General features: G+C 49.8%; 2 protein-coding genes across 4 annotated transcripts; both read left to right on the top strand.

The window, feature by feature from the left end:
- Nucleotides 1-40,127: 40,127 nt before the first annotated feature.
- CSF3R (colony stimulating factor 3 receptor) lies at nt 40,128-57,680 on the top strand. 3 transcript variants are annotated; one of them, XM_030941637.1, is made up of 17 exons: nt 40,128-40,628; nt 41,876-41,938; nt 43,904-43,987; nt 47,426-47,722; nt 49,823-49,946; nt 50,088-50,275; nt 51,021-51,190; nt 51,316-51,469; nt 51,568-51,641; nt 52,078-52,291; nt 53,883-54,071; nt 54,465-54,566; nt 55,505-55,651; nt 55,763-55,903; nt 56,074-56,167; nt 56,417-56,495; nt 56,897-57,680. In XM_030941637.1, the coding sequence occupies exons 3-17, from the start codon at nt 43,924-43,926 to the stop codon at nt 57,365-57,367; spliced, it is 2,508 nt and encodes an 835-aa protein (XP_030797497.1). In that variant the 5' UTR covers nt 40,128-40,628; nt 41,876-41,938; nt 43,904-43,923; the 3' UTR covers nt 57,368-57,680. The 3 variants fall into 3 exon arrangements, with proteins under 3 accessions (XP_030797497.1, XP_010358737.2, XP_030797496.1); XM_010360435.2 differs by having other exon boundaries at nt 56,414-56,495; XM_030941636.1 differs by having other exon boundaries at nt 40,478-40,628; nt 43,697-43,987; nt 56,414-56,495.
- Nucleotides 57,681-58,437: 757 nt separating this feature from the next.
- MRPS15 (mitochondrial ribosomal protein S15) lies at nt 58,438-68,748 on the top strand. The gene is made up of 8 exons (XM_010360434.2): nt 58,438-59,699; nt 59,998-60,042; nt 61,698-61,773; nt 62,545-62,593; nt 63,076-63,160; nt 66,191-66,249; nt 68,140-68,331; nt 68,593-68,748. Exons 1-8 carry the CDS (start codon nt 59,582-59,584, stop codon nt 68,728-68,730), a joined length of 762 nt encoding a protein of 253 aa, XP_010358736.1. The 5' UTR covers nt 58,438-59,581; the 3' UTR covers nt 68,731-68,748.
- Nucleotides 68,749-70,511: the final 1,763 nt, after the last annotated feature.

Here is a 70,511-nt window from a genome sequence, read left to right as displayed (position 1 = left end):
CGCTCCAGCAGCCATGCAATCTCGGCCTTCATTTTTGTCATGCCACACACAATGCTAGAAGCCACAGATGGATGGACCCTGTATCATAGCACACTCATGAAGTAAATATTTATTGAGCAGCTATTCAGTGCGAGGAACCAGGGATGTCGCTATGAAGAAGCCATGGTCAGGGCCCTCATGGGGTTCACAGTCCTTGCAGGCTCTGTACAGTGGATGCCCCACTGCCTGGGGACAGGTTGTGGCCTCCTTAGCAGCCGAGATAGGTTTTGTCCCAATCCACAGCCCCTCCTGGGGCTTGCCGCCTGAGAGGCAAGACAGATGGCAAGAGCTTCCCTCTGTGTATGCGGTCTCCACACACGGCCTAGAATCCCCGAGCACAGACAGAGATGCAGGAAGTCCCAGCACGCGCGGCGGAAGGACCATGATGTCTCTGACAGAGAACTGAGAGGACCCAGCTTGAGGGAAGAGGAAAAGGAATAGTCTCTGTGCCTTCTCCACAGCCCTCCCCTAGGAAGCTGTTACTACCTCACTGAGGTCACAGCTAGTGAAGTTAGCAGCTGTGGGATTTGAACTCAGGTCTCTAAAGCTAAGGTTCATGCAAACTTCGATCTGCAACCTCCCCTGCCTGTGTGTGTGTGTGTGTGCGCGCGCACACACACACACACACACACACACATACTTCAACCTCTGGCTCTAAGGACAAGTGGATACCCAAGAAGATAAAGGGGTGAAACAAAGACCAAAGTGTCCCCCACACAGCTGGCAGACCCAGAGAGGACCCTGGCACTCACTGCCAGCACCAGAAGACCCAGCAGAGGTGGTGTTTGGCTCCATGGGTGCTGGACGCAGACCAGGCATTGAGCAAGCACTTTCCACGGCACACCTCACGCGTCCTCACCACACCCTCTGTGCAGGACCATGGTAGCCTGCCCTGCTATTTGGGGAGAATTTAACAAGGCACCCCTGGCCTAATGATTAGAACGAGGTGCCACCTGGGAGAGCACATGGCTTAATGAGCAGAAGGCACCTTTGTGATTTAAAAAAAAAAAAAAAAGAGTGTCCTGTCAGCCCCTAACCAGAGCCCTAAGCAGTGCCCTGACTTTGTGCAAGCTGTTACTACCTCACTGAGATCACATCTAATGAAGTTAGCGGGTGTGGGATTTGAACCCAGGTCTCCAGAGCTAAGGCTCATGCAGATAGTTCTGCAGCCTCCAAATCTGCAACCTGATATGCATTCATGAGTGTGCAATACACGCATAAACCAAGCAGAGGGTGCTCAGGGGCTCGGGCCTCACAGGGAGACTCGGCCCTCTCTTGAGCGGTCTCCCAATCTTAGGGGAAACAACCCTGCTCAAGGGAGCCCTGGAGAGGAAGGCAGAACTCTGCCCTCTGGAGATCCAGTCTGAGAAGGGAGACATGGCCCTGTCTTGAGAGAGTGCAGTCTGAAGGAGGAGACATGGCCCTGTCCTGAGAGAGTGCAGTCTGAAGGAGGAGACATGGCCCTGTCCTGAGAGAGTGCAGTCTGAGGGAGGAGACATGGCCTTGTCCTGAGAGAGCCCAGTCTGAGTGGGGGAGACAGGACCCTGTCCTGAGAGAGCCCAGTCTGAGAGGGGAGACAGGATCCTGTCTTGACAGAGCCCAATCTGAGAGGGGAGACAGGATCCTGTCTTGACAGAGCCCAGTCTGAGAGGGGAGACAGGATCCTGTCTTGACAGAGCCCAGTCTGAGAGGGGAGACAGGATCCTGTCTTGACAGAGCCCAATCTGAGAGGGGAGACAGGATCCTGTCTTGACAGAGCCCAGTCTGAGAGGGGAGACAGGGCCCTGTCCTGAGAGAGCCCAGTCTGAGGGGGGAGACAGGGCCCTGTCCTGAGAGAGCCCAGTCTGAGAGGGGAGACAGGGCCCTGTTCTGAGAGAGCCCAGTCTGAGCAGGGAGACAGGGCTCCGTCCTGAGAGAGGCCAGTCTGAGGGGGGAGACAGGATGCTGTCCTGAGAGAGTCCAGTCTGACGGGCGAGATTGGGCCCTGTTCCGAGAGAGCCCAGTCTGAGGGGGGAGACAGGACCCTGTCCTGAGAGAGCCCAGTCTGAGTGCATATGACGGGGACGGGACACAGCCCTACTCTGGGCACTCCACCCAAAGAGAGCAATGAGACAACGGTGAAGGGATGGAGCCCTGCCAGGTCCCCTCTGCCCTTCACTCCTCAGAGGCTGTGGAAGCGGGTCCTCCGGAGTCTCCCAGGCTGTGGTCAGGATGAGAGTCTTCAGCCCCAGGGTCTCACAAGGGACAGCCAGGCAGAGAGGCGGGAGCCAGCGTGGGGCTGTCACTCAGCCGCACAGCTCCCCGGGGAACACTTTACAACTTCACCTATTCCGCGTCGCCTGCTTGACGGAGCATCCAAAGCAATTCCAGGACTATATTTCATTGTCACATTTATTTGCAAGGGGTGTCAGTCAGGCTCCAGAAGCCAGCGGCCCTGCTGCTCCTTGCATTTTGTCACATGTAAACACACATAGGCACACACTCACTGGCACCCACCTCCAGGTACACCTCGAAACACACAGAGGACGCCCAGAACCCCAGAGTCGTGCACACATCATGGACATGCCAGCTTGGGGTCTGTGAATCAGGCCACCACGTCGCACAACTCCAGGGGGCACCATTCATATATCACCGTTATATATGGTCATTTATATGCACACAGCATGGTTCAGAGTGCCCCTTGTGCATGCGCACAGACACACACACACAGCACACTCTCGGTCACACACAGATTCCTAGAGAGCCACAGTCCTCAAGCTAAGGGCACCACAACCAGGTTCTTCCCAGGCAGGCTGGCCGGAGACCCACCACACTCCCAGCCTCCTGGAGCCCATAAGATCAGGAGACAGGAGCAGGAGAAGATTGGGGAGCTCTCAGAAGCCCTTCTCCATACCCCATAAATTTCTGGAACTGAGAGGGCCCTGCTACCCACCCCCTAACACACACATACACATACACACACACACACACACATACACACACACACACACACACAGAGCAGGAACCTCTCCAGCCTCTGAGTGGAAGTGGAACCATTAGCACTAATTACCACACTTGTTGGGAAAGGGATTTAATTAACTCTCTGCTGGGGCTCGGAGGGGAGCCAGGGACCAAGGCAGGCCTGCTGAGACCGGGCCTCTTCCTCCATCCTGTGGCTTTTCAGGTGTGGGGGAAGAGCCTTGGGAGAGGGGATGGGAGAGGGTCACAGGTCTGTACATCTGAATGTGTCCTGACACCCCGCACATTCCAATTATGCACGCATGTGCACAGACACACCTGGAAGTAGCCACATACCTGTGACCCCACACTTAAAAACAGATGATGGGCTGGGGCGCAGTGACTCACGCCTGTAATCCCAGCACTTCAGGAGGCCGAGGCGGGCGAATCACATGAGGTCAGGAGTTCATGAGCAGCCTGGCCAATATGGTGAAACGCTGTCTGTGTGGGGATGCACGCCTGTAGTCCCAGCTACTTGGGAGACTGAGGCAGGAGGATCGCTTGAACCCAGGAGGTGGCGGTTGCAGTGAGCCGAGATTGCAGCACTGCACTCCAACCTGGGTGACAGAGTGAGACACTGTTTCAAAAAAAAAACAAAAAAAAAAAACAGATGATGGATGGACGGATGGATGGACACACAGACAGACAGATGAACATGAGTGGGCAGGTGGGTGATGAAGGCATGGATACATGAACCTACAGCCAAGTACACACAGGACACATGCAGCTGTGTACTACACACAGGCCGGCCCATGGACACGCGTTAGACGTGCTCACATCGTTAGACGTGCTCACGTCCTTCCTATGTGCACATTCTCTCCCTCTCCCTGCCTTCTTCCCTTTCTCTTTCCAGTGAAGGAAAGCTCTATAGAGTCGTGGTCGAGAAGTGAACTCTGGAATTCAACTACTTGGATTTGAATGGTTGAAATTTCCCAGCTATGTGAACATGGACGTGTTTCTGAAGCTTTCTGTACCTAAGCTTCTTCAGCTACAAGAAGGAAAAGATGGTACCTAAATACAGGGTTTGTGTGAGGAATAAAAGAGATGAAAAGTCCTTAGAAGACATGGGAAGTATTTGGAAGAGTATCTAGTACATAGCAAAGCCTCAGTACACCCTGGCTATTATTGCTGAAGTGGGTATTTCTCCTATAGGGAACAATCTGGAGCTCCCAGAAGTATCCAGAAAATGCTCATATCCCCAGGGAAAGAGGTTGAGCCTTCTCTTCTCCCCAGCACCCCCTGCACCTGAGTACACACACACACACACACACACACACACACACACGAGACTAGATCCCAGACTGAGCCCCAAAGTCTGGGAGAGAGTTCCCCTGGAGATCCCCCGGAGCCTGCAATCAGGCTGTGTGCAAAGACAGGCTGAGCCAGACCCAGGAATAAGCCGGGAGAGCCAACCTCCAGGGCCCCTTTGCCCCCAACCCCAAACAATGATATATATTTTCAATTTTCTCAAAGAGTATATATTTTTTTCCTCCAGATGTTCATCTTGTGTTTTTTGACCAGGATAAACTGAAAAATAATAGAATCCAGACGGGAAAGAGATACTCATTCGTCCTATACGGATTGTGGCGCTGGCATCAGCCCTCCCCCGACTAGTCACCCCGAGGTTGGGGGAGCTAAGGAGCAACTGGTCAGACTAGAACGGAAAGGCGGATTAGGGTGCAGGGTGGCTTGCAGCCCCCACTGGCCTCAGAGCCTGGTGACATGGGAGGGCCCGGGGTCCGAACCACAGCACAAGGGCCTTGTCTCTGTGTGACATTGACTGACTCACTCCCCTCTTGGAGACTCATTCTCTCATCTGCAAAATGGGGATAATGATTTCTCAGTTGTCTGCCCCAGTGGGTGGATGGGAGATTTAAATGAGATGCACATGGGAGGGCTTTGTGAGCTGTGACCCCTGCCCACACGAAGCAGCATCTATAATTGAGCTGACTCAGGAAACCAACGCCGGCCTGAAGGGCCCTGGCTTCCCTCACCCACACTGGGCTTCTGGGCTGGGTCTAACATATGAGCGGGGCTCTGGGCTTCTGGGCCGGGTCTAACATATGAGCCGGGCTCTGGGCTTCTGGGCCGGGTCTAACATATGAGCCGGGCTCTGGGCTTCTGGGCCAGGTCTAACATATGAGCCGGGCTCTGGGCATTAGGGCTGGGTCTAACATATAGGCTTCTTTATCTCTTCTGCAATTTACCTCGTCAAGCCTCCCTGACTCCTGTATGTTTCATCCTCCAATTCCACTGGCTGGATTCCATAGCACCACACCTTGTCTAGCTTAGAAAGACTGCCAAGAGGGCCCCTCTTGTTGTGAAAGACCATCTAAGGAAGAAACCACAGATTCTCAACCATCTATTTTAGAGCCCACTCCTTTGGGAAGTCCTTCCTAGTGTCTAACTAAAATTCACTTTGCTGCAATGCGTTTTCACTGCAACCTCTGCCTCCTGGGTTCAAGTGATTCTCAAGCCTCAGCCTCCCGAGTAGCTGGGATTACAGGTGCTCGCCACCACACCCAGCTAATTTTTGTATTTTTAGTCGAGAATGGGGTTTCACCATGTTGGCCAGGCTGGTCTCGAACTCCTGGCCTCACATGATCTGCCCTCCTCAGCCTCCCAAAGTGCTGGGATTACAGACGTGAGCCACCGTGCCCGGCCTTGTTTACTCTTTTTGTGGCCCAGTGGGATCCAAGTCTAGTTGACCAAGGACTATCCTTTTCTGGCAAACAAAATAATTTCTCATGCCCTTTTCTCACACCCTGTTCACACAGGGGAGGCTGCCTAATGAATTTTTAAAACATTGGAGTCTGGAGTTCAAGTACCCACTCTTCCACTTACTGGCTGTGTGACCTTGGGCAAGTTACCTTGGGGGCTACATGGCAGCTCCAGCTCCTCCCCCTCACCCCAGCTCCAGCTTCCCCACCACGGGTGAGACTTTATCTCAAAGGAGCAGGAGGGAGGTGATTTGAAGGAGACGAGAAGAGCTGCTCACTCGGCCCAGAGTAACTGGTGGTAATCCTGCAGCCGGGCCTATCACCTCACTCCCAGCTGCGGGGACGCTGTGGCCTCATCATCCATCATTAGCTGGGCTCTCCTGGCGGCTCAATTGTAGAACATGATTTTAATAACCCTGGCAGGAGGGGATCATTTTTCTTTTGTCACTTAACTCCGATTCTGTTGGAGAAAGACAAGACGCGAAAAGAGAGAAAGACAGGCTGACAGAGTAAAAGGGGGCACTAGGGACAGAGTCCGGGAGGGAGACGCATTTAGACAGCTGAGGAAGAGGAAGAAGGCAGAGCTAGGGAGAAGCAGGTGAGGAAGAGGCCCGGTGTGAAAAGAGCGGACAGAGAGAGGAGCTGGGCACTCCTTTCCACCCTGTGATTTCCAGGGTTGCTCTCTCATCCTGGTCCCTGTCCCTTGCACCAACAGCAGAATAGAGTGGTGAGGTTGTGACACCCCCCATCACACAGGCTTAGACTGCTCCCTGGGGCTCGGCTTAGGGCCTTGAGTAGGTGGACGAAGAATCCCAGTGTTGGGGTGAGGGAGGCTAGGCGAGTTCCTGATTTGGGACTTTTAGCCTAAGAGCTATAATTCCTCTGGAACGCAGCTACAGTCCAGTGCAGGGGTTGACAACACACGTGGGCGTCCGAGAGGCCTGGGCGGCACGCCCACCCCTACCACACGCTATCTGAGTGGACTTGCTGACCTTTCCTGACCGTGGTGTTCTCATCTGTGCAATGGGCACCTACTTCACACAGTTGCTGGTAAATATAGGAGCTGATGGGCGTGCCGCGCCTAACACAGTGCACAATACAGAGAACAGACAGCCTGGGCAGCCAAGAGGCTTTTCGGCACAGCATGAGCCAGGGCAAGGAGCATGCCAGGAACCTGTGTTCAGACTTCTTGAGGCCTGGGAGGCATCCCACCCCACCAGATACCACCAGCAGAGGCAGGAAGGGGGCCACAGAGGGACTTCTGGCAGGATTCAGGGGGCCTTCCAAGGCTGCAGCCCAGCCCCCAGCCTGGGCAAAGCAAACTTGCAGAGCCGAGCTCTGAGGCCTGAAAAGCTGGAGGCACAGCGCCACCTGCTGGCCATAAGGAGGAATATACAAGAGACCTTCTCTTTCTCTTCTCTCTCTCAATGGCCAGCTAGGGTGGGGAGACTGGAGCTTCAGGAAGACACTAGATTGGATCCCTAGGTCCTTCTCCCTGTCTCAGACCCCACCAAAATCTCCTGGACAGGCCCAGGGGAAGGTGGTGATCAGACTCATGGGCAGGTCACAGCTCTCCAAGTCTGCATGTTTCCCTCCCAGCCCCAGGGTCTGGGCCCAGCCCTGGAAAAGAAACATCTTTCATTCAAGTCTGAAAGACTTTTCCGTGGACTGGAGACCTCAGAGAAGAGGGGATCACCCAGTTTCTAACATGGGGGAGCCACAGTCTGGTTTAGGGGAAGAGGCTGAAGGCAGTGCCTCGGAGTCAGGGGGTTCTGAGGCACGCAGGCCGGGGAGCACACAAGCAAAGGCCTGCCCAGAGGAACAGCTGGACCTGGGGCAGTCGGGGTGCAGCTGGGGACGTTGCAAGGAAGAGGGACCCCATCGCAAGTCACTAACTCAGGGAGACTCTTTTCCTCCAAGGGCCAGGCCTGTGGATGGGTTAACCCCAGCACCATCTGGTGACCTGAAACGACATCCCCTCTCTAGGCCTGTGAAATGGGTGTGATGGGACAAGGTGGAGGCCCAGGTCTGTGTTCTGGGCCCAGGGCTCATAGCCCAGTGGTGCCATCTCTGATTTCTGCTTTCTCATGTCCAGGAGGAAGCTGTGCTGCCCTCAGACCTGCCAGTAATTCCTCTTTCCCAGGAAAGGCAGCAAGCCCCGCAGTGAGCTGAGAACCTGGGCAGGGAAAGAGGCAAGTCACAAGGGGAGTGGCTCTGATGTCCATCAGGGTCGAGGTCTGAGCAGGGGTGGGGAGGAACTGACCAGCGTAGCCGCAGATCAGGCAGCAAAGGCTGGAGGCCTGCAGACCAGTGGAGCGGGGTCCCTGTGCCTGAGGAGCATGGGTCAGGGTGTCCTAGGATGCTGGAGAGCTTCAGGGACCAGACCGGAGCACAGGCGTCTGGCCAGCTGAACCCTTCGTCCCCAGGCTCAGGCCAGTGGCAGTCCTCGCCCTTGTCAGACTGGGCCCAGAGCTCCAAGGGCTTACCCACACCCTTCCACCTGGTGTGGGGCTCCTCTGGGCACCCCCACTTGCCCCCTGACTCCAGGGATCTGGCAGTCCAGAATAGGGCGGGAGGCAGCGTTACAGCCCCACTTGCCCCTCCCCCAGAGCCTGCTCTCCCTGGAAGCTTCTCCGAACCAGGCATGATGTGTGACATAGGGACTTGCCCTTAGAAGCCCCCAGGGGGTGTGGCTGCCCACATCACACATGGGTACTTGGGACCATCGTTATTTCCTCCTCCTATTTGACGGAAAATGTATCCCATGTCATGTTCCCCTGGTCACATCCAACCATAAGTCCTACTGATTCTCCCTCCTTGAAATCTCTCAGATCCATGATTTTCTCTCATCCTATGGCCTGGGCCACCTACAATCGCCTCTGTGTGTTGTCCAGTGCCTCCCTCCACACCACTACAGAGGTACCTTCCAACTGCTGCGCCCCTCTCCAGCCACAAAGGACAGCTCCAGGAGCTCCTCTGCCACCTCTCCCAGGCCTACCAGGTCCCTGTGGTCCCCTGAGGGTTTAGGGCATCCTGGAGGATCGCATACTCACGATGAGTAAGGACTGCATGCCCCAGAGGCTCGCACGCTCGCGGTATGTAAGGACTGTGTGCCCCAGAGGATCACATGCTCGTGCTGTGTAAGGACTGTGTGCCCAGCAGGGAACTTATCCCCTACCAGGGAGCAGGGCACCCACAAGATACCGCAGACATGGGGCTGTGTCAGTCCTCTGGTCCTAGGCCTTGGCAGGATACTCCAGCAACCCACAGGCAACGCCCTGCTATGCAGCATGGTCGGGAGATAGCCCGCACCCCGAGTCTCCCCACCAGCTTCTCCTCCTGTTTCTCCCCATGTCAGTGCCAGATCTGTTGGCCCACAGAGCCCCTCCTTGCCCTTCCTGTACTCTGCAGCGAGGGGCTGACCCCTGCAGGCTGTGTGTCCCAGGCTCCTGGTCTATGGGCTTCTAACTGGATTTGGCCAATCAGAAAGAGGCCTTGGTGGGAGATTGGAGGGTGTGAGGAAGGGCCAGGGCATTTCCCAGCCTCCCTCCCACCTCAGGAAGCACCTCTGACAGCCACTGTTTTCCTCCTCGCTGCCCAGGCCCACCACGAGGCTAACTCAGCCCTTGCGTTCCAGGAACCTGGTGTCCTCCCTTTGTCTCTCCTGCCTAAGAGCGGTCATGGCTTCCAGCTGTTCATGGCCTCTGGGTTTGCCTCTCTGTTCCCTGGCTGGTCCTTCCCTTTGTAGGACTGCCCCACACACAACCCTAGTTCTGCTTCTTTCCTCTCACAGAAATGCTCGGAAGAGAGAATTTAAAGGAACATCAGAAACCCCCTGTGACCCCCACTCCTCCCAACATGGGTGTGCACACGCACACATTCGCTCCCTGAGCGCTGAGGGAAAGTTGACCCTTAGACACAGGAAGGGTCCTGGCTCCTCAATGCAGGTAAAGGGATATCTTTCCATTTCTTCCTGCTGATCCTCCACCGCTGCTGCTGCCACCACCACCCCACCAGGACAGGTGAAAGGACTCCGGAAGAGAAGAAAAATGCTCCCACCCCGTTAGACTGTCTGCAAGATATCATCTCAGCACCCTGCAGACAATGTCCACTGCCTCTCCCATCGGCCCTGGGAGGAAAGAGCAAAAAGGGGTGGTCATCCAGGCTGGACACCAGAGTCCCTGTTCTCAGCTGAGTCCCCCAAGACAATCACTGCTACACAAAACAGAGAACCTCATAGTGTGACCACTCTGCCCCGAGGCCATGAGGGGGGGAAGGATCCTTGCTGCTTTTTTGGCTCCGTGATCTGGAAACCTTTCCTTGTTTGCACTGTGAGGAAAGACTCCCCTATCAGCCGTGAGTTCCCCTATTTTCCCATCCACCTAGGTGGGCACTTCCATTCAAAAGGGTTAAGGCAGCCGGGCACGGTGGCTCACGCCTGTAATCCCAACGCTTTGGGAGCCCGAGGCGAGCGGATCACTTGCAGTCAGGAGTTCGAGACCAACCTGGCCAACATGGTGAAACCCTGTCTCTGCTAAAAATACAAAAAAATTAGATGGGCGCGGTGGTGCATGCCTGTAATCCCGGCTACTCAGGAGGCTGAGGCAGGAGAATCATTTGAACCTGAGAGGCAGAGGCTGTGAGTCAAGATCGTGCCACTGCACTCCAGCCTGGAAGACAAAGCAAGATTCTGTCTCTAAAAAAAAAATGATGGGGTTAAGCCACTGCATGGAGAGCAGGAGGTGCCCAGCCTAAGAGGTCATTGCCCCCATATCACAACCCTGACTCTCACTGGCCTGTCATCACCTTTCACCTTCCACTCCCTACAGGGTTGGGGTCATAGTCCTCAGGTTCTATCTAAGGGTATCCCCATTGTCCACCATGATGGGCCTCATCTATCTTGAGCCACTTAGAGGCACTTTCTCATCCTCTGGGCAGTTGATCACGTTTCCTGTGGCTCGCCCCAACCTGCCCTCTCCCCCTCCACCAGCCCCTTGAACACAGGCAAAGTCCCAAGTCTCCCTACCAGGTAAGGGGCAGCCCCAGGTTCCGTGGCCATGTTCATGGCCTTTCTGGCAGTGACTGGCATCACCTGGGCTTGTCTTGCTTAGGCTGCAGCAAGGGACACTCAAAGCCCAATAGCTCAGTTTCTTAGCTGATCCTAGAGGTTGGTGGCCTGGCTAACCCACCCCCCAAACAAGTGAAGGGCAGCAGCTGAGTCCTATGGCGGCAGCCCCATGTGGGTGACAGAATAGTGCAGGAGATGAGAGCACACACCTTGAAGCGACTGCCTGGTTTCCAGTCCTAGGTCAGTCACTCACTTGCTGTGTAACCCCAAGTCTTTCACTTAAGCTTTCTTGTCATCTATAACACAGGAGCCGGCCAGGCATGATGGGTTACTCATCAGGAACCTGTAATCCCAGCACTTTGGTAGGCCAAGGTGGGTGGATCACCTGAGGTCAAGAGTTCCAGACCAGCCGGGCCAACATGGTAAAACCCCGTCTCTGCTAAAAATACAAAAAAAAAAAAAAATTACCCGGGCACAGTGGCAGGCACCTGTAATCCCAGCTACTCAGGAGGCTGAGGCAGGAGAATCACTTGAACCTGGGAATCAGAGGTTGCAGTGAGCCAAGATCACATCATTGCACTCCAACCTGGGTAACAAGAACGAAACTCCAACTCAAAAAAAAAAAAACAGGAGCCACTGCTAGCCGTTCCACAGACTCTTGAAAAGGTTAAACACGTTAATACCTGGAAAGTGTTTAGTTGGAATGACTAACACATATAACACATAGCAAGCAATATATGAACATCACATGAATAAAAAATGTGGCAATGGGTGCTATTGTTCTTTTTGTTGAATATGTCTTCTACATATTTATCAAAATTCCATTAAACTCCCCCAGTTGACACATGTACTCTCCTCCCACATAAAACCCACATGTCCCAGCCTCTCTTGCAGCTAGGTCTGGTCATGTCACCATGCCCCTGGATCTGAGTGTTTTGTTCCTTGGGGTTTTTGGGAGGGATTGGGAGAAAGGGTCTTGCTCTGCCACCCAGGCTGGAGTGCAGTGGAGGTGATCATGGCTCATTGGGCTCAAGTGATCCTCCTGACTCAGCCTCCCAAATGACTGGGATTACAGTTGCACCACCTGCCTGGCTAATTTGGGGAGTCTTTGTGTGTGTGGTTTTTCGTTTTCTGTTTTGTGTTTTTTGTTTTTTTGAGATGGAGTCTCGCTCTGTCACCCAGGCTAGAGTGCAGTGGCCAGATCTCAGCTCACTGAAAGCTCTGCCTCCCAGGTTTACGCCATTCTCCTGCCTCAGCCTCCCGAGTAGCTGGGACTATAGGCACCCGCCACCTCGCCCAGCTAGCTTTTTGTATTTTTTAGTAGAGATGGGGTTTCACCGCGTTAGCCAGGATGGTCTCGATCTCCTGACCTCGTGATCCGCCCGTCTCAGCCTCCCAAAGTGCTGGGATTACAGGCTTGAGCCACCGCGCCCGGCCTGTGTTTTATTTTTGTAGATATGGGGTCTCACTATGTTGCCCAGGTTGGTCTTGAACTCCTGGCTTCCAGTGATCCTCCTGCCTCAGCCTCCCAGAGTGCTGGGATTACAGGTGTGAGCCACCATGCCCAACCTAGATCTGAGTGTTGTGTGGCAACTTCTGGAACCTTACTGCAAAGAAGGCTGGGGCTGGCCTTTTGCACCCCTTCTGCACCCCATCCTCCAAGCTGCTTCTGGAGCTGCCATCTGTGACCACAGGAATGAGGCCGTACCCTGGGGATGAGAACAATAAGCTGGAAGAAGCCTGTGCCCGGGACACTGCAGAGCCCCTCTCCAGCCCTGGGCTGCTCCAAATAGGCTTCTACATGACACAGAAAGAAGCTTTCCTTTTGTTTAAGCCCCCAAGCAAATACACTTTCCCAATAGCCACGAAGATGAAAACAGTGGCCCCAGACTCGGGCATTCCAGCTGGGAATGCCAGTCGGGAACCCACACGGCAAAGGACGACTCTCTCATACCACAGGAGCCACTGCGCGTGGCTTACGAATCCCGGAAGGACAAACCTGGGCATTGTAGGCAAACCATCCACCTCAACCCATGGGCTTTGACGCTCACAGACGAGAAACGTACGGACTCATCCTCTGTGACTCACTGCCTCAACGAGTTTCTCACGTGGGCCAGAACCTTTAGAAGTCAGGTTCTGGCTGGGCGCAGTGATTCATGCCTGTAATCCCAGCACTTTAGGAGGCTGTGGGTGGGAGGATCCCTTCAGCCCAGGAGTTCAAGACCAACCTGGGCCACATAAGGAGAGCCCTATCTCCATTTAAAAAAAAAAAATTGCACATAAGTTTTTGAGGTCCAGGTGGTATCTGGTTACCTAAGTAAGTTCTTTAGTGGTGATTTGTGAAATGTTGGTGCACCCATCACCTGAGCAGTATACACTGCACCCTATTTGTAGTCTTTTATCGCTTGCCCCCCTCCCATTCTTCCCCCCAGTCCCTAAAGTCCACTATATCCATCTTATGCCTTTGGGTCCTCATAACTTAGCTCCCACATATCAGTGAGGACATACGATGTTTGGTTTTCCATTCCTTTTTAAAAATTAGCCAGGTGTGGTGGCATGGGCCTATGATCCCAGCTAGGGAGGCTGAGGCAGGAGGATCATTTGAGCCCAGGAGGTCAAGGCTGCAGTGAGCCATCATCGTGCCACTGCACTCCAGCCTGGGCAACAGAGGGAGAGCCTGTCTTTTAAAAAAAAAAAAAAGCCGGGCGCGGTGGCTCAAGCCTGTAATCCCAGCACTTTGGGAGGCTGAGACGGGCGGATCACGAGGTTAGGAGATCGAGACCATCCTGGCTAACATGGTGAAACCCCGTCTCTACTAAAAATACAAAAAACTAGCCGGGCGAGGTGGCGGGCGCCTGTAGTCCCAGCTACTTGGGAGGCTGAGGCAGGAGAATCGCGTAAACCCGGGAGGCGGAGCTTGCAGTGAGCTGAGATCCGGCCACTGCACTCCAGCCCGGGCGACAGAGCAAGCCTCAGTCTCAAAAAAAAAAAGAAAGAAAGAAAAAAAGAGGAAATCAGGCTTCTTCCCATTTGTGCTTGACATTCTCTGCCACCTGGAAACAGAAAAAACTGAGCCTGAACTCACTGGAGTTCAGGTCAAAGTCAATGTTCAAAGTCATCTTGTGGGGCTCATAAGGTCAAAGGATGGTATTTGGGGGCATCTCCATTGTTCCCACCACCCTTGGCACAGTTTCTCATTGTGTGACTTTGTCTGCCCCAGTGCCCACAATGACATGGCAGTGCACCTAAGCAGGGTCCTGAGCTTTCTGGCAGGGCCCCATCCCTCCCTTTGATCTGCACACTCAGAACAGATGGGAGCATGAGGGGTTCTGGCAGCTCTGAGCAGCTGCTGTCTGACCACTCTTGAAACTCTCTTTCTTTCTTCCTTTTTTTTTTGAGAAGGAGTTTCTCTTTTGTTGCCCAAGCTGGAGTGCAAATGGCATGATCTTGGCTCACGGCAATCTCCGCCTCCTGGGTTCAAGCAATTCTCCTGCCTCAGCCTCCCGAGTAGTTGGGATTACAGGCATGCTCTATCACACCTGGCTAATTTTTATATATTTAGTAGAGGCAGGGTTTCACGATGTTGGCCAGGCTGGTCTCGAACTCCTGACCACAGGTGATCCACCCACCTCGGCCTCCCAAACTGCAAGGATTACAGGCATGAGCCACCATGCGCGGCCAACTATCACTCTTTCAAGAGCGCCATTTACCCTGGGGATTCCATGAGTGGCCTGCAAAGTTGTCCAGCAGGACAGAGCGGCAGCACCCCCATTCCCAAGCCTACACTGACATGTTTGACAGCCCAGGAGCTTGCTGGACCTAAGAACCCTCGGTTCCAGGATGCCCATGAAGTGAGTGGAACCATCACCCTTCCATGTCGTAAGACGTCACCCACCATCCTTCTAGTCCTCACTTAAATGGAATCCACGCTGTCTGCATGTGTCAAGTCCCTGCTGCTTAAGCTCTTTGGCCTCCCTAGAAGACAGCCTGGCAGGACTAGCCAGGCACTCATACCCTAAGGGTATCAGCAACCACTTGGCAGGGTGGCTGGAGAGGAGGATACCTGTATCCATCACAGGTGCCACAGTTGGGCTGTTAGGGCACCTGAGGATCCTGGGGGCCGTCCAAATGACCATGAATGTGCACATCTTGCCACCACCCCTTATCCTGCCCATAGTGTCCCCTGCATGGAACCATCCTCCTTGCTTCCTTCAAGCTGGACCTTTGATCACTGGAAGATGGGCAGGGAATGGGGATGGGATTATTCATGCTGTGCTGGTGGCGGGGAATCAACTAACTAGAATCATGCCTGGGAGATGGTAGAGACATGCAAACTCTCCATAGGAACTAGTTTGTGGCAGGAGGTACTAGCCACTTCACTTCGTGACTTGCAGGGCTCTGTGTGAGGTGTGTCAGGCTATTGGCCCTATAAACCTACCCAGGAATCTGTTAAATGGGAATCCATGAAAAGTGAACTACAAACACTTCCCTGTTGAGGTGGTGATACGGTCTGGCTGTGTCCCCACCGAAATCTCATCTTGAATTATAGCTCCCATAATTCCCACGTGTTGTAGGAGGGACCCGGTGGGAGATCACTGAATCATGGCAGCGGTTTCTCCCATGCTGTTCTCATGGTAGAAAGTCTCAGGAGATCTGATGATTTTATCAGGAGAAACCCCTTTTGCTTGGTTCTCATTCTCTCCCTGCCTGCTGCCATGTAAGATGTGCCTTTCGCTTTCTACCATGATTGTGAAGCCTCCCCAGCCAGGTGGAACTGTGAGTCCATTAAACCTCTTTTTCTTCATAAATTACCCAGTCTTGGGTACATCTTTATCAGCAGTGTGAAAATCGACTAATGCCGGTGGTCTGCCTAAAAAGGGTGATGTCATTTCTGGCTGATAGAGGAAGTTTCGTTATATTAATTCATGGTTGGTCCAGTGGAGACACCGCTGCACCAAGACCTCCCTCAGAGAAATTATTCCTCTTGACTTCTCTCCTTATACAGAGAGATGTTTGTGGGGAACGCTGAGGCTATTTTCTTTTTTACCCCTCAACTCCTAGTCTGTTGCGTGTCTTTTAACTGTGTTTATGGTGTTATTTGTCTTATTGAAGATTTTTATTTTTATGAGGTCAAACCTGAAAGTACTTTCCTTTACAGCTTCTGAATTTGTGCCTTGCTTAGAAAGGCCTTCTCCATCCCAAGAAGACATTTTCCAAGAAGCATCACTCCAGGTCCAGGGGAGGCACCTGAACCCTGTCTAGGGCAGACAGGCTACCAAGATGCTGCAAGGGGCTCCCCTGGGACATTCTGGAGTCTGATGGAACATCTCAGGGGCCTAGAAATGATGACAGTGACTAGCAAAATGTGCATTCTTCTTTTCAGAACGCTCTTTATTATGGAAAATTCCAGACAGCAGGGTAGCAGAGGACTCTGAGCTCCTATGTTATCCCTGCCCCCACAATTCTCTGGGCAGATGAAGTCCTCCTCGTGTTACACGCCCTGCCCCACACTTCCCCTCATAGTCTTTCTGCAGTGCAGTGGCTCACACTGGCCTTCCTGCTCAGATCCACTCTGACACCCAGCTCTTTTTCTTCTCCCCTGTGTCCTGCCCTGGAGCGCCCAATCTCTGCGCCAGCAAGGACTTCTCTGATGGTTTTGTTCCCCCACAGGTCACCTGTTGGAAAAATTCTGCCTTCTCAGCACCAGGCTTGGGCCCAAAGGGACTCCTGATCCCATTCTCAGTTTCTCAGAGTTACTCCACCATCCCCCACCACTCCCATCCCACCAGGCTGCCAGTCCAGAGGAGTGCCCCATGCTGGTTTTCCTGGTTTCCCTGGATCCCCATCCACCATCAGACCATGAAGAGCTTGCAGCTATGGGGAGCCACTGGAAGGTCTGGGGCATGGGAGTGAGCCCCTCTGCGGGGGCACTGGCGATAGGGTCGGGACTGTTGAAACAGGAGCAGAATGATGTAGGCCTGGTCCTGTCTGTCAGCCCTCAACTTGCCCTCCCCAATACCAGCAATCTTTCTAAATGAACCCCTTCCAAATGGGGTTCACAGTCCTCCATCTCAGTGCTCAGCAGGTTCGAAGGGCACCTCCTCTGGGCCACACACTCAGGGGGCAGGGGCCACACCCCAAACTGCCCCTGAAACAAATCACCTGCCCCATCACCACAGCGTTGCTGTTCCCTCGGAGCCTGGCGTGGACCACTCCCCTCTGTTCTACTGCCCCACATCCTCTCTCACCTGTACCAGAAGCCTTCCTTCAAAAACCAGCTTTGCTTAGCTGTCCCTCTCCTCCAAATCCCGAGGGCACCTAGGGACTCAGCCTATGGTGTCTGCTGCTCGGTCCCTCCAGAGACTGCCTGGGTCACCCAGTGAGACTGCAGATTGCCCTCAAGGGCAGTGGCTGCCTTCTACCTTTGCATGTGCCTGTCCCCCCAAGTCCATCCCCTCCACCATCACCCCCACACATCTTGGCCACACCACTCAAAGAGCCGTTGGTGAAGCCACAGCAAAACCAAAAACCAAACCCAAGGCCAGATGAGGAGTGACTCTGACTCTCCATTATCCACCCCCCACAAGGAAGAGTGGCCCAGTCAGGAGTTCCAGGAGGGCTGAAGTTCCAGCACAGGCTGGGAAGGGCAACTCACTCCAAATGCCCACTCCCCACACCCTGTCTAGCAGGAGCTCTGGACTTTCTCTCTGCCTCTCCTCCTCCTCCCTCCCCTGCCCCACAAGGTCAGAACCTCTGACCCCTGATTCCTCCCCTTCTGTGCCCAGAATTAGCTCTTGCCTAAGTCACCTGCTCCTCACCAAAGGCTTTCTCTTTGTCTTTAACTTCCTTTGCTTCTCTTCAGAATTCTAAGAACTTATTTTACAAATGTGCTGAGGCCCAGAGGGGGCTGAAACTAGTTACTGGCTCCCTGGTACATTAACTGAAGGGCTGGGGCTCCACCAGACATTTGCACACAAGCCCTAAGTGAGTGAAAGGCAGAGCTAGGATTTGCACACAAGCAGTCTGACTCCAGAGCTGCAGCTCTCAATAGTATCCTACATGGCTTCCATTGACCATGCTGTTGTCATAATTTCGAAACACATGACTGCTTCATCTTTTTCCCAAAAGGAGATGAAATAGCATTACAATGGGAAAGATTAGTTCATTCAATGGATTCTTATAGCTCAAGAGAAAAAATGGCAATCTTTAGGGTTGCCATAGATGCTGTGATTAATCTGGAAATTTGGATTTGAGCTTCCTGGTCGCCAGGGTAAAAACTGAAACACTCTTACTATCAGAAAAGAGGAAGCAGATCAGTTCCTCCACAGGGACAAATATTTCCAGGAACAAATTCTGAAAGAAGCTTCTCACATGGGGCTTCCTGTCGGGACATGGTGTGACATCATAAAATCTTCTAAATCTTCTAAACAATTTGAAAACAAGAACAGATGGAGGATTTTCAGCATAAGCAGAGGGTAGGTTCTGTGTCAGGCAACCTTGGAGATAACAGACTCGGGGACCCCAGCATATGGACTGCCTGGCTAGAGCTCAGAAAAGCTGGAATTTTCTCTACATGTTTCGGTTCTTGACTAGATTTAATCTTTTGAGAATAGACAACTGTAGTTGGTCTTCTGACAGCTTTCAAAGTACTGCCAGGGACAGGGTGGGGGGCTGCAGAGCCCCAGGCTATGGAAACTAGAGATGCTCTAAGAAGGGTAGTTCTGTCTGGAAAGGTGAGATGTCATGTACACATTCACTTATTAGATCTCTGTTAAAGGTCCCTTTGTGCCAGATGTTGCACTAGGTGGAGACCAGTGAAATAAATAACACAGGATTCCGCCCAGGCGCGGTGGCTCACAGCTGTAATCCCAGCACTTTGGGAGGCCGAGGTGGGCGGATTACCTGAGGTCAGGAGTTCAAGACCAGCCTGGCCAACATGGTGAAATCACGTGTCTACTGAAAATACAAAAATTAGCAAGGCGTGGTGGCGCGTGCCTGTAATCCTGGCTACTTGGGAGGCTGAGGTGGGAGAATCACTGGAACCCGAGAGGTGGAGGTTGTAGTGAGCAGATTGCACTCCAGCCTAGGTGACAAGAGTGAAACTCCGTCTCAAAAAATAAAAATAAATAAAAAATAAAAAATAACAGGGTTCCTAACCTCAAAGAATTCAATCCTGAACAGAAAAAAAAAAAAAAAAAAAAAAAAAAAACATATTTTTTGAGCAGCTACTATGTGTAAGGCATCAAGCTGAGCACTTTGCATCTGGTATTTCATTTATTTTTTTTTATTTTTATTTTTTTTTTAAACAGAGTCTCACTGTCACCCAGGCTGCAGAGCAGTGGTACAATCTCTGCTCACTGCAACCTCCACCTCCCAGCCTCAAGCAATTCTCATGCCTCAGCCTCCTGAGTAGCTGGGATTGCAGGTATGCACCTGTAATTAGCACACTCGGATAATTTTTGTATTTTTAGTAAGAGATGGGGTTTTGCCATGTTGGCCAGGCTGGTCTCGAGCTCCTGAGCTCAAGTGATCTGCCCTCCTCGGCCTCCCAAAATGCTGGGATTACAGGAGACAGCCACTGCACCCAGCCCCATTTAATATTTCTAACAATCCTATATAATATGCACTATTATTGCTACCCACAATATGCACCAGGCAGCAAACAAAGCCTCTCTGAAGGATAGCATCCCCAACTTAGGCACTCAAGATTGCCAAAGAATATACAGTTATCCCCTGGTATCCATGGGGAATTGGTTCCAGGACCTCTACAGATACCAAAATCTGTGGATATTCAGGTCCCTTATCTTAAGTGACACAGTGGACTGGGCATGGTGGCTCACACCTGTAATCCTAGCATTTTGGGAGGCCAACGTGAAAGGATGAGTGAGCTCAGGGGCTCAAGACTAGACTGGACAACATCGTGAGACCCCCATCTCTAAAAAGAAATTAAAAATTAGCTGGATGTGGTGGTGTGCACCTGTGCCCCTGTAGTCCCAGCTATTTGGGAGGCTGAGGTGGGAGGATCACTTGAGCCTAGGAGATAGAGGCTGCAGTGAGCAACTGGATTGTGCCACTGCACCTCAGCATGGGCGACAGAGTGAGACTCTGTCTCAAAACCAAACAAAACAAAAAGCCATAGTATTTGCATATAACCCACATACACCCTCTCATATACTTTAAATTGTCTCTAGGTTACTTATAATACCTAATACAATGTGTACACTTCACTTTGTTCTGATGGATTCAAAATAGTACTTGGCACACAGCAAATTCAAGTTTTGGTTTTGGGCATTTAGTGGAATTTTTTTCCAAGTATTTTCCATCCTCGATGGGTTAAATCCAAGATACGGAACCCACAGATACAGAGGACCAACTATACGTATAAATCCACAATTAAAAAAAAAAAAACAAACCAATCGCACAAAAGACAATTCTTAGTAGAAACAATATACATTAGATACAGGTCCCTAAGGATAATAGAAATTGTACTTATTATCATTACAGTAAATGAAATAACTATAATTGAAGTTTTTAAAGAAATAAAAAATGAAATCACAAAAGTGATCATATCACAAGAGATAATTTTTTAAAAATAGATCTGGAAAAGAACAGCATAGAACTTTTAGAAATGAAATAACTTGTTGAAACCAAAAATTCAACAAATGGGTTAAACAGCATATTAGACACAGTTGATGAGACAGAGTGAGCTGGAAGATTAATCTGAAGACATTACACAATTTTCAGCACAGAGACAAGCAAATGGAAAATATGAAAGAGGGGTTAAAAGCAATAGCAGGTAGAACAAAAGTCCCAGAAAGAGGATAGAGAGAGAAAGAGGGAGAGGCTATATTTGAAGAGATAATGGCTGAGAACTTTCCAGAACTGATGAAAGGCATGATTTCACAGACACTGGGAACGTAATATACATCTAACAACATAAATAAAAGGAAATCCACAGCTAATCACAGTGTGGTGAAACTGCATAACACCAAAGACAGAGATCTTAAAAGCAACCACATAGAAAAGACACGCCTCCCACAAAGGAAGGATAATTAGATGACAGCACACCTCTCAAAAGCAACAGTGAAAGCCAGAAGACAGGGACGAGCTTCAAAGTTCTGGGAGAAAATAACTGTCAACCTAGAATTGTGAACTTAGCAAAACCATCTTCCAAAGCTGATGGTGAAATGGAAACCTCTGGATTTTTTATTTCAGAGAAAGAAAAGCAAAAAGCATTTACCAACAACAAATCTTTACTGAAGAATGTGCTACAAGAAAAAGGGAAATTACCCCAGAAGGAAGGACTGGCATGCAGAAAAGAATAGTAAGCAAAGAAATTGATAAACAGATAAATCTATACAAATATTATGTAAAATAATGACAAGAGGCAGGAACAGTAAGGAAATATTTCAAAAACTGCACCAAAAAGAGAATATGTAAATCTGTAGGGGAAGATCACAGCCAAAGAGTTCAAAAGTCCTTCTATTATTTAGGAAGGTGGTTGAGATACTAATAACCTGAGACTTCTTTAGGTATGCAGGATAGAATTTCAAAAGCAATCAATAGAATCTATCTATTTCAATAGAAATATAGAAGCAATCTATCTATTTCAATAGAAATATACAAGTAGGGTATATAAATTCCAAATCAATAAAGGAGGTAGAAAAGGATAGAGTAAGAAAAAAAACAAACTCAATAAATCCAAAGGAAGGAAGAACAAGTAGGAAGAGAAAGAATAGGGGGAGGGGGAAGAGAATAAGAAAGATAACAAAAATAACTCAAGATGTATCTATAATCACAATAAACTAAAAGTCTATGTGCACTATTTAAAATACATATTGTTAGATTGGATTTTTAAAAATCCAGCTCTATGCTGCATATGGTGGCATATCTAAAACACTGAAACATAAGGAGATAGATTGAAGGACCACACAAACACTAATCAAAAGAAAGCTGGAGGCCGAATGCAGTGGCTTACACTAGTAATCCCAGCACTTTGGGAGGACGAACTGGGAGAATTGCTTGAGGCCAGGAGTTTGAGGCCAGCCTGGGCAACATAGCAAGACCCTATCTCTACAATAAAAAATAATTAGCAGGCATAGTGGTGTGTGTCTATAGTTCCACCTACTCAGGAGGCTGAGGTGGAAGGGTTACTTGAACCAAGAAGTTCAAAGCTGCAGTAAGCCATGATCACACCACTACACTCCAGCCTGGGTGACAGAGTGAGCGAGATCCTGTCTCTAAAAAAAATTCAAGAAATTTTGTAAAAAAGAAAGCTGGGAGAGCTACACTAAAATCAGAAGAAAAACAGACTTTAAGATGCAAAGCATCTTAAAAGGGATAGAAAAGTTAGCTTTTTCTGGAAGACACAACAATTCTTAATCTACATGTAAAGTAGCCTCAAAAATTAGAAATCAGCAGTTGATGAGACTGCAGGGAAAATACAAAACCCACTCTCATGGAGAGAGATTTGAATACTCACATCTCCATAACTGGCAGGTCAAGCAGACAGAAAATTAATCAAACAGGATTTGAATAATATATAACAAGCAAAGTGGAATGGAAGTTTATGGAACGCTGCATCTAGAGACTAAACTTCTCGAGCACACATTTTTAAAAATTTTTTTAATTTTTTTTTTCTTAGAGACAGTCTCATTATGTCGCTCAGGCTGGAGTACAGTGGCACAATCATAAATCGCTGTAACCTTGAACCCTTGGGCTCAAGCAATCCTCCCACCTCAGCCTCTCAAGTGTCTGGGACTACAGGCACACACCACCATGCCCAGCTAATTTTTTTTTAGAGACAGGGTCTCACTATGTTTTTGTTTTTGTTTGTTTTTGAGACTGAGTCTCCCTCTGTCGCCCAGGCTGGAGTGCAATGGCGTGATCTTGGCTCACTGCAACCTCTGCCTCCTGGGTTCAAGCAATTCTCCTGCCTCAGCCTCCCAAGTAGCTGGGATTACAGGCGCGCATCACCAGGCCCGGCTCATTTTCACATTTTTAATAGAGACAGTCTCGAACTCCTGACCTCATGATCCGCCCACCTCAGCCTCCCAAAGTGCTGAGATTACAGGCATGAGCCACCATGCTTGGCCAGGGTCTCACTATGTTGCCCAGGCTGGTCTCAAACTCCTGGTCTCATGGGATTCTCCCACCTCAGCTTCCCAAAATACTGAGGTTATAAAAATTATTTTAATTGACCATGTGCTAGGTTATAAAGCAAGACTCAATTCCAAAGAATCATCATCACACACATCATTTTCTCTAACTGTGCTGCATTTAAATTAGAACTCAGTGAGAAACAGATAAATTTAAAATTCACATACATTTGAAAAGTTTAAAGCTTTCTTCTGAGTAATTCATAAGTCAAAGAAATAACTATATATTTTAAGGCACTTAGAGCAGAATGATAATGAAAACAGTGCTTATCGGCCAGATGTGGTGGCTTATGCCTGTAATCCCAGCACTCTGGAAGGCCGAGGTGGGCAGATCACCTGAGGTCGGGAGTTCGAAACCAGCCTGACCAACATGGAGAAAATCTGTCTCTACTAAAAATACAAAATTAGCCAGGCATGATGGCGGGCACCTGTAATCCCAGCTACTCAGGAGGCTGAGGCAAGAGAATCGCTTGAACCTGGGAGGCAGAGGTTGCAGTGAGCTGAGATCACGCCACTGCACTGCAGCCTGGGCAACCACAGTGAAACTCCATCTCAAAAGACAAAAAAAAAAAAAAAAAGAAAAAGAGAAAGAAAACAATGCTTATCAAAACAGAGAGAGCCAAAGCAGCACTTCTAATAAAATGTTGAGCCTTGAAAGTTTAGCCCAAAAATTGATCAACGAAGCTCCAACTTAAGAGCTTATAGGCTGGGCGCGGTGGCTCAAGCCTGTAATCCCAGCACTTTGGGAGGCCGAGACGGGCGGATCACGAGGTCAGGAGATCGAGACCATCCTGGCTAACACGGTGAAACCCCGTCTCTACTAAAAATACAAAAAAAAACTAGCCGGGCGAGGTGGCGGGCGCCTGTAGTCCCAGCTACTCAGGAGGCTGAGGCAGGAGAATGGCGTAAACCCGGGAGGCGGAGCTTGCAGTGAGCTGAGATCTGGCCACTGCACTCCAGTCCGGGCGACAGAGCGAGACTCCGCCTCAAAAAAAGAAAAAAAAAAAAAAGAGCTTATAAAAAGAACCATAAAATAAGTCCACAGAAAGTAATAATAAAGCTAAGAAGAAAAATTAATTACATCAAAGCAAAGATGCAGTAAAAAAAAAATGTACACACACAACAAAATCAAAAATTAGTTTCTCGAAAAGGCTAATAAAAGACAGACCTCTGGCAAGATTGATGGAAAGTAAAAGAGAGAAGTCACCAAAAACTCTTATTAAAAAATTTTGAGGCAACATATTTACAGACCCAGAAGATATTAGAAAGATAGAAAGGGAAATACTGTGATCAACTGTATATCAAGGCACAGACCATTCCAACTCAAAAAGCCCTTACAGAGAATAGAAAAAGACAGAGCACTCCCCAGCCCATTCCATGAGGACAGTATAACCTAGATTCCAAAATCTAACAAAGAGGGTGTGAGAAAGGAAAATTACAGGCCAATTTTACTCAATAGCATAGACACCAAAGTCTTAAACAAGATAATAACAACTTGAATCCACCAGTACATAAAAATGACAATATTTTATGGCTAAGTTGGGTGTATCCTAGAACTGCAAGAAAGTTTCAATATTATAAATCTATAAATGTACTCATCACATTAACAGACTACATGAGAAACACTACATTTTTTTCTTTTTAAAAATTTTTTAATTTTTTTATTGTAAATTGACAACTTATAATTGTATATATTTATGGAGTACAAACTGATATGATTTATAAATATAATACAGAATAATTAAATCAAGCTAATTAACATATCCATCACCTCAAATACATATCATTTCTTGTAGCGAGAACATTGAAAATTTACTCTCTTAGCAATTTTGAAACGTGCAATACATTGTTATTAACTGTCATTTGAATAGATGGAGATGTATATGTTTAATATTCATGATTTTTTTAAAAAACTCCTGGAAAACTAAGAATAGAAGGAAAAATTCTTTTTTTTTTCTTTCTTTTTGAGACAGTGTCTCACTCTGTCACCCAGCTGGAGTGCAGTAGCCTGATCACAGCTCACTGCAGCCTCCACCTCCTGGGCTCAAGCAGTCCCCCCGCCTCAGCCACCAGAGTGGGGGCTGGGACTACAGGCACACACCACCACATCCATCTAATTTTTTTATTTTTAGTAGAGATGAGGCCTTGCTATATTGGCCAGGCTGGTCTTGAACTCCTGAACTCAAGCTATCCTCCCACCTCAACCTGCCAAAGTGCTAGGATTACAGGCACGAGCCACCACACCCAGCCTAAAAACCTTATTCTTAATGGGAAACATTATCGTTTCCTTTAAAATAATGAAAAGGCAAAGATGCTTACCACCGCTGCTTCCCTTCAAAGCCAGACTGGTAGTTCTAGCCAATGCAGTGAAACAAAAAAAAAAAAAAATGAAATAAAACATATAAAGGCTGGAAGGGAAAAAAATGTGCATCATTCATGGATTCTATGTTTATTTACCTAGAAAAGCCCAAAATCAGGCCGGGTGCGATGGCTCATGCCTATAATCCTAGCACTTTGGGAGGCTAAGGCAGGTGGATCACCTGAGATCAGGAGTTCGAGACCACCCTGGCCAACATGGTGAAACCCCCATCTCTACTAAAAATACAAAAATTAGCCGGACATGGTGGTGGGTGCCTGTAATCCCAGCTATTTGGGAGGCTGAGGCAGGAGAATCGCTTGAACCTGGGAGGCAGAGGTTGCAGTGAGCCAATTTTGTGCCACTGCACTCCAGCTTGGGCAACAGAGTGAGACTCTATCTCAAAAAAAAAAAAAAAAAGAAAAAGAAAAGCCCCAAAATCTACAAATAAAAGGTTAGAATAAGAGATTTAACAATGTTGCTAGATGTTAAAAACAATATGTAAGAGGAAAGGAGAAAGATACCTTTAATTAAAGCAATTATATTTAAGAGATGCATTTTAAAAATACATATCATCTACAATTTCAAAAAAATAAAAATAACAAAAGATATGTAAGACCTGGAAGGAAAGAATTATAAACCTTAAAGACACAGCTGGGCGCAATGGCTCACACCTGTAATCCCAGCGCTTTGGGAGGACAAAGAGGGCGGATCATTTGAGCTCAGGAGTTGGAGACCAGCCTGGTAACATAGTGAAACCTCATCTCTAAGCTGCAGTGAGCTATGATCGCGCCACTACACTCCAGCCTGGGCGACAGAGCAAACTCCATCTCAAAAAAAAGAAAAAAGAGAGACAATAAATAATAACTTTTAAAAATCCTTCATGAATAAGGAGACTCAGTATTTGGAGATATCTATTTCCTCTAAATTGATCTATAAAATCAATGCAACTCCAATCAAAATCACAACAGAATTTGTGTGGATCCTGACAAGTTAATTCTAAAATACCTTAGGAGAGCAAAGGCACGAGAATAGGCAAAACTGGGGAGAAAAACAAGGTGGGATAGCATGCCCTATCAGATATCAAGACTTATAAATGTAATGTAACTGAGATAGAATGAGATTGACACAGGGATGATGACGCAGACCAATGGAATAGAATGAAGAGCCTCAAAATGAGCCACAGATATATGGAAATGTGATATATGACACAGAGGTAGCATTGCAGATCACTGGGGAAAGGAAGAGCTTTTCAACAAATGAACAGCTCAATATCTACACAGAAAAGCATAAAATTGAATCCTTTCCCCAAATCATAAGTGATATCTATTCCAGTTGGATTCAAAACTTAAGCAGGAAAGGCAAAACCTTTAAACTCGTAAAAGAAAATATAGAAGAATATCTTTATGGCCTCAGAACAGGAAAGGCTTCCTTCAACAAGATAAAAAGTACCAACCATAAAGAATATATTCATAAACTTAATTACATTAAAACTAAGCAATTTTCTCTATCAAGACATAAAATAAAATGAAAAGGCACGCCACCAACTGGGAGAAGTTATTTGCAACACACACAGCTGACAGCCCAGCTGAAAACCTGAGCAGAAGACATGAACAAGAGCATTTCTCCGAAGCGGAACACAAAAGACCAATCAACACTTGAAAAAAAGATCAACTTCATTAATAATCCGAAAACTGCAAATTAAGACAACACGAGATATAATTTTACACCCACTAAGTTGGCAAAATGAAGAAGGCGCTGACACCACCAATGGCTGGCAAAGATCCGGATCAACAGGAACTTTTACACTCTGCTTGGTGGGAACATAAATAAGCGGAAACAAACATCTTGGAAAACAAGATGGTACCATTTGTAAGCCTGAACATTTGATATTCTACTTGCCCAGCAATTCTTCTTCTAAAGAAATTCATGAACTTATGGCACCAGAAAAAAATATACAAGAATGTCCCCAGTAACAAAAAATGAAAACCATCCCAACAGGCATTAACAGGAAATGGGTAAAACTATATTTTGGTATAGGTACGCAGTAAATCATACAGAGAAGAAATATGAATAAGCTTCCATTACCCATCACAAGATGGCAGAAATGTAAGTCAGAATGAAAAAAAGCAAGCTGCAAAACACTAGATACAGAATGATAGCATTTTTATAAAGTTCAAAACCAAATGTGATAATTATACGTTGCAATAGAAATGGAATGATAAACACAGGACTCAAGAGAGTTGCTGCCTCTGGGAGTGAGGACACAGGGAAGTAGAATAGGAAGGAGTTTACGAGTGGATGAAAAGATACAAGTGACATTCTCGAACTATGCTTTCTGATATGGTAGCATTAGCCACATGTAGACATTTTGACTTAAATTTACATTAATTGGCCAGGCACGGTGACTCACATGTGTAATCCCAGCACTTTGGGAGGCCAAGGTGGGAGGATCACTTGAGTCAAGAAGTTCAAGACCAGTCTGGGCAACAGGGTGAAACCTCACCACTACAAAAAATACAAAAATTAGCTGGGCATGGAGGCACATGCCTGTAGTCCCAGCTACTGGGGAGGCTGAGGTAGGAGGATCAATTGATCCTGGGAGGTCAAGGTTGCAGTGAGCCATGATGGCGCCACTACACTCCAGCCTGGGGGACAGAGCTCAGCCCTGTCTCAAAAAAATTAATTAATTAATTAATCTAAATTAATTAAAATTAGATACAATTTAAAATTCAGGGGCAGGCATGGTGGCCCATGCCTGTAATCCCAGCACTTTGGGAGACCAAGGCAGGATGATTGCTTGGGCTCAGGAGTTCAAGACCAGCCTGGGCAAGACAGTGAGACTCCCCATCTCTATTTTACAAATATAAAAATTTTTAAACAATTTAAAAAATAATAAAACTCAGTTCCTCAGACACGCTAACCACATTTCAAATGCTAGTCACATGTGGCTAGTGGCTACTGTATTGGACAGCACAGATTTATAGAATATTTCCATCATCACAGAAAGTTCTACTGGACAGCTCTGCTCTAGACCAGAGGATGGCAAACTTTTTTGTAAAGGGTCAGGTGGTAAATGTGTTAGTTTTATGGAACATAAGGTCTCTGTCACAACTGCTCAACTCTGCAGCTTTGTACCTCCAAAACAGCCATAAACAAGGTGTAAATGAATGGGTGTGACTGTGCCACAATACCAGGCAGCGGGCGGGATTTGGCCTGCAGGCCATAGTTTCTTGACCTTGTTCTAGAACTTAAGTTTGGTGATTGGTTGACAGATGACCATTTTATTATTACATTTCATCGTTTTCAAGCATTCTTACATATCAAATGTTACATAATACATTTTAAAATCTATATCTATGACAATCTGAATAAGATCTGAAATCTGAATAAAATCTGGAGATTAGCTACCATTGTAACAATGGTAACTTCCGTACTGTGGTCATATGTAAGACGATGTCCTTGTTTTTTAGGAAACACACAATGGAAGAACTTGGACTATAGGAGGATCACATATACAACTTACTCTCAAACAGTTCAGAAAAAAATCTTTACCTGTGAAGGCATGTATACACACACAGAAAGAGAGAAAGGAAATTTGATACAATGTTGGTAATATTTTAAGAATTTGGGTGAGGGGTATACAGGAGTTTTCTCCCACGATTCTTGCAAATTTCATATAAACCTCAGTTATGTCAAAATTAAGCACTTAAAATCATATGTGTATATAGTTATATATACTTATGGTAAGGTTAAAAATTGCAATTAGAATTTTACAATGGTGTATACATTATTCGTCAATAAAAAGTTTACCTTAAGAATCCAATCCAGGCCGGGCATGATGGTTCACACCTGTAATCCCAGCACTTTGGGAGGCCAAGGTAGGAGGATTGTTTGAGTCCAGGAGTTTAAGACCAGCCTGGGCAACGTGGCCAGACCCCATCTCTACAAAAAAAAATTTTTTAATTTAGCTAAGCATGGTGATGTGTGCCTGAAGTCCCAGCTACTCAGGAGTCTGAGGTGGGAGGATCACTTGAGCCAGGGAGGTCGAAGTTGCAAGGAAGCATGTTTGTGCCACTGCACCCCAGCCTAGGTGACAGAATGAGTCCCACTCCAAAAAGAAATAATCCAACCTGTGAAGCTCTGCTGGGCAGGGAGATGGATGGAGAGGACTGCACAAATCCTGGAGCACAGGTAAGAGAATCTTCAGTGAATTAATGCTGGGCTGCCGGCGGGGGGAAGAAAGGAAGGGAAGTGAGGAGGAGGTGATAAATGAGGAAATAGTGGGAGCAGAGCCTGGAGGCCTCTCTGAGTTTAGAGAGCAGGAGCTGTGGGGGTGAGGGGGTGAGAGATGGACAGAGGGAGGCCTATGGTCAAAGAGGAGGTGTTGGATGGAAGGTTCTAGAAGTTGAGCAGATCCAGGTGATGGCAAAATCCCTGATGTAAACAAGATATTGGGTGTCTAAAATGGAAAAGCCCTTAGAGACAACCCAGTCAAGGAATTGAAAGCCAGTATGTGAGCACAGCACTCTTGTGGCCAGTACAGTTCCCCCAGATGGTGGCAGGATGGGAATAGAGAGAAAGACTATGAGGGGTACCCATGTCAAGAGACAGAAGCCGGCCGGGCATGGTGGCTCACGCCTGTAATCCCAGCACTTTGGGAGGCCGAAGCAGGTGGATCACCTGAGGTCAGGAGTTCAAGACCAGCCTGGCCAACATGCTGAAACCCCATCTTTACCAAAAATATAAAAATTAGCCAGGCGTAGTGGCAGGCACCTGTAATCCCAGCTGCTCGGGAGGCTGAGGCAGAAGAATGGCATGAACCTGGGAGGCGGAGGTTGCAGTGAGCCGAGATCATGCCACTGCACTCCAGCCTGGGTGACAAGAGCAAAACTCCATCTGAAAAAAAAAGAAAAAAGAGACAGAAGCCAAGTAACCGGAGGCCTGCAGGAAGGTGATGGGGAGCCATAGAAGGTGGTGCAGCTTCACAGGGCAAGAGCCTTAAATGAGGGTACTGGAGTTACATCTGCACATAACACATCTGGAATCAAGAGGAAATCCAACCACATTTCCGGATCCTGTCATTTCTGGTGCCTGGAGTTTGGGAGAAGGAGCTGCCTGCATTCATAAGGGCTGCACAGAGATAGTGTGGTATCCTTAGGGATGGCAGGCATTCAGAGGTCTTGCGAGAAAGTTTGCTTGTCACAGACCATTACAGCCTGGGGTTTTATTCACACACTACCCTAAGGTCCAAATGCAGGATCTGATTGGTAATAGGTGCTCAAAATTTTTTATTGGATTAATGACTGGATGGGTGGATAGGTGAGTGCATGGGTGGTGGTTGGATGAATGGATGGATGGGTATGATAGGCAGACGGATGGATGGATAAGTGGTGGATGGATGGACATATGGACAGATGAATGCATGGATAATGAATGGATGAATTAGTGGGTGAATGGATGGATGGTTTGGTGGATGGATATATGGATGGACAGATGGATGCATGGATGGTGGATGGATGGCTGAGTTGGTAGTTTTGATGGATGGATGGAAGGATGGATGGATGGGTAAGTGGATAGATGGATGAACGGGTAGATAATGGGTGAATAAACGGGTGAGTGAGAGAATGAATAGAAAGAAGAGCTCATGGGGCATGGAGTGGGTGAATAAATAAGTGCATGAATCGAATAAACTGGACATTCCAGGAAACATAGAATAGCCTGGGAGGTCAGAGAGGTGATAGAGATAACACGTCCAGCCTCGCCTCAGCAGTCTAGACCACTCATAAGAACAGTATAACCACAAGGAGGTTGCAAAAGCCACCATCCCTCTGCTCCCTGGTGCCCCCCAACCCAGAGGCTTATCTATGGGCAGAAGCCCCCATCTGTGTCCCCTGGTTCCAGGCTGCAATGGCAGAGGACATGGGACCAAGGGAGCAGACTGGCTACCTCTGGGAACCCCTCTTCCTTCTCAGGATCCAGGTCAGACTCCCCAGGAAGCAGGGGAGAATGCAGGCCTTAGGCTCTGATTCCACAAGCTCTGAACCTGCCTTTGCCTCTCTCTGTCCTTACACAGGTCATTTGACTATCTTGGCCACTCATCCTGGCAAGAATTTTAGGAAAAATGGCCCTGTCTTCTCCCTTCCACCTGCCCACCTAGTGCTGTGGGGACATAAACCAGCTGCCTGATGGGGAAGGGGGCCTCAGACCCTGGAAAGATGGGTCTAGCTCCCTCACCCAAGGAAGCCCATGAACAGGGCAGAAGCTGGCCTGGCCTAGGGACTCTTTCCTGCACCCAACGCCATCCTCCAGTCACAGGGTTGTAGAGGGAATAGGTTTCCTCCGAGCCAAGATAAGCATCCGAGCTTTATCTCCTTTCAGTCTCTGATTCCCCATCACCCCGACCACCAGGACCAGGCCCCTCCCCAGCCATACCATGGCAGGCCAGGCCCGGAGAGCAGAGATAAGGCCTGCCTGGCCAGAAGACCACAAGCAGGGGATAAGAAGGAGGGGAAGTCTTCTCTTCTGCCCACTCAAAGCTAGAATTCTGCTTCCTTCCCCAGAGGCAGGCACCAAGAGAGCATCTGGGCAGCCATCCCAGCCTCTCTGCAGCCTGGGGAGAAAGCCTGGGGTGTTTTGCCCACTAGTATTCAGTATCAGCGATGTCCTCATTAATTCATTTCTCATTTGCCAGCACCGCTCAAAGGCAGAAAATCCTGCTCAACTGAGCACCAGGGAAGCAGGAGCATGCAGTGCTGGCTGCCCCATGTTGGAAGAGACTCCTCCAGACCTCTCAGTAGGTAACTGGATGGGCCCCCTGTGGGCTCCAAGGCCTGAAAATCCAGGTCCGACATCCAAATTGTACAGCAACTTTTCATGGACACCTCCTCCATGCCAGGCCGCATGCTGGGTACTGAGGTGACGGATCCATCCAAGCCTTCACAGAGCATCTGGGAGCAACACCTAATGCAGCCTGGGAAATCTGGGAAGGCTTCACAGAAGAGGTGACATGCCAGCTGGATTTTGAGGGATGAAAGAGATTTCTTCAGACATACAAATAAGGGAAGGGCATTCCGAAGCAGAAGGAAACTATGGGAAAAGGCCTAGAGCCATGAAAAAAGCAGCACATGATTAGATGATGATAACTGGAATGGTTGAAGTGCCAGGTTCATGAAGAGGAAGAGGGCCGGGTGCGGTGGCTCAGACCTCTAATCCCAGCACTTTGGGAGGCAAGTGGATCACCTGAGGTCAGGAGTTCCAAACTAGCCTGGCCAATATGGTGAAACCCCATCTCTACTAAAAATACAAAAATTAACTGGGCATAGTGCCAGGCTCTGTAATCCCAGCTACTTGACAGACTGAGGCAGGAGAATCATTTGAACCCGGGAGGCGGAGACTGCAGTGAGCCGAGATCGCACCGCTGCACTCCAGCCTGGGCGTTGCAGGAAGACTCCGTCTCAGAAAAAAAAAAAGAAAGAAAAAGGCCGGGCACGGTGTCTCACGCCTGTAATCCCAGCACTTTGGAAGGCTGAGGTGGGCAGGTGGGAGGATCACAAGGTCAGAAGTTCGAGACCAGCCTGACCAACATGGTGAAACCCCCTCTCTACTAAAAATACAAAAATTAGGCATGGTGGTGTACACCTGTAATCCCAGCTACTCAGGAAGCTGAAGCAGGAGAATCACTTGAACCCTGGAGGTGAAGGTTGCAGTGAGCCAAGATCATATTGCACTCCAGCCTGGGCATCGCAGGGAGACTCCATCTCAAAAAAAAAAAAAAAAAAAAAAAAAAAGGGGCCGGGCGCGGTGGCTCAAGCCTGTAATCCCAGCACTTTGGGAGGCCGAGACGGGCGGATCACGAGGTCAGGAGGTCGAGACCATCCTGGCTAACACGGTGAAACCCCGTCTCTACTAAAAAAAAAATACAAAAAAACTAGCCGGGCGAGGTGGCGGGCGTCTGTAGTCCCAGCTACTCGGGAGGCTGAGGCAGGAGAATGGCGTAAACTCGGGAGGCGGAGCTTGCAGTGAGCTGAGATCTGGCCACTGCAGTCCAGCCCGGGCGACAGAGCGAGACTCCGTCTCAAAAAAAAAAAAAAAAAAAAAAAAGGCCGGGCATGGTGGCTCACATCTGTAATCCCAGCACTTTGGGAGGCCGAGGCAGGCAGATCACGAGGTCAGGAGATCGAGACCATCCTGGCTAACATGGTGAAGCCCCATCTCTACTAAAAATACAAAAAATTAGCCACGTGTGGTGGCACATGCCTGTAGTCCCAGCTACTTGGGAGGCTGAGGCAGGAGAATCGCTTAAACTCTGGAGGCAGAGGTTGCAGTGAGCCAAGATTGCACCACTGAACTCCAGCCGGGGCAGCAGAGCAAGACTCTGTCTCCAAAAAGATAAATAAATAAACACAAAATTACCCAGGCATGGTAGCACATGCCTGTAATCCCAGCTGCTCAGGAGGCTGAGGCAGGAGAATTGCTTGAACTCAGGAAGCGGAGGTTGCAGTGAGCCAAGATTGAGCCATTGCACTCCAGCCTGGGCAACAAGAACGAAACTCCATCTCAAGAAAAAAAATAAAAAATTAATTAATTTTTTTTTAAATGAGGAAAAGGAGTTGGGAAAGGGAGTATCAAGAGATGAGACTCTTGGATCTACCCAGATAATCCAAGATAATCTCCTCATCCCAACCTTAATCACATTTTCAAAGTTCTTTTGACATGTAAGGTGATTTATTCACAGGTTCCAGGGATTAGGACCTGGAAAAAAAAGAGAGAGAGAGATGAGGCTCCAGGGTGAAGAAGGATTCAGGGTCTGGTTTTGAAGGGCCTCAAAGGACATGAAGAACACTTAGAACTTTAGCCCATGGACAGAGAGGAACCAATGGATGGATGATTTTCTTTTCTTTTTTTTTTTTCTTTTTTTTTGAGGGAGTTTCGCTTTTGTTGCCCACACTGGAGTGCAGTGGCACAGTCTTGGCTCGCTGCAACCTCCACCTCCCAGGTTCAAGTGACTCTCCTGCCTCAGCCTTCCGAGTAGCTGCGATTACAGGTGCCCGCCAGCATGCCCAGCTAATTTTTGTATTTTTAGTGGAGATGGGGTTTCACCATGTTAGCCAGGCTGGTCTCAAACTCCTGACCTCAGGTGATCGGCCTTCCTTGGCCTCCCAAAGTGCTGGGATTACAGGCATGAGACACCATGCCCAGCCAATTTTCAGTTGGGTGGTGACATACTGGAATTTGCAATTTGGAAGAAGCACTCCAGCTAAGTATAGCAAGGGCGGTATCCCAGGAATGAAGTCAGGGAGACCAGGACGAAGCCAAGACGTTATCCAAGGAGACAACAATGGTGGCCTGGCTTCCTGCAGGGGCCGTAAGGTGGGAGAGAAGGGGCAAATCCCACTGGAAGGAGCGACAGACCGGATGTAGGGAGTAACCAGCAGGGAGGTGTTCAAAACCAGTTCAAGTTTCTGGATTCACCAGGAGAGAAAACCAGGTTTTCAGGAGAAAACATGGAGGAGCTCAGCTGGGAGGCGTGTTTAGTTTGGGGTGTGTGTGGAGCTTCAAGGGGAGCTGGGGGTCTAAGAGGCAGGACTATGAGGTGCTGCTCAGGGTCATGCAGCATCAATGCTATCTGTGGGTCTAGATTGCAGGCCTTACCTCCCCACCACCACCACCACTGCCATTCCCAGGCCTGGGCCACCTTCTACCTCTGTCATGGCACCCATTCCAGCCTCCATGTCTTGGTTCTCACTGTTCCCCTGCCCAGCATACTTCCCTCTTCCATACAAGTCCCACCTATCCCTCCAGTTCCCACCTCATCCCAGGGGTTAGAGCAAAAGTCCAACATCAGAGTGGATGGGGCCTAAAAGAGGGGTGGCGAGTGTGGCAGAAAATGCAGAGGCCTGATTTAGAGCCCAGTTCAGCCTCAAAATGGCTGTGGGACATGGGCAGGTCACATTCACTCTCTGGGCCTCAGCTTCCCACCCTTTCAGAGATGAATAAGGAAAGATCCTTGAACTCACGGATCTGGAAAGCGCCATAAGGTAAAACAACATCAGGACACTAAAGGTATATCACAGGACACATTCTACAAATGAGGGGAAAGCTTATGAAAAAAGACTCAGTGGCCTGGCGCGGTGGCTCATGCCTGTAATCCCAATACTTTGGGAGGCCGAGGCGGGCAGATTGCCTGAGGTCAGGAGTTCCTGACCAGCCTGGCCAACATGGTGAAGCCCCTTCTCTACTAAAAATACAAAAATTAGCCAGGTGAGGTGGCGGGCGCCTGTAATCCCAGCTACTTGGGAGGCTGAGACAGAAGAATCGCATGAACCCAGGAGGAGGAGGTGGCAGTGAGCCAAGATCACACCACTGCACTCCAGCCTGGGCAAGAAGAATGAAACTCCGTCTCAATAAAAAGAAAGGGGCCGGGCGCAGTGGCTCACGCCTGTAATCCCAGCACTTTGGGAGGCCAAGATGGGCGGATCACAAGGTCAGAAGATTGAGACCACCCTGGCTAACACGGTGAAACCCCGTCTCTACTAAAAATACAAAAAAAAAAAAATTAGCTGGGTGTGGTGGCGGGCGCCTGTGGTCCCAGCTACATGGGAGGCTGAGGCAGAAGAATGGCGTGAACCCAGGAGGCGGAGCTTGCAGTGAGCAGAGATCGTGCCACTGCACTCCAGCCTGGGTGACAGAGCGAGACTCTGTCTCAAAAAAAAAAAAAAAAAGAAGGGAAAGAAACAAAAAGAAAAAAAAAAAAAAAGACTTAGTGGCATTTTATCTGAGCCTTGAAGAATGAGTAGAATTTCAGCAAGTTGAGGTGGAGGTGAGGGAGGGCACCGGAGGCAAAGAGAACAGCCTGAGCAAAGGCCAGGAGGCAGAAAGTTCAGGGTGGGTTCAGGGAAGAAGGAGTGTCCAGTTTCTTTCTAAGTCAACAGCTCAAGGGCTTTTTGTAAGCGGACTGCCCAAGCGGAGCAGCCTCCAGTAAACACCTGTTTGCACAATCGAGGTCACACACAGGGGCACGTTTGCACAATGACCTGTTTGCACAATCTTAGCCGCCTGCTATATTCCAGCCAACCTCGGCCCTGGCAGCTGAGCACCACAGCCTCAACTTCCGGGCACTGACCCCAGCTTGCCTACCTGGCCCCCGCCCCGGCCCCTCTGGAACAAGCTGCTCCTTGGCCTACCCAGAAGCCCCACACATCACAGGCAGTAACAGAAACAGAAAGAACTCTGGGCTCAGTAGCTAGGCTGCCGAGAATCGGATTCCCTCACCAGCACTCCCTTACCGGGGGTTTCCAACACAAAGAGGCCTTGTCTGATGGAGGAGGGGCAGGAGGCAGGACAGCTGGAGGAGGAAGTATCCACAAAGCCGACACTGGGTGCGGGTAGAGGGGATGACTCCTCATCTGTCTTGTGCTCTTCAATGCACCATAGTAAACACTTATTAAGCATTTACTGTGTGCCTAGCTGTGTTCCACAACCCTTACAGTCACTGATTTCTCTCAAGAATCCTATGAAGCCAATACTGTTAGCCCCATTTTACAGATGACAAAACCAAGGCTCAAAGAGATTAAACACTTGTTCGGAGTCACACAGGCAGCAAGTGGCAAAGCCAAGCAACCTGACTCCTCAGCTCATCATCTTAACCTCAGTACACTCTAAAGAAAGCTCTTCCTTAAATCTAACTTTCATTTCCTTAAATCTAACTTTTATTCCAGCTGCTGCAGCTCCATTTTCTGGTGCGGGTCCTCAACAGAGAATGGAGCACAAAGGAGATCAGTAGAACCTCCCTCCTAAATATTGAATTATGCAGAAGGGAAAAAAGGAAAGCAACTTTATTGAACACCTACTATGCGCTGGTTGCCATACTAGGAATTATATTTCTGATAGCTCATTTAATTATCACAAAATCCCTGGGAGGAGTTGTTATCGTTGTGACAGATTAGTCAACAGAGGCTTGGAGAAGATAAACACCACCACCAAGGTTCTGCAGCCCAACAGATACGCATTGAGTATCCTCTGTGTGTCCAGCACTGAACTGAGGCTGGAGAGGCAGAGGTAAGAAAACGGTTTCTGCCCTCAAAGAGTGCACAGTATAATGGAGGAGGCAGGTGGCCAACAGCATACCACAGTATTACAGGATTAATGGGGAGAAAGGCCCCTGATTCAGTTTGACTAAGGTATGGAAGCCCAGAGGGGTGCTGAGCTCAGGCTGGATGCTTGAACTGGGTCAGGAACAGGACTCGGCCAACGGGAGGTGACAGGCACTCCACAGAGGAAGGGCAGACGGTCATTCCAGAGCCTGGGGCACGCAGGGAAATATTAGTGAATTTGGCATGACGGGCTGGATCTGAGGAAGCAGGGGCTGGTGAGGCAGGAGAGGGAGGCGAGGGTAACTTGCATGTCCGGTTGAGGAGTTAAGCTGAGATGACAGGCCTCTGAAGAAAGGCAGGGAAAGGAGAAGGATCGCAGGGCCATTGGCAAGGCTGAGATGGGAGCTCCATAAAGGCAGGAACTAAAACTGTGTCTCACCATTGTGTCGCTGCACCTGCTCCAGGAGCAAGTTCTCTGAATGACAAACAAAAGGCCCATTCTCTTTCATTAAGAACTGACTGGGGCCAGGCGCAGTGGTTCATGCCTGTAATCCCAACACTTTGGGAGGCCGAGGCAGGCAGATCACTTGAGGTCAGGAGTTCAAGACCAGCCTGGCCAACATGGCGAAACCCCGTCTCTACTAAAAATACAAAAATTTAGCCGGGCATGGTGGTGCGTGCCTGTAGTCCCAGCTACTCAGGAGGCTGAGGCAGAAGAATCACTTGAACCTGGGAGGCAGAGGTTGCAGTGAGCCGAGATCGCGCCACTGCACTCCAGCCTGGGTGGCAGAGCGAGACTCCATCTCAAAAAAAAATAAAAATAAAAAATAAATAAAAACTGACTGGAAGGCTGGGTACAGTGGCTCACGCCTGTAAAACCAGGACTTTGGGAGGCTGAGGTGGGCAGATCACTTGAGGTCAGGAGTTGAAGACCAGCCTGACCAACATGGTGAAACCCCGTCGCTACCAAAACTATAAAAATTAGCCAGGCATGGTGGCAGGCACTTGTAATTCCAGCTACTCGGGAGGCTGAGGCATAAGAATCACTTGAACCTGAGAGGCAGAGGTTGCAGTGAGCCAAAATCGTGCCACTGCGTTCCAGCCTAGGTGAAAAAGCAAGATTTCGTCTCAAAAAAAAAAAAAAAAAAAAAAAAAAAAAAAAAAAAGAACTGACTAGACATGCGAATGTGGAGAAGGAGTCGTAAGGAATGACTCCTGAGTCCCTGAGCTGCATGGCTAGGGAGAGGAGGGGATGGTGGTTAATTCACCATGACAAGGTACATGGGGATTGGAGACAGATTTGATGAAGTGGGGGAAGATTCATCCAGTTGATCATTCAACAAACACGCATGGAGGCCTTACTGTGTGGCAAGTAGTGTTATAGACACTGGAGATAAAGTTTTGAACAAAACTGATAAAAAATGTTGCTCTTATGGAACTTTCAGTCTAGTGGGGATTGAGACAGCCAATATCAGATGGTGAAAAGGGATACGGGGGAGACAGAGATAGTGAGTGGGAGGGAAGGGGCTTGCAAATTTTGAAAAGGGTGCTCAGAGAAGGCCTCAATGAGAAAGTGACATTTAAGCAAAGACCTGAAGAAGGGGAGGGACCAGCCCATGTAGCTATTTGCAGGGGAAACAGTCCAGGCAAATGAAACAGCAAGGGCAAAGGCCCTGGGGCAAGAGACAGCATAACAAGTTCAAGAAGCAAAGAACACAGAGTAGCTGGAGCAAGGCAGCAAAGGGGAGAGTAACAGGAGAGGGATTCAGGAGATAATGGGGATACCAGGTTGTGTAGGGCCCTGTAGACCACTGAAAGGGCTTTGACTTTGACTCTGAATGAGACAGGAGCCATTGGAAAGGTTGGGACAAGGATGGCCTGATCAGACTTCTGTTTGATTGATATCGCACTGGCTGCTGAAGGAACTACAGACAGGTGAGGGAACGAGGATGAAATGGAAGCAGGAGAGCAGGGAGGGGGCTATTGCGATGATCTAGGCAAGAGATGAGGGTAGCTGGGAGCTAGCTAGTATTGGCTTCAGTTATATTTGTATTTTCCAATATATTATCATAAAAATATTTGAACGTAGAGCCAACTTGAACTTTACAGTGAATACCCAGGATTCTGGTTATATTTTGAAAGAAGACAGTCCATGGGACTCACTGAGTGGGCAGAGCCTGTGGGGTATCTTGGGAGGGTTGCAGTGGGCGGTCAGGTCATTTGACCTGGAACTAGAACTGCAGCCCTGGTCTGCAGCATCACACCAGACCCAGACCCCTAAAAATGATTATATGTTAAGGACAGTCTGCTGGTCTGTTGGTACCTAACCTTTTTTGGGTCATGAATCCAATAAACTATGAGCAGTTTGAACCTTTCTCAGAAAATGCAAGGAAAATTGTTTGTAGTTGCAGAGGAATCATGAATACAGACCAATAAAAGACATAAAATGCAGTCTATTTCACTCAATTACAAAATGTTCAGTGTTGCAGAACCATTGTGGGTAAACATTACTAATTTTTAGTGAACATATGAGGACCCCGTGCCTCACCAGGACATCCTCTTGTCTTGCCCCCAGAATTCCTGTTTCTCCATCTGCCTGGTCTATGGGCAATGTGCAGAATACATAATGAAGAGGGGAGCAGTGAGTATTGGGTTATAAAATTCCGTGGAACCTGGAACACACCCTTCTGAGTACTGTGAAGACGTGCGCCCCAAGGCTAGAGCTGAAAAGAGGCTTGGGGCCGGGTGAGCCTTCCAGGCAGGGTCTGCCTCCAAGTGATGCTCCCCGAGGGTGGGGGGCATAGGGATGGAACCCAGCCAGGTGGGAGCCTGGGCCCTGCCCAGCCTCAAAGCTTCAAGCTCAGGAAATCCGGAGGCAGGGGAGGGGGACATCGTTGCCACATTCCCCAGCCCTTTAAGACCCCCAAGGCAGGAAGGCTGCCCGGGCCTCACCAGCTTCCCTCACAGGCTCCTTCCTGGGAGGAAGGGGCTGCCTGTGCCCTCGAAGGCACAAGGGAGGGCAGGAGGGAGGCTCGGAAGGTGTTGCAATCCCCAGCCCCCGGCCTGTCAGAGGCCGAGCCATTAACGACAGAGCTCGGGGAGAGAAGCTGGACTGCAGCTGGTTTCAGGAACTTCTTTTGACGAGGAGAAGAGAAACTAAGGAGATCAAGCAGGGGCCGGGCCAGAGGCTCCAACGTGAGTAGGGGATCCCTAGAGAGGGGCTGAGCCTTGGGCTTGATGGAGAGCTGGAATCCTGGGGCCACTCCCCGCAGCTCTGCCAAGTGTTCATGTCCGGGGTCCTAGGCCTAGGGCCAAGGATTCGTCCTTTGGAACCCCAGCCCTGGACAGTGAATCTCTTTTCACAGGATGCCCCTACTTTGGGGGGTATTGCACCAGGGAAGTCACTCACATCCAAGTAGCTCCTTGAGGACACTGAGCTGGGCTGGGGACAGGCATAATCATTCTCCCCTCCCCATGCCTCTGCCTCTCAGGACGTGTGTGTCTGAGTTCCAGCCGCGCAACCCCTCCCCGTCTGGGTCTCTATTTCACTCTCTGTTTCCATCTTTCCTCCTCAGCTTCTCTCTGGCTTGTTATTTCTCTGAGTTTCTCTGTCTCGCATATTTCCTGCTATCTCTTGAATCTTAAATTCTTGGTAACAGACCGCTTCCTAGGCTCCGGGCCTCCGAGTGCCCCCCACTCTCTGGGTCAGCGTACATCGGGCCCTTTTTCTGTGTCTCTCGACATCTCTCTGGCCTCAGTCGTCCTCTTGGTGGGTCTCTTGTCATTTTGGTCTGTGCGGATTTCAGTCACCTCCTCACTCTGCCACTCTTTGTATCTCTCTCTCTCTTTTTCTTTATCTGCAGCACATCTGGAAAGGCCTCTCCCCTCTGTTTATTCCCAGCCCCCTCCTCCCTCCCCACCCTTCCCTCGGTGAGAGTAGAAACAGCAAGGGGGCCAGGGGTGTGAACTGGGGAAGAGAGTGTGAGGGGAGAGGGTTGAGTGTGATGAGGGAGAAACAGAAAGAGGGGATGCGAGGGCAGCCCGCCCAGGAGGCATCAAGGTGTGCTGAGCCGCGGGAGCGAGCACCTGCAGGGCCCAGCGGAGATGGCCAGTGATGGGAGGGCCAGGGGGCCAGGGAGCTAGGAAGAGGGGATCCAGAAATTGGGCTTTGGAACTGTGCAGTGTGGCATAGACAAAAGCAAGGTGGCAGAGCTGGGAGGTGTGACCACGCAGGCTGTGAGGAAGGCAGAGGTGAGGCGAGAACTGAACTGTGCTGGATTCCATGAGCTGCTGACCCGTTTTCTGGCTCGTGAAAATAACCTATGGTTGCTGAGTGCCAACTCCATGCCAGGCACAGTGCTAGGTGCCTTTACCATAATCATCTCATTTCATCCTCACAACAACCCTGAGGAGTGAGTGCTAATGTTCTTTCTTTTCCACAGATGGGGAAACTGAGGCTCGGCTTGGAAAGGTGAAGTAACTTGTCCAAGGTCACAAAGCAGCTGGTAAGTGGCAGAGCTGGAGATCAAGTCAGGTGACCTGAATCTGAGCTGGGCTCCAAAGCTCTCTGTATATCAGCCCCCCAGAGAGTGAGACTGAACAGGCCCTAGGTCCGCTCAACCAGGCAGGGGGATGTCTAGGGCTGCAGTGGAGGACCAGGGACTGAGGCCAAGCAGGCCAACACCCAGCACCCAGGAGGAAGATGCCGGGGCCTCTTGGGGTTAGGTTGTGTACTCTGGACAGGAGCCAGTGGGGGTAGATATGGTGGTACTGCACAGGGCATAGGCTAGGCCTGAAGCTGACCCTGGCTAGGGCAACAGGGCTGGGATATGATCAAAAGCACATGGAGATGAAAACCAGTGTCCCAAAATCTGGGCCTTGGAGGCTAAATCTTCCCTGACCAGTGTTGGGGGGGATGGATAATCAAACTGGTATGCTGTAGTAAGAAGGTTACCAACCACCGACGGGTAGACAGATGCTGGGGATAGTTGTGCAGGTCTCTCACTGCACAAAACTGAGGAGTAACTAGAGCCGAAATCCAGGCTGTTCCCTAGTTGCCAGGTCCTAGTGTGGTGCTGCACCCGTCCTGAGGATGGGGTGTTTTCTTTCTGATTTGCACAAAGGAGACTTACAGGCTAGCAGTCACTGGGTATTCCGATACTGCAATATACATGAATAGACTGGGGGTTTGGGTAAGGCCCCTGAGAGCAAGAACAGCCTTGGGTATCTGGGCAGTTCTTATCCACACCTCTGTCTGGGAGGGAGAGAAAAGGATTCTCCTACCTTTCTCCCTGCTGAGCATGAGGGACCTGCTGGGACACTACCTGCATGTATGTGTCCAGATATGGACATGCAAGTTGACCAGCAATTCCCACTAATCTGCCACCAAGAGCACCAACTTGTGCTGGAGGATCAGGTGTTGGCCCCAAGACCCCAATGGGAGCAGGGTGAAGATGAGGCTGGATACCTACCCAAGTGGTAGAAACCTGTGCATACTTCCTAAGACTGGAGCCAAGGCACCCTCCATCCAGGTGCTATGGCCGCGACCATACGATGTCTGACCCCAGAAGGCCACCAGAGGTCTGTGCCCAGAAGTGGGAGCATACTGGACCTGTCGGGTGCCCCACTTGATATTCTCAGAGGCCCATATGGCTGAGGCAGCCAGCTTCCTGCAGGTGTAACCTGACGGCCCCTTGCCTCAGCTGCTCCATAGAGTTCTCCCTTTCATCCAGGGAGTGTCCCTGACAACACTGGTATGGTTTCTCCAGGAGAACCTGCCTAGTACTCATGCATGCCCAACCTGGATGTGCCAGGGAGTGAACACCCCAAGAGGCATCCCTTGACCAATGGGGGGCAGGAGTCAGTGGGTAAATCTTCCCATCTTCCCTCCCATCCAAGGGATAAATTGACCCTCCAGTGGACAGCTCTGAGAAGTGTTCTACATGGCTCTTGGGAAGGTTCCAGCAGGATAGAGCCCCAGTTGTCCATAGAGGTGACCAACATATGATGTAACTTTGCGTTGGCTTTCTCTCTGTCCCTGTTTCATTCTCCCCATTTCATCCTCTCCTTATCTGCTGCTAGGATCTTCTCAAAATAAACTACCAGCATGCAATTCCTCATCTCAGGTTCTGCTCTCTGAGGGGAGCCCAGCTTAGATAGCTGGGAAGGGTGAAGAATCCTGTTCCTCACTGGTCCTTTCCCTGCTCTTTCCTGGAAGGCAAGTATAATAACAGTGGCTATCACTGTCATTTCCTATGTTCCAGGCACTGTGCAAAGCCCTTGACTTGCATCATTTTGTGTCTTCCTCTCAAAGTCCCATGAAGTATAGGCTGCTGTTACTTCCATTTTGCAAAGAAACTAAGGACTCAGAGAAGCCAAGCAACCTAGTCAAAGCTGCACAGTGACAGACAAGGATTAAGATCAGCTCTGACTCCAAAGCCCATGGTCTTAAACAAACCTCCTGCCTCCAGGTGAACATCAAGTTGGCACTATGGCAAGGCTGAGAACCTGCAGCCTGACTTGGGCTGCCCTGATCATCCTGCTGCTCCCCGGAAGTGAGTATGGCCAAGGATGAGGGTGCAGTGGTGAGGGGAAGTTACAAGGAGAGATATTGGGAATTTTCTTGCACTGCCACATGGCTCCTGGGATTCCCAGAGAATCCCAAAAGACTCAAGACTGAGCCACAGATATGGGGTAGCTGGCATCCCACCCACAGACTTCCACAGGCAAACCACCACCCAAGAGGAATGGTGAGACGACCCGGGCTGGTCATCCTGGAAAAGGCCAGTGGGGCGCAGATCTTGTCCACAAATCTCTACCAAGCTGTCAGAAGGAACCCATGGGTCCTATGTAGCCTTGGTGGGCAGCAAAGGGATCAGGACGGAAGCTACAAGGGGACAGGTTTCATCCTGAAATAAAGAAGCCCAGGCAGAGCTTGGTTACCAACTATGGAAACTCTGTCTTGAGAGGTAGAGAACTTCTCATCCCCAGAGGTATGCAAGCTGAAGCCAGGATTGACAAAGATGCTGTGCAGCAGGGGTTGGCAAACTTTGTCTGACAGTAATGTTTAGGCTTTGCAGGCCACATACTCTCTCTGTTCCTTGTTTGTTTGTTTGTTTGTTTGTTTGTTTGTTTGTTTTTGAGACAGGGTCTGCCTCTGTTGCCCAGGCTGGAGTGCAGTGGCACAATCACAGCTCACTGCACCCTCAACCTCCTGGGCTCAAGTGATCATCCCGCCTCAGCCTCCAAGGTAGTACAGGGCATGCCACTACACCCAGCTAATGTTTTTGTATTTTTTGTAGAGATGTAGTTTTGCCATGCTGGTCTCGAACTCCTGGGTTCCAGTAATCCACCTGCCCTGACCTCCCAAAGGATGGGGATTACAAGCATGAGCTGCCATGCCCTGCCTATTGCATGTTTCTGTTTTTTCAGGGGTTTTTTTGTTTTGTTTTTTTGAGACCGAGTCTCACTCTGTTGCCCAGGCTGAAGTACAGTAGTGCAATCTCGGCTCCCTGCAACCTCTGCCTGCCGGGTTCAAGTGATTCGCCTGCCTCAGTCTCCTGAATAGCTGGGATTACAGGCGCCTGCCACCAGGCCTGGCTTATTTTTGTATTTTTAGTAGAAACGGGGTTTCACCACGTTGGCCAGGCTGGTCTCAAACTTCTGACCTCAGGTGATCCGCCCACCTCGGCCTCCCAAAGTGCTGGGATTACAGGCGTGAGCCACAGCGCCCAGGCCTGTTGCATGTTTTTATTTGGTTTTTGTTTTGTTTGTTTTTAACTCTTTAAAAATGTAAGGAACATTCTTAGTTGTTAGGCCATACAAAAAAAGGCCACTCAAGCTCTGCTGTAGAGGGCAGAGCATCAGGTAGAGTTTTGAAGCAAACAACCTGGTAAATTTCCTTCCAGCCTGAAATCCTGAGTCTGTGAAGTAGTAGAAGCCCTTTGCTGAGAATCATGAACTTGTTCTGTGACCCTGGGCAAACTGCTTCTCCTCTCAGGGTCTTCGCATCCCCATCAGTAAAACAGGCCTAAGAAAACCTGAGAGAGGACAGAAAGCATTGCAGGCAAAGTGTATGTTTATTTGTTCATTTATTTATCAAAAAAAATTCATCGACCGGGTGCGGTGGCTCATGCCTGTAATTCCAGCACTTTGGGAGGCTGAAGAGGGTGGATCACAAGGTCATGAGATCAAGACCAGCCTGGCCAGCATGGTGAAACCCCATCTCTACTAAAAATACAAAAAAAACATTAGCTGGGCATGATGGTGCGTGCCTGTAGCCCCAGCTACTTGGGAGGCTGAGGCAGGAGAATCGCTTGAACCCAAGAGGCAGAGGTTGCAGTGAGCTGAGATTGCGCCATTGCACTCCAGCCTGGGTGACAGCAAAACTCCATCTCAAAATAATAATAATAAATATTCATGAAGGTCCTACTCTGTACTAGGCACTGGGAATACAGTAATAAGCAAACAGCCAAGGTCTGCTGGCCTCACAGAATTTATAGTCTAGCTGGAGTGATAGATAAGTAAATAATCATAAGACTCTATAATTATGAAGGATAATAAGAGCTTTGAGGAAGTACAGGGACCTTGGCCTCCTCCAGTTCGTTAGTGCCTGGCCTGGTTTCTTCAAGATGCCTAAGCATTAACCAGGTGAAACAGGGGTGGGAGAGAGAAAGAAGAGTCCCTCCAAAAAGAACAGCAGGCTGGGCACAGAGGCTCACATCTGTAGTCCCAGCACTTTGGGAGGCTGAGGCAGGAGGACTGCTTAAGCCCAGGAGTTCAAGATTAGCCTGGCCAACATAGTGAAACCTCATCTCTACACACACACGAAAAAAAAACAAAATCAAAAAATTAGCAAGGTATGCTGGCATGAACCTGTAGTCCCAGCTACTCAGGAGGCTGAGGTGGGAGGATCACTTGAGCCTAGGAGGTCAAGGGTGCAGTGAGCCATGATTATGCCACTTCACTCCAGCCTGAGTGACGAGCAAGACCTTGAAGAAAAAAAAGAAAAAGAAAACCAAAACAAAACAAAACAAAAAACACACACAGCAGGTGCAAAGATCCAGAGATTGGAAAGATTATGGAGTTTTCAAAGAATAGCAAGAATGAGCCAGAATGGCTGGAGCTGAGAGACCGGTATAAGCTGGAACTGAGAGGGTCAGGCAGGGGCCAGGCCACAAGAGCTAGGTGAAGGATTTGAGTCTTTATCCTAATGATTGCAGCACATACTCACATGCCAGACACTGCTCTAAATGCCTTCCATATGTTATCGCATGTAATCCTTCCAGCAACACTAAGGTAGGGATGATTTTATCCCCATTTTACAGATGAGAAAACTGAGGCACAGAAAATCTCAGAAATATACCAGGATCATGTAATTAATAAGCAATAGAACCAGAATTTAAACCGAGGCAGTCTAGTCCCAACATCCACACTCATCCATCACACCATACTCCTTTCAGAGCAATAATGTGCCATTGAAGTGCTGCGATGGAGATGGGGTAGCAGAATCAGATTTGAATTGTGAAAAGATTGCTGTGGTTATGGGTTCTTATCACTCTAATCACTGCTTGCACCATCCTTGGGGAGGGCAATGGGGAGTTAACAGTCTCCATCTGGTGGTGTGCTGGTGCTGGCTTGCAAACACTAATTGGGAACATCTCTTCCCAACTCCCCGATCAATGATGTCACTTCAGTAGGCTGAAATCAGCTACAGTGAGAGTATTTACACCATGGAAAGGCACACGCTACAAACCAGGGTCTGCTTTTCTCTGCCAAGCTGGCTGATAAACAGTTAGTGGCACAGCACTATCTCTGTCTTACCTCCGTAGCCTCTCGAAGTCTCCGTCCACATCCTTCCATTTCCAGCCCCCATGTCTTGAAGGGTGAGAAAGGAAGGTGAGGGCCCTGAGTCTAGGAGTACAAAGGCCTAGATTATAGCCCAGCTCTGCTAGGCAGAGGAGTCGTTCCTGGCCCATTCTCTTCCACCCCAGGTCTGGAGGAGTGCGGGCACGTCAGTGTCTCAGCCCCCATTGTCCACCTGGGGGATCCCATCACAGCCTCCTGCATCATCAAGCAGAACTGCAGCCATCTGGACCTGGAGCCACAGATTCTGTGGAGACTGGGAGCAGAGCTTCAGCCCGGGGGCAGGCAGCAGCGTCTGTCTGATGGGACCCAGCAATCTACCATCACCCTGCCCCACCTCAACCACACTCGGGCCTTTCTTTCCTGCTGCCTGAACTGGGGCAACAGCCTGCAGATCCTGGACCAGGTTGAGCTGCGTGCAGGCTGTAAGTCCCTCCAGCCATCCAACTACTCTGCCTCCAACACCCTCCTGCCAATACTAATAAGAATATTAGGCCGGGCCCGGTGGCTCAAGCCTGTAATCCCAGCACTTTGGGAGGCCGAGATGGGCGGATTACGAGGTCAGGAGATCGAGACCATCCTGACTAACACGGTGAAACCCCGTCTCTACTAAAAAGTACAAAAAAATTAAAAAACCGGGCGAGGTGGCGGGCGCCTATAGTCCCAGCTAATGTAGTCTCAGCTACTCGGGAGGCTGAGGCAGGAGAATGGCGTAAACCCGGGAGGCGGAGCTTGCAGTGAGCTGAGATACGGCCACAGCACTCCAGCCTGGGCAGCAGAGCGAGACTCCGTCTCAAAAAAAAAAAAAAAAAAGAATATTACCGGCCGGGCGCGGTGGCTCACGCCTGTAATTCCAGCACTTTGGGAGGCCAAGGCAGGCGGATCACCTGAGGTCAGGAGTTTGTGACCAGCCTGGCCAACATGGTGAAACCCTGTCTCTACTAAAAACACAAAAAATTAGCCGGGCGTGGTGGCGGGCGCCTGTAATCCCAGCTACTCGGGAGGCTGAGGCAGGAGAATTGCTCGAACCCAGGAAGTGGAGGTTGCAATGAGCCGAGATCACGCCACTGCACTCCAGCCTGGGCAACAAAAGTGAAAATTGGTCTCAAAAAACAAAAGAATACTACCTATTGAGCTCTTATCTAATAAGCACTTTATGGGCATGATATCAGGTAACAGTAGTACAAGTTGGTACTACTGTGTAGCCTCACTTTGCAGATGAGGAAACTGAGGGTCAGGGAGGGTACATGACTTGCCCTTGTCACACATTAATAAGGATGGAGGCAGTGTGGCTTTAAAGCCAGTGTGGTGACCACTACTCTACATAGCGCAAGTCCTCAGCCATCAGAGGGTGTCTCCAGGGAGAACATTCTCTACCAGCTGGGCTTGTCCCTGGCTTCTCCCCCACCCCCGTTTCAAACTTCCTTTCAAACTGAGAAAGATGGAGTTTGTGCCAAGTTGAGGCATAAGGAAAAAACAAAGACCAAGGTTCTTGTTTAAGAATCAGTAATGGGCCGGGCACAGTGGCTCACACCTGTAATCCCAGCACTTTGGGAGCCTGTGGTGGGTGAATCATTTGAGGTCAGGAGTTTGAGACCAGCCTGGCCAACGTGTAGAAACCCTGTCTCTACTAAAAATACAAAAATTAGCCGAGCGAGCCGAGATCGCGCCACTGCACTCCAGCCTGGGCCACAGAGTGAGACTCTGTCTCAAAAAAAAAAAAAAAAAAGGGCCGGGCGCGGTGGCTCAAGCCTGTAATCCCAGCACTTTGGGAGGCCGAGACGGGCGAATCACGAGGTCAGGAGATCGAGACCATCCTGGTTAACACGGTGAAACCTCGTCTCTACTAAAAAAAATACAAAAAACTAGCCGGACGAGGTGGCGGGCGCCTGTAGTCCCAGCTACTCGGGAGGCTGAGGCAGGAGAATGGCGTGAACCCGGGAGGCGGAGTTTGCAGTGAGCCGAGATCCGGCCACTGCACTCCAGCCTGGGTGACAGAGCGAGACTCCGCCTCAAAAAAAAGCATCAGTAATGGCCACTGCTAAAACTTATGTAGCATTTCCTGTATGTCAGGCACTGTTCTGAGCACTTCATGTAGAGTGAGTCATTTAGCCCTCATGACAACACTAGGGGGTGGGATTTTACCATTATCCCCATTTTACAGATGAGGATGCTGAGGCACAGAGCAGTTAAATAACTTCAGGATCACAGGGCTAATGAATGGCAGGACCAGGATGAAAACCCAAACACTACACTGTCACTGACAAAGCGTCTGGAGTTGGGGGACTTGGAAGTGGGCCACCACTGGGCTGCTGGGGGTCTGTGAGGCTTGCCCCTGTACATGCCTGCGACTTAGCTTCCCCCAGGGCTGCCCTTCCAGAGCCACTCTGCCTGGAGACGGGGGGACAGACAAGGTGACAACAGAGGAACCAAGCCAGGGCAAGGCAACATGGCCAGCTAGTCCCAGAGGGTGCTTTCTGAGTGGTCCCACCCAAAGCCCTCACACTCTTCCCACCCACATGCAGACCCTCCAGCCATACCCCGCAACCTCTCCTGCCTCATGAACCTCACAACCAGCAGCCTCATCTGCCAGTGGGAGCCAGGACCTGAGACCCACCTACCCACCAGCTTCACTCTGAAGAGCTTCAAGTGAGGAGGGGCCCCCACCCTGGTCGCCTCCCTTTGGATTCTGGGGTGGGGCATGGGTAGGATGTTGGGCACACCTCTGGGAGGGAGAAGGGAGCCTCGCTTTCTACCTCTGCTTGGCACCCAAGCCTGGACTATTGGCAGGAGCCGGGGCAACTGTCAGACCCAAGGGGACTCCATCCTGGACTGCGTGCCCGAGGACGGGCAGAGCCACTGCTCCATCCCACGCAGACACCTGCTGTTGTACCAGAATATGGGCATCTGGGTGCAGGCGGAGAATGCGCTGGGGACCAGCATGTCCCCACAACTGTGCCTTCAGCCCATGGACGTTGGTGGGTGATGCAGGGGAGGGAGGGGGTCCCCAAAATGGGCAGACACTGAGAGGAAGGGAGAGGGAAACACAGAACCAGCAACAGACAAGACGACACTGGAAGACCTAGAGACAGAGGCAGAGGAGAGGGACAGAGACAAAGAGAGGTGCAGCTGGAGACAGAGAAATGGTGACACAGACCCAGAGACAGGAAGACACAGAGGCAAGGAGGCACATTCAGTCATGCTTTCAGCGCATTTCCTGAAGCACCCACTACGTGTTAGGCACTGCCCTAGGTACTGGGGATACAAAGCATCAAAAATCCTGCCCTCAGAATGTTAGATTCCAGTGGGGGGAAAAATAAGATAGAGTTTCAGATGGCAATAAGCAGAAAGGAGAAATTAAAGGAGGGGAAGGGCATAGAGAGAGAGGGGAAGGGGAGCACTGGCTATTTCAATAGGCTTGTCAATAAAGCCTCACTAAGAGGATGACAATTGAGCAGATCCTTGAAGGAAATGAGGGAGCAAGCTGCTGGATATCTGGAGAGAAAACATTTCAAGCAGAAGTAACAATCAGTGCAAAAGCCCTGGGGCAAGAGCAGAAACAGACACCTAGAGAGAAACAAAGACACAGAAAGAGGAACCACAGAAACCGGCCATTAGCAACGTGGACAGATGGTGAACTGCAGACAGGGAGACAAGAGGGAGCTAAAACAGAGCCCTCTAGGGTGGGGCAGGGAGACTTTCTGACAGTCCCACTCCTTGCAGTGAAACTGGAGCCCCCCATGCTGCGGACCATGGACCCCAGCCCTGAAGCGGCCCCTCCCCAGGCAGGCTGCCTACAGTTGTGCTGGGAGCCATGGCAGCCAGCCCTGCACATAAATCAGAAGTGTGAGCTGCGCCATAAGCCGCAGAGTGGAGAAGCCAGCTGGGCACTGGTGAGGCAGAGGGCAACCTGGAGAGCCTGAGGTGGTGGGGGCAGGGGGTAGGGTAAGTTGGGCTTGAGCTGGCCCTAGAATGACCCAGCCATCCAAGGCTCATAGTCATGTCCACCCCCAACCAGGTGGGCCCCCTGCCATTGGAGGCCCTTCGGTATGAGCTCTGTGGGCTCCTACCAGCCACGGCCTACACCCTGCAGATACGCTGCATCCGCTGGCCCCTGCCTGGCCACTGGAGCGACTGGAGTCCCAGCCTGGAGCTGAGAACTACTGAACGGGGTAAGGAGGTGATGAGAGGCTGGCAGCAGCCATCAGTATCCAGTCCAGGCTTCAGGGCCTTCCCCAACTGGCACCCCCTCTTCTTGTTCCATCCACAGCCCCCACTGTCAGACTGAACACATGGTGGCGGCAGAGGCAGCTGGACCCCAGGACAGTGCAGCTGTTCTGGAAGGTGACTCCCTCTGAAGGCCATCCCTCCACCTCGACACCTCCTCCAATCCAAACAGGCCCCTGCAAACCGAGGCTTAGGACTGCAACAGGTCTGGGAGGCGTGGATGCATTTATATGTGATTTGCATGCAATTTGCATGTGCCTAGGGAGCTGAGTTAGCTTTTGGAGAGACTACAACGCAGGTCACAGGGTACTTCAGTGAATAGTTAAGAGCCTGCTGTGTGCACTGACTTGTTTCTTCCTGTCCTCTGGTTTCTTCCTGCCCTCCTTCCTAGAACCTAGCACAAGGGAACAGAGGGAAAAGGGGAGGGGGATGAGAAGCCTGGCCCCAGCCTGGGGAGGCTCCGTTCGTATGATCCATCCACCCTACCTAGAGGCTCTCCTCGATTCAAGATGAGCTGCACATCCCCTTCTCTTTTTCCTCCTCTGCCCCGCAGCCAGTGCCCCTGGAGGAAGACAGCGGACAGATCCAAGGTTATGTGGTTTCTTGGAGACCCTCAGGCCAGGCTGGGGCCATCCTGCCCCTCTGCAACACCACAGAGCTCAGCTGCACCTTCCCCCTGCCTTCAGAAGCCCAGGAGGTGGCCCTTGTGGCCTATAACTCAGCCGGGACCTCCCGTCCCACCCCGGTGGTCTTCTCAGAGAGCAGAGGTAAAGGGGGCTGGCGGCCAGAAGAACACAGAGGTCAAGCGCACCAATTCAAAGGCTAGACTGCCTGGGTTCAAATCTAGTCCCCTTAGCCGGGGGCGGTGGCTCATACCTATAATCCCAGCACTTTGGGAGGCTGAGGTGGGCAGATCATCTGAGGTCAGGAGTTCAAGACCAGCCTGGCCAACATGGTGAAACCCCATCTCTACTAAAAATACAAAAATTAGCCAGGCATGGTGGCGGGCACCTGTAATCCCAGCTACTCGGGAGGCTGAGGCAGGAGAATTGCTTGAACCTGGGAGGCGGAAGTTGCAACAAGCTGAGATTGCACCATTGCACTCTAGCCTGGGCAACAGAAGGAGACTCCACCTCAAAAAAAAAAAAAAAATCTAGTCCTATCACTTGCTAACAGTGTGACCTGAGCAAGTTACATCCCGTCCCCAGCCTCTGTTTACACATCTAGCAGATGGCGATGATAACAGCACCTACTGAGGGGTGCCGTGGGGTGTACATGAGTTAAGACAAGTACCTGTCACAAAGTAACTGCTCTGCATGTGTCTGCTGTTGTTATTATCATTAGCCAGAACCAGGTTAAGCTCTCTCTCTCACACACACACACACACACACAGCCCATTCTGCCAAGAAAGCCAAGAGAGAAAGCCCCAGGCTTTTCCACCTGGAACATGGTCTATGAGTTCATTGCTCATTCTCAGATCAGCTGCCACCACCCATTGCTTTCCCTAAACATGGGTCCTTGCCAGGTGGGACGAATAATCACAATAACAATAATCATAGCTAATATTCCCACTTACTAGCTGTGCGATCTTAGATAAGTTTCTTAACTTCTCTGTGTCTCTCAGTTTTCTCATTAATAAAATGGGAACAAGAGTAGTACTTCCTGGGTATGACTATTAGAGGACTCAGTGAATTAAAATATATCAAGGAGTCCAGTACAGTGGCTCATGCCTGTAATCCCAGCACTTTGGGAGGCTGAGGCGGGCAGATCACCTGAGGTCAGGAGGTCAAGACCAGCCTGGCCAACATAGTGAAACCCCATCTCTACTAAAAATACAAAAATTAGCCAGGCATGGTGGCGGTTGCCTATAATCTCAGCTACTTGGGAGGCTGAGGCAGGAGAATCACTTGAACCAGGGAGGCAGACGTTGCAATGAGCCAAGATGGCGCCACTGCACTTCAGCTTAGGTGACAGAGCAAGTCTCCACATAAAAATAAAATAAAATAAAGTAAGGTAAAGTAAAAAGTAAACTAAAATAAAATATATCAAGGACTACGCCTGACACATACCAAGAACCAAAGAGTGTTAGCTATTATCACTAACAAGAACTACTCTGCGCCAGGCACTGTGCCGGGCTTGTTTTGTGCATCAAGTCATTTAATCTGCACTGAGACCCTATGAGGTAGGAACTTTTATCATCATTTCCACTTTACAGATGAGGAAACTGAGGCTCAGATGTTGACCTACCAAAGGTCACCCAGCCTGTAAGTAGCAAAGCCAGGATTTGAACCCAGGCTTCTGGCTCCAGGGCCTGCATTCTTTTCACCTTCATTCCACCATTTCCCACCCTGTCTCCAGGCCCAGCCCTGACCAGACTCCATGCCATGGCCCAAGACCCTCACAGCCTCTGGGTGGGCTGGGAGCCCCCCAGTCCATGGCCTCAGGGCTATGTGATTGAGTGGGGACTGAGCCCCCCCAGCACGAGCAATAGCAACAAGACCTGGAGGATGGAACAGAATGGGAGCGCCACGGGGTTTCTGCTGCAGGGTAAGGCTGGCCTGGAAAGTCGTGCAGGGCCAGGGACAAAGGGAGGCAGTGCTTGTCTGACAATAGGCATGGGGCAACCTGAACTGCCCAAGAGACATGGATTCTCCAGCCTTTCTTGATCCTTCACTGTTCTCATTTCATATCCTCATAATCAGGAAGTTCTTCCTTAGTCTAACCTGATCCTTTTTCTATAGCCCTGACCCTGCCACCCTTCTAGCTCTCTCTTCTACTTTTCTTCCCTAATTCTCATCAAATGATCTAAAGAAGATATTGCGGAGGTTAACCCTGAATCATGAGGCCAGGTTAGCCCTGACTAGAGGTCTGAGGCTAGCTCCTGATCATTAGCACAGGTTAGCCCCTAACAGGAATGCCTACCTCATTTTCTCTCTACAGAGAACATCAGGCCCTTTCAGCTCTATGAGATCACTGTGACTCCCTTGTACCAGGACGCCATGGGACCCTCCCAGCATGTCTATGCCTACTCCCAAGAAATGGGTTCGTCAACCACCAGGCCCCTTTCCAGAATCCTCTCCTCTCTCTCCCAAGGCTCTGCCTGGTCCCCAGCAATCAGCAGTATAGGGAACATTGCCTTCTTACCATACTTTCGGCCCTGGAGAGGATCTCTCCCAATCCCCTGGCTTAACTAACACTGGATCCCTACAGCTGGACAGAAATCAGGTGCTGTGATAAAAATTGAGTAGAGAGTTGGCACAATTCAAGGAGCAAACCTGGCAAAAATCAATCCATTTCCCAGACAAAAATAAAGTGTTATATGTAACAGAAATTGGACAGAGGGGCCGGATGCAGTGGCTCACACCTATAATCCTAACACTCTGAGAGGCCAGGGCAGGCAGATCCCCTGAGCTCAAGAGTTTGAGACCAGCCTAGGCAACCTTGTCTCTACAGAAAAATAAATAAATAAATCAACCAACCAGCCAATCAACCAAAAATTAGCTGGGTGCAGTGGTGTGTGCCTGTAACCCCAGCTACTTGAGAGGCTGAGGTGGGAGGATTGGATTGCCCAAGAGGTTGAGGCTGTAGTGAGCCAAGATGGCACCACTGTACTCCAGCCTGGGTGACAGAGCGAGCCCCTGTCTCAAAAACAAAAGCAAAAGAAATTGGACAGAGGACCTGGCATAAATTTGGAGAGTGAGTGGCAGAAATCAGAGAGTAAATCAGATGAAATCAGGCCTGGTAGAAATCAGAAAAGTGAGGCTCCAGAGTCAAGCAGAGCCAGGTTCAAATCCTGGCTCAGATATTTAATAGCAGTAGGTGGAATCTGGATTAAATCCCTGGAAAAATGAGGCTTGGGCATGAGTCCCCTTGGACTCTTTTCTCACCCACCCCACAGTGCCTGGGAAGCTACAAGAAGTCCAATCGGGCTCTTGCTCTGCCCCACTCCCTTCAACTCCCACACCTCTCTCTTCCCACAGCCCCCTGCCATGCCCCAGAGCTGCATCTAAAGCACATTGGCAAGACCTGGGCACAGCTGGAGTGGGTGCCTGAGCCCCCTGAGCTGGGGAAGAGCCCCCTTACCCACTACACCATCTTCTGGACCAATACTCAAAACCAGTCGTTCTGTGAGTCTATCCTCAGTTCCCCACAGCCCCAGAAGGCCCAGGAGGGGGTGCTCAGCTGCCATGGAGGCAGCTTCAGCATCCAGGCCTATGCTGACCGTACAACCCTCCCAGCCACCATCCTGAATGCCTCTTCCCATGGCTTTGTCCTCCATGGCCTGGAGCCCGCCAGTCTGTATCACATTCACCTCATGGCTGCCAGCCAGGCCGGGGCCACCAACAGTACAGTCCTCACCCTGATGACCTTGATCCCAGGTAAGGGGAGACGAGGGCTGGGCAGAGATGGCTATTGGAAGGGTACCCCACCCAAAGGATGCTGATTTTGAGAGTAGATGGGGACTGACTTTGAATCCCCTGGTCGGAGGGAGGAGACCCAGCCTTCCCCACATGCATTCTAACTTCTTCCGGCTCTGCCCTCACTGCAGAGGGATCCGAGCTACACATCCTCCTGGGCCTGTTCGGCCTCCTGCTCTTGCTCTCCTGCCTCTGTGGAACTGCCTGGCTCTGCTGCAGCCCCAGGTGAGTCCCTTTGAGAGACCTGAGATCCTGCATCCCCCACCCACAGGGAACCTCAGGTCGAGGTGGGCCCATCTAAGTCCCTTCCAACCTTCCCAAACTTTGGGGCCCATGTCTGAGAGTCCCAGCCCCCAGCTTCTTCTCTCTGCACTAAGGGCAGCTGCATCTCTTCAGATGGGATGGGTGGGACAAAGGATGGAAAGATTGGAGGGTATGTCTGACCCAGCCTCCACCTGCCCTCCTCTCCAGCAGGAAGAATCCCCTCTGGCCAAGTGTCCCAGACCCAGCTCACAGCAGCCTGGGCTCCTGGGTGCCCACTATCATGGAAGAGGTGAGAATCCAGGAGGGAGAGGGAAATGAGGTGGGGATGTCAGCCCAGGCTCAGTGAAGGGACACCTTCTGAAGCCAAATACTCAGGTCTTCCTGTGACTTCCGGCAACATCCCCTCCCTTTGGAGTGAAGCAGACCCAAGTTTGAATCCCAGCTCTGTCCATCTCAAAGCCTCGGTCACCTCCCTGTGATATGGAAAAACTGACCATGCTGAGTCCGAACGGTGCATGGCATATGTCAGGCATGTGTGAGGAACATACCAGTGCTTTGCAAGTGGAACCCTTTGTGTTCCAGCAGTAACAGCAGGAATGTCCCCCACAACTGCCTGGACCCAGACAGGGACGGTGGCTGGGGCAGACATCTGAAAGGAGCCATGCCCTCACCCCACATCCTTGTGTGCAGGAGGCCTTCCAGCTGCCCGGCCTCGGCATGCCACCCATCACCAAGCTCACAGTGCTGGAGGAGGACGAGAAGAAGCCACTGCCCTGGGAGTCCCATAACAGCTCAGAGACCTGTGGCCTCCCCACTCTGGTCCAGACCTATGTGCTCCAGGGGGACCCAAGAGCAGCTCCCACCCAGCCCCAATCCCAGTCCGGCACCAGCGATCAGGTCCTCTACGGGCAGCTGCTGGGCAGCCCCACAAGCCCAGGGCCAGGGCACTATCTCCGCTGCGACTCCACTCAGCCCCTCTTGGCGGGCCTCACCCCCAGCCCCAAGTCCTATGAGAACCTCTGGTTCCAGGCCAGCCCCCTGGGGACCCTGGTAACCCCAGCCCCAAGCCAGGAGGACGACTGTGTCTTTGGGCCACTGCTCGACTTCCCCCTCCTGCAGGGGATCCGGGTCCATGGGGTGGAGGGGCTAGAGAGCTTCTAGGGCTTCCTGGGGTTCCCTTCTTGGGCCTGCCTCTTAAAGGCCTGAGCTAGCTGGAGGAGAGGGGAGGGTCCAGAAGCCCATGACTAAAAACTACCCCAGCCCAGGTTCTCCCCATCTCCAGCCACCAGCATCCCCTCTCCCGCCAGTCTCCATAGGCTGGGCCTCCCAGGCAATCTTCATACTTTAAGGACCAGATCATGCTCCATCCGGCCCCACCCAATGGCCTTTTGTACTTGTTTCCTATAACTTCACTATTGTAAACTAGCTTTTGGTTTGGAGTTTTTGTTATTGTTTATAGACACTCTTGGGTGTACCTGAGTCTCTGCTATTTATTTTTCAGGGCCCAGCAGTCAGGGGGAAACTTCTCAGAGTTGGTCCTTCCCCCCTCCCTCCCTTCCTTCCCCCCTCCCTCCCTTCCCCCCTCCCTCCCTCCCTTCCCCCCTCCCTCCCTTCCTTCCCCCCTCCCTCCCTTCCCCCCTCCCTCTCTTCCTTCCCCCCTCCCTTCCTTCCTCCCTTTCCCTTCTTTCCTCCCTTTCCCTTCTTTCCTCCCTTTCCCTTCTTTCCTCCCTTTCCCTTCCTTCCTTCCTTTCCCTTCCTTCCCTTCCTTCCGCTAGCTCTCAGCATCGAGGCCCTGTGCAAATGACTCAGCTCAGTTCACCCTCAGAGAGCTCCATTCTAGTGGTGGGGACTTGAAAACTGATCCTTAGTGCACAGTGGCATGGGTTACATGGGGGGAGTGACAGAGTGCGGTGGGACACGGTGAAGAGACTTTGGAAAAAACTAACCCCTGTTGGGGAAATATAATTTAAGACAAAATCCCCTGCCAATCCAGAAAACCTCTTCACAAGGATAGAAAAGCAAGAAAACGGTATTATTGAATAAGCATTAAACCAGAATGTGATACACTGGTGATCCACTAAAGAGACTGCAAAGAGAAAAATCTTACCCTTTTATGTAGCCAAGTGAATACAATTTATTGTATCCATTTTCTCAAGATAAACAATAACTGGTCCTCAAGCAAGAGGACTTGGCGGCACCCACTCTAAATTTACCTGGTAAGTGAGAAGCCACCTGTGTCTGCTAATTGCCTTTAACCAAAGGAAAAATCGATTTCCCCTATCTTTATGACAAGGGGTAGCTTGCAACTAAGAGCTAGGCACCAACAGAAGTTAGGCTCCTACCCTCCCACAGGAACTGAGAGAGAGAGCACTATCCTCCTTAATTATTACATTTCAAAGAGTTGGCTCCCAGGTCCTTAAGAAAAACATTCCGGGGTTGTAAAACTGGCAAGAGGTTTATTTACCTTTTAAGATCTACATTCTCGCAAAGCAGTAGAAAAAGTATTCACAATTACAAGTTTTCTAAAGTAAACTGCTTTCAGAAAAGTGAAGAGAAGGAGTCTTTTCCCTTTTTGCTCCAGGGAAAATTAAATTCTCTTTTTCTTCTAATTTGTATTCACCCTTACACCACTGTTTCACAAATAACATCACCGTTAAGATTTACTAAATGCTCACTATATACCAGGTGCTCTGCATACAACTGCCTCAGTTAATCCTCTCAACAACCTAAAAGAGAGATACTGTTATTACTACCCCTACAGGGCCCACAAAGGTTAAGTGACTTGCCCACAAGATCACACGTTGAGTAAATGCCTGAGTTAGGATTCCAGACCAGGGCTGTACGATTCCAAACTCAACGACTTTAGTCTCCAGGCTACCAGGCTGCCAGAGACACGGCTGAAATCCAGCATTAGTTCTTACAGGGTCCCATCCTTGACTAAGGGACTGAGGGGTGGGGTGGGGTGGAGAAGGGATTGGGTTGGGGGTAGAAGGCTACCGCAGGCGCCAAGGAACTCCCAAAATAACCCCGGCCCGAGGGCCAGAAATGTACTGAGAGATTAAGGACGGGATGCATGCCTTCCAAAAAGTGGCATTTTAGAATTTATCCAGCACCCCAGCACACTGCTAAACGTGGGCACACAACCACCACGGCCCTATCACGCACAGCGGGAACCCAGTCTCTGAGCTCCACCCCGTGCGTCGCGTCATCAGAGTCCCGCCAGCCAATCCATTCTCTCGGTCTTCGTCTGCTCGGGTATTGCAACTGCCTCCATTGATCGAGCCTGGGCCAGCATGGCGGCGTCCATGTAACCCGGCCCGCGCCGCAAAGGGAACGGCGGCGGCAGCGCGGGCCCCGCTGGGGTTAGAGGTCATCATGCTCAGGGTCGCGTGGAGGGCGCTGAGTTTGATTCGGACCCAGGCCCCAGTTCTCGGGCTGCCGGGCGGTGGGAGCGACAGGTTTCCTTTCAACCAGCGGGGCCTGCAGCCTGGAAGTGAGGAGCTGAGAAATGGGACGGCGGGTGTAGGGAAACAGGGTTCGGCGGCGATAGGGAATAAGGAAGCACAGGAGTAGGGGAGATGTACAGCGGTCAGGATAAGGGGGAAAGGGCGGTGGTTGCGCAAGAGGTGAAACAAGGTGTGAGAGACAAGGAAGGGGTAGGGAAGAAATGGGGCAGCGGTTAGGCTCAGAAGCGCATAAACCGTGGCGGACGGACAATGCGAGGGGCCCAGAAAGGAATTGAGGGTGGACTATTTAAGGAGATGGGCCTCAGCCTTCTCTTTTCTGCGTAGGTCTCCTTCTCCAGGCCGCGCGCGGACATGTCATCCAGAAACCAGGTAGGAGTTCCTGAGGTGGGACTTGGGGCGGAAGAGAGACCTCCTGGAAGGCTGGGGTGGGTAAGGGGACCGATGTGGCGAGTTAGAGCCACTAGATGGGGTGAGCCAGAAGTCCTGAGCAAAAGACTCCACGTCCACCTTATACAAAGCCCTAGGCCTGCTGCCTGTATGGAGAGAGAGAGGTGTTAAGGGCGGGAGCAGGAGCTTTACAGGTGAATGAGTGAAAATGAGCTTGCCAGAGGGAGTGCATGGCTGGCACCACCCAGGCCTACCTAGAGTATGGCACTTTGTGTCTGCGCTTCTGAGATGCAGGATGTAGTTTCCCATTGCAACTCAGTATGTGTAGTAGTTAAGATCCTTCTTATTAGGTAAATGATACGGGAAGAGGTACTTCCTCTTTCTGATTCTTATTTCTAAAATGAGTATGAAAGTATCCATTTGCAAGGTTTGTTAGGATTCAGCGATAATACATGAAAAGCATCCTTAACACTGTGCTCAATTAAACATATTAGTAGTGTATATATTAGAATTTATTATCTGGGGCCGGACGCGGTGGCTTACGCCTGTAATCCCAACACTTTGGGAGGCCGAGGTGGGTGGATCACTTGAGTTCAGGAGTTCGAGACCAGCCTGGCCAACATGGTGAAACCTCTCTACTAAAAATACAAAAAAAAAAAAAAAAAAAATTAGCTGGGTGTGGTAGCGCGCACCTGTAATCCCAGCTACTCAGGAGGCTGAGGCAGGAGAATCGCTTGAACCTGGGAGGTGGAGGTTGCAGTGAGCCGACCATGCCACTGCACTCCACCCTGGGTGACAGAGCGAGACTCTATCTCAAAAAAGAAAAAAAGAAAAAGAAATTATTGGCTGGACATGGCCCCAACATTTTGGGAGGCCAAGGCTCGAGGATCACTTGAGACCAGAAGTTCAAGACCAGCCTGGGCAACATAGCACGACCCAGTCTCTACAAAAAATAAAATAAGTAGAATTTATTGCTATTAATATATTTGTAATATAATTTTTTTTCTGCCTCCCTATCAGAACCAACTTGAGCTGTTAAAGACAGAAGAGGCCCATCAATGTTATTTGCATAGCAGGGTCTGACTGGAGAGGATAAGTCCATCCACACTATGCCTCTTTCTCATCTCTAAGGGATAGCAGGGGTGCACACACCCAGACTGAGGTTCTCCTGTGATCTCTACCTGGTGCTTACATTTCAGGCATCGTACAGTTAGCTGCCTTTCCTCAACCCCCTTAATTCATTCATGCAGTCAGCCAGCAAGTGTTTGCTGAGTGCCTAGTCTAGGCTGAGCCATGGGTCAGACTATCGTGGATTCCAAAGGAGTCAAACTCTGTCCTGTCCGCAGGAGGACCCATCCTAGTGGGGGATCTGAGAACTGTAGAGCCAGATAGGTGTATGAAAGGTGCAGGCACAGTGTAGGGTCTTGGGAAAAGCCACCTACTCCCAGCATGAAATATCAAAGCAGGTGCCCACAGAGTTTGCAGAGGAGAAACTGAGCCCAGAGATATGCAGTGCTTTGCTTGAGACCCTGGATGTCCCTTCTGGAGTTGGAGAGTGGGTGAGAAGAGCCAGGTCTGGGAGGGTGGGCAGCGAGAGTTGACTCTGGGTGTTTTCTATCCCCATATTTACTTGACAGCCCAGCCTGGGCAGGATGATGACCCGCCTCCTTCTACACTGCTCAAAGACTACCAGAATGTCCCTGGAATTGAGAAGTAAGCAGGAAGAAACCTAGTAGGGGAGGCAGGGGGCCCTGGGAGGATTGTCGGGGAGTGGGAAAGACAGTGGCTTTGAGACTTGGCTTGCTGTAGCTGAAGCTTGATCTAGGAGGAGGCAGGGGCCCAGGTGTGGTGAGAGTGGGTGGCCAGCAAGGCAGATGGCACTCATGAAGCTCGGCTACTTGGGGGTTTTTTTGTACTCTAGATGAACACCCTGTACTACTAGATTCCAAAGAGCTAACATGCTTCACAGGTCTTTGTAGAAATCTCTCTTCTCTTGTTCCTCACAAAAGCTGTATGTCCCCATTTTATAAATTTTCAAGCTGCCCGGTGTCATACAGTTCTAAGGGGCAGAGCTAGAGTTTGAATCCAGGGCTGACTGACACCAAAGCCAGAGGCCCTCTGCTCAGCTCCTGTCCAGTGTGGTGGGAGCTCGTCAGTCCCTCCCACTGTGCAATTTAACTTGAAATGTCTCAAAACAGATCGAACCATGTTGTAGCTAAAATGGAAATCCTCTCCTTGGCCTCCCTATGATGAGACCGAAACAGTCGAGCTGACAGCCCCAATTTCTATAGTTTTCAGCCCAGCAAGCCAGATCCACACTGACTTTTAATTCCTGGGAAATGGCTCCCCACCTCCAGGGAGATTCATTTGCTACAGAAGGAATTTTTCAATCATCTTTGCTTTTCAAACTAAAATGAAACCAGCATTGCTTTCCTCTCCCCGTCTCCCCTCTATATCTGTCTCATTGCTGTGGTTTTTCCACAGGGTTGATGATGTCGTGAAAAGACTCTTGTCTTTGGAAATGGCCAACAAGGTGAGCAGCCTCTGCCAAGCCTCAGCCTCCCGCAGTCTTCTCTGGGACTCCCTCCTACCCTGGTTAGCACCCCCCATCTCATGCTTCTCCAGTCACAGCACTTAGCCCACTGTCATTGTGTCCACTTGTCAATATCCCTAGACAGAGCATCTTCAGGGCAGGGACACTTTTGTTCCCCCACCATACCCCTAGCACCTGACAAACAGGTGCTCAGTGAATGAATGAATTAATGAGCATAAATGAATGAGCAAGCTTTGGGGACATGCATGCAACAAGTCATTTCCCCTGTCAGTGGCTTTGGCTTTGGGCTCACCTGGATGTGGACAGCCATGTGGTTGGTCAAGGCCACAGTGAGCAGAGTGAAGTCAGGCCCTGAGCCTTATGGCCCTAGTTGCTATAACTGTAGCCAGGGTCCTTGAGGGGAAGAGGGCTAGTTCTTAGAGGGTGGGAGATTCCGCAAATTTTCTCTGTCTCTTCAACAGAAGGAGATGCTAAAAATGAAGCAAGAACAGTTGATGAAGAAGATTGATGCAAACCCGGAGGACACCAGATCCCTGGAGGCTCGAAGTTGGTCGGGGACCCTTGGGGAGTGGGGGGTGTAGGGACGCCTGCTAGCTGGGACCTCATCTAGGGCTCTTGTCCACAAGCACATGCACATGGGCTTGGGAAAGGGAGAGATATGAAGGACCTAGAGCAATGAAAACTGGACCCTGTATCCCAAGCTCTGATGCTGGAGTCAATGCGCAGTTGGACCTTGTACCTCTGTGTGAGCTTGCGTAAGTCACCAACTCTCTCTTGGAGCACCTGCTTCCTCATCTGGAAATGGGGGAATAAGGGAGAGCAGAGCAGAGAGAATGTTACCCACCTCATGGCAGCACTGTGAGAGGCAGCCAGGGGATGTAAACACCTTGGAAACTAAAGCTCACGATGTGTGATAGTAATAGTAAGACTAGACTGGGCGTGGTGGCTCACGCCTTTAATCCCAGCACTTTGGGAGGCCGAGGCAGGCGGATCACGAGGTCAGGAGATAAAGACCATCCTGGCTAACATGGTGAAACCCTGTCTCTACTAAAAATACAAAAAATTGGCCGGGCGTGATGGCTCACGCCTGTAATCCCAGCACTTTGGGAGGCCGAAGCGAGTGGATCACGAGGTCAGGAGATCGATACCATCCTGGCTAATATGGTGAAACCCCGTCTCTACTAAAAATACGAAAAATTATCCAGGCACTGTGGCGGGCGCCTGTAGTCCCAGCTACTCGGGAGGCTGAGGCAAGAGAATGGCCTGAACCCAGGAGGCGGAGCTTGCAGTGAGCCAAGATCACACCACTGCACTCCAGCCTGGGCGACAGAGCAAGACTCCATCTCAAATAAATAAACAAATATATAAATAAAATTAAAAAACAAAACAAAACAAAATACAAAAAATTAGCCAGGCGAGGTGGCGGGCGCCTGTAGTCCCAGCTACTCAGGAGGCTGAAGGAGGAGAATGGCATGAATCCAGGAGGTGGAGCTTGCAGTGAGCCGAGATCTCGCCACCGCACTCCAGCCTGGGCAACAGAGCGAGACTCGGTCTCAAAAATAAAAAATAAAAAAATAGTAAGACTAACATTTACTGAACTCTCATGTGCCAGACAGACACCATTTTGCATTCGCAAGGGAATAATGTTCCTACTTTGGTTCAGGCTGGAACTGGCAGTAGTCCTTATTAGATGTGAGTGAAAAGCGCCACCATTTCCCTCTCTCGTTGGGTACAGTTTCTCTTCATTGCCCACTGAGGTAGACTAGTGGACCTGCAGAGGGTCTGCCCACTTTCTTTCCTTTGCTATTGGCCTATATCACAGCCGCCTCCTCCTCTTCCACCCTCCTGCCTTCATTCTTTTCTTCTTCCTGTGCCAGGGATTAAAGTCTGGTGAGTTCATCTTGGATACTAAAACCCCACTGAGAACTGGACTCCAGGGTCCTCCATAGCCCCTTTTGAGAAGCCTCCATTGCCCTGCTGAAGCCGTGGGCTAGGGACCAGCTCAGCCACAAAAGACCTGCTTATCTTTCCTCACCTGTTTCTGCATTATCACTACTGAAATCCCCAGGTTGGCAGGAACAAATGGCCTGGACTGGCAAGGTGGTTACTGGGTTCCTCTTTTAGCACAAGTTTTGATTCTTCTTTTTTTTTTTTTTTTTTTTTTGAGTCCGGGTCTCACTGTGTCACTCAGGCTGGAATGCAGCGGCAGGTGTGATCATGGCTCTCTACAGCTCGACTTCTGGGGCTCCAGCAATTCTACCTCAGGCTCCCAAGTAGCTGGGACCAAAGACGTGCACGACCATGTCAAGCTAATTTTTGTGTTTTTGGTAGAGACAGGATTTCCCCATATTGCCCAGGCTGATCTCAAACTCCTGAGCTCAAGCAATTCACCCATGTCAGCCTCCCAAAGTGCTGGGATTATAGGCATGACCACCACACCCAGCCCACAGGTGTCACTTCTGCCTTTCCATTAATAGTCAGTTTTCTGAATGCCAGTTGCTTCTAGCATAGTGTCTGCTCTAGAGAACCCCTGAGGAACCAAGGCCCATCTTTCTGTGTTATTCCACTCTACCTAAGTTGCTGTGATGGAGCCATGTGGTCAGAGTCAGGGTTCCCACTGCACTTTCTGCAGTGCTCCCAGAACTCAATATGTGTACTGGGAAGGGTCTGCTGTCGTGACAGCCTCTTTTGGGGCCAGCTTCTGCTTTTGCTCCCATCTTTGCAGTACAGGGGGTAAATTAAACAAGAGGATGCCTGAACGAAGGATATCCTGGGTTCTTGAGAGACAAGTGGGAGCTGATAATTCTGAAAATTCATTAGTCAAAGCATGGAGATAAAGGCGGCAGCAGGAAGGGGAGAGGCAAGGAGTAGACCCGTGACAGTTTTAGAATCTTATTTGTGCCAAAGTAATTTACTGCATTGGCTTGGACCTCTAGTACAATGTTGAATTGTTAACCATGATAGCATTGTATCCTAGTCTAATTCCTGAATCGAATGGCTAGTCTTACCATTAAGAATGCTATCTGCAGCCAGGCACGGTGGCTCACGCCTGTAATCCCATCACCTTGGGAGGCCGAGGCAGGTGGATCACTTGAAGTCAGGAGTTTGAGACCAGCCTGGCCAACATGGTGAAACCCCATTTCTACTAAAAATACAAAAGTTAGCCCTGCCTGGTGGCGGGCGCCTGTAATCCCAGCTGCTCTGGAGGCTGAGGCAAGAAAATCACCTAAACCTGAGAGGCAGAGGTTGCAGTGAGTGGAGATTGCACCGCTGCACTCCAGCCTGGGCAATAGAGCGAGACTCCATCTCAAAAAAAAAAAATGCTATTTGCTATGATTTTTGGATGATATCTTTATAATATTAAGGGATGTCCCTTCCTTGGATTTTGCTTTTTAAAGGAAAGGTAATGTCTAAGATAAGCCTTTGAAATCTTGAAATTCAAAGTGCTTTGGGATTTATAGAGAGCTGTACAGAGCATTGGTGATTGTTATTCCATGAGTTCTTAAAACGTAAACCAGGCCTGGGCCCTTCCTTCCTCTGTGTTCAACTCTCATCCTCTGTGGTTTGTGGTTTCAGTTGTTGCCTTGTCCGTCAAGATCCGCAGTTATGAAGAACACATGCAGAAACATCGAAAGGTAAACTCTGGGCATCATTCGCAGTTAAACAGCAGCAGCCTGGGGGAAAGGGGTCTGGAGGGGAAGGACTCTAGGTCCAGAGAAGAAGGCTTAGAAGAGCCAGTGGGCTGTAGCACCAGAGTGCCCACCTCTCAGCTCCTGTGGGAAAAATGCTTCCCTCCTGCCTCCAGAGGACTTGGAGCCTTACAAGACCATGCTGAGTGTCACCAGGGGTTAAGAACACAAACTTTAGAGCATGTTCACTATGTCTGGCACATGCTGAGTGCTCAGCAAATATTTGTTGAATGCATGAATGGAGTCAGATTGCCCTGGGTTCAAATCCCAGCTCTGCCACTTGCGCTTAACTAGCTGTGTGATGTTAGGGAAGTACAGGTCTCAGCCTCAGTTCTCTTTTCAATAAGATGGAGATCATACGAATACCTGCTCACAGGATTGCAAGGATTATGTGAAATAATAGTAATAGCCAAGGTGATGCATATAAAGTCTTTAGGCCCTGTGCTAAATACTTTACATGCATGCATCTTCTTATTTGACTGTCATGACTATCTTTCTTTCCCGTCTAAATGAGGAAGAATCTAGTCATGGAGTGATTAAGTTATTCCTCAAGGCATACCCGCTGGGAAGTGATGTGCTGAGACCTTGAAACAAGGCAGTTTTGCTCCGAGGCTCATACTCTTTTTTTTTTTTTTTTTTTGAGACGGAGCCTTGCTCTGTCACCCAGGCTGGAGTGCAGAGGTGCGATCTCAGCTCACTGCAACCTCCGCCTCCCAGGTTCAAGCAATTCTCCTGCCTCAGCCTCCTGAGTAGCTGGGACTACAGGCACGTGCTACCACGCCCGGCTAATTTTTTGTATTGTTAGTAGAGATAGAGTTTCACTGTGTTAGCCAGAATAGTCCCAATCTCCTGACCTCAAGATCCGCCCGCCTCAGCCTCCCAAAGTGCGACATTACAGGCGTGAGCCACCGTCCCCAGCTATATTCTTAACCATTATACCATATCTCAGCACAGTGTCTGGCACAAAGCTGTTGTAAGTAGGCAAATGTTGTTTTTTTTTTTCTTTTCTTTTGAGACCGAGTCTCGCTCTGTCGCCCAGGTTGGAGTGCAGTGGTGCCATCTCGGCTCACTGCAAGCTCCACCTCCCGAGTTCACGCCATTCTCCTGCCTCAACCTCCTGAGTAGCTGGGACTACAGGCGCCCACCACCACGCCCAGCTAATTTTTTGTAGAGACAGGGTTTCAACCGTGTTAGCCAGGACGGTCTCGATCTCCTGACCTCGTGATCCGCCTGCCTCACCTCCCAGAGTGCTGGGATTACAGGCGTGAGCCACCGCACCTGGCCAATGCTGTTATTTTTAATAAACACTTGACTGTGAATACAGACTGGTCCAGCACCATGCCTGGCACTTCAGTGTTCCCTGGAGCCTGCTTCTTAGAGATCACAGTTTCGCTTATTTGGGGTGTGGAACAGCAGTCCCATTGCAGAGGTCCCTCACAGGGCAGCAGCCAGCTGTGGGTAGGCATTTCCAGGAAGAGCACAAGGCCTTCCCTCCTCTCTACCCCAGCTGACAGTTTGCTAAGCTGTGGAGAGTATGAGTTGGTGGTGCAGGAGAAAGAGCATGAGATTTGAAGTCAGACCAATAGATAGAGATTCAAGACCCTATCTCAGCACTCACAGTTCTAAGGACCTTTTGTGAATCAGATAATATCTTTAAACCTTTGTTTTCTCATCTGTAAAATGGGAATAACAATGACAATACCTCCCTCAGAATTGCATTAATATTTGCATAAGATTACTGAGAAATTTCAATGAAATGATAAAATGACCATTGTTTGTTACTGTAAACAACAGTAACACTTATATAATACTAAAAGTAATGCGAATCTCTTGCAGGACAAAGCCCACAAACGCTATCTGCTGATGAGCATTGACCAGAGGAAAAAGATGCTCAAAAACCTCCGTAACACCAACTATGATATCTTTGAGAAGATATGCAGGGAGCTGGGGATTGAGTACACCTTCCCCGCTCTGTATTACCGAAGAGCCCACCGCCGATTCGTGACCAAGAAGGCTCTGTGCATTCGGGTATGAGTCAGAATTGCTGCTTTGCTTGGCCCCACTCAGGAACTGGGATGGAGGAAGCAGATGGGAGGGGTCATTTGTTTCTGTTAGAGGCATGGAACTGGTCCCAGGCCCTGGAATGGATCCAGGGAGGTCACAGGCCACCAACCCCATGGAGAAAGGCTGGGGTTACCATCTGGGGGAGATGGTTCCCACCCCACCTGTTCCAAGTCTGAGGTTTTGCACAGGATTACAAGGTCTTTTTCTGCCCCTTTTCACCCCCAGGTTTTCCAGGAGACTCAAAAGCTGAAGAAGCAAAAAAGAGCCTTAAAGGCTGCAGCAGCAGCCGAAAAACAAGCAAAGCAGAGGAACGCAGACAGCCCTGCCAAAGCTGGACCAGAGACACTCAAAGACAGCCAATAAATTCTGTTTAATCATTTCTATCTGTCTTGAAGAATGATAGGAGAGATGATGGGGCTCTTTTTGGCCTGAGGAGGAGGAGGAATTTATTCTTTCATTTAGCTCTGAGATCCCAGAGTTGTCTGAGGCAGAGTCCCTGCCTCACCCACCAGAGGACACACACTCATGACATGCCTCCCACATACAAACAAGTACCTGTCATCCAGGTGACGTGTGTCAGTGGAGGCAAGACAGAGCACATGACAGCAAAATGGAACTGGCCGGCTGGGTGGGAAGAACTGCTGTAGGAGCTGCCTTCTGGACTGGGTCCTAAAGGATGAGTAGGAGTTCACTATATAGAGACAGAAAGGGAAGGCCTCCTGGGCAGAAGGAATTGCAAGTACAAAGGCAAGGAAGTCTAGAGAGACATGCTGTATTCAGAGAACGGGGAGAATGAGAAATAAACCTTGAAAGGTAAGCCGAAGCTGAGGTGTGAGAGGCTTTATATAGTAAGCTTAGAAGATTGTACACTGTCCACTAGGGAGTGAGGAGACAGTTCAAGTTTTAAAACTGAAGGAGTGATGGTAGTAACAGGTCTGTGTTTTAGATAATTAAGCAACAGCTGTGTGGAAGGTAGGAGGAGAGATCACAACAGTGTACTGGGGCTGGGGGATATCGGTTTTCACATAGAGAATCTGATCAAAACTACAAGTCCTATCCCCAGGAAACTGTACATATGCAAAGCATTGCTTATAAATTCTAGGGAGTTATGGATATCCTCTTCCCCATAAAGCCCATCCATTTATACCAGTTAAGTGCCAAAGCCTTGAAGCCTGAGCATGCTTGGTATGTCTGAAGAACCTAAGGAAGACAGTGTGTCTAAAACAGAACAAAGAGAATAGAAGACATATCAGGGGGGTGAGTAAATACCAGGTGATGTAGAGCTTTCTGGGTGTCTCAGCCTGCCATAACAAAATACTACAGGTGACTTCAGAGGATTTGTATTGAGTTCATTTTTTCACCGTTCTAGAGGCTGGGGATTCTAAGATCAGAGTACCAGCCAATTCAATTTCAGGTGAGGACTCTTCCTAGCTTGGAAAGGCCACCTTCTCAATGTCATCACATGGCCTTTCCCTTGGTCCATGCACTGGGGAGAGCTCACCCTCTTACAAGGCCACTGATCCCGTCATGAGGGCCGTACTCATGACCTTATCTAACCCTAGTTAACTCTCAGAAGCCCGATCTCTAAATACTGTAACATTGGAGTTAAGGCTTCAACATATGAATTTGGTGGGGGACACATTCGGCCCATGTGCTGGACCTCACTCTGGGAAGGGAAGCCACTGAGGAAAGCCAAAAGGAGAAAGGTGTTAAAGTGCTATCCAAAGAGCAAGTGGAAGATTAGATCTAGGACTCAGTAGAGAGGTCTGGACTAGAGAGGTTTGCAAGTTGTTGGGTGGTTGAACCCATGGGTATAAGTGAAACTACAGGGACAGAGTGTATAAGAAAAAAGGGCCATGTCTGGAATGAGAAGGATGATCCCTGAGAGCTTAGCCTAAGAAGGAGCAGCTGAGCTGGAGGAGAAGGTGAAGTAGGGGTAGAACAGAGCCTGGGTGTCTGCAGAAGCACAAATGAGAGGCTCAGAACTGAAGATCCACTATTCAGATATCACTTCCAGGAATTGTAGGGAAGGCCTTTAATGGGCAGGACTTCCAAGTGGCCACGGCTGCTTGGAGGGACTGTGTCAGAGGGCCAGGTGCTAACAGTTAAGGGGGCTAGCCGAGGGAAAGGAAAGAAAAAGGAAC

This window comes from Rhinopithecus roxellana, chromosome 12 (genome assembly GCF_007565055.1).
Source record: "Rhinopithecus roxellana isolate Shanxi Qingling chromosome 12, ASM756505v1, whole genome shotgun sequence".
In the NCBI taxonomy this organism is placed as follows: Eukaryota; Metazoa; Chordata; class Mammalia; order Primates; family Cercopithecidae; genus Rhinopithecus; species Rhinopithecus roxellana.
The sequence above is the reverse complement of the archived record's forward strand: the minus strand, read 5'-3'. Positions and strand labels throughout refer to the sequence as shown.

Bases quoted from the DNA above. Each gene is read 5' to 3' on its own strand.
- MRPS15 (XM_010360434.2), top strand. From the start codon at position 59,582: ATGCTCAGGGTCGCGTGGAGGGCGCTGAGTTTGATTCGGACCCAGGCC. The intron at 63,161-66,190 runs GTTGGTCGGGGA...TTGTGGTTTCAG, and splicing joins CAGATCCCTGGAGGCTCGAA to TTGTTGCCTTGTCCGTCAAG. The intron at 66,250-68,139 runs GTAAACTCTGGG...AATCTCTTGCAG, and splicing joins ACATGCAGAAACATCGAAAG to GACAAAGCCCACAAACGCTA.
- CSF3R (XM_010360435.2), top strand. From the start codon at position 43,924: ATGGCAAGGCTGAGAACCTGCAGCCTGACTTGGGCTGCCCTGATCATC. The intron at 43,988-47,425 runs GTGAGTATGGCC...CTTCCACCCCAG, and splicing joins CATCCTGCTGCTCCCCGGAA to GTCTGGAGGAGTGCGGGCAC. The intron at 52,292-53,882 runs GTAAAGGGGGCT...CCCTGTCTCCAG, and splicing joins GGTCTTCTCAGAGAGCAGAG to GCCCAGCCCTGACCAGACTC.